Here is a 72,089-nt window from a genome sequence, read left to right on the forward strand (position 1 = left end):
TCATAGACAAGTTCATATGCTTTTTATTAAATATCACAGCTCCTTAGATATACTGATTTATTTAATTCAATAGAATAGAAGACATTAAAAACACTATTTCCAGGTTTCTGTTTCTTAGAATAAAATGCACTGAACTGTGTCTAGGTTTCTTTCACAGCTATGCAACTGACTTCCTGTATGAGTTTCAGCAACCACCTTCTTCGCCATTTTTCCTCCTATTTCCAGTTTGCCTTGATTAAACTGTATACATGCTGTGGAAGTAGAAACAGCAAAAAAAAAAAAAAAAAAAAAAAATCCTTCTTTCTTAGCTGATAACTATATGTATAGCATTAGAAGCAGCACAATAAGCTAATATAAACTCCTAGAATAGAGTCCTGTAAACAGCTGAGATCTGCAACACAGCAAATTGGTTTAGCACATTAATTCTGAAACTTAGGTGGTCACCAATGCATTTCACAATCAATCACCTTCCAGAGCATCATGAACTTATATAGTTATCTACTTTCAGGAGCCTATGATAGGTGAAGACATTACACTGGGAAAATGAAGAACTTATTTCTCACAAGTCAAAAAGCAAATTTGACCCAAATTTAAATAAATTAATTAAATTTAAAAAAAGGGGGGGGGGGGGGGGCACACAACAGGCAAACTACCTTTGAAGTAACAATTTCTGTGAAATCCCTGATCACATCATGTGGTTCCACTCTGGATAGTCATTAATACTGTATCCTGACAGCATTAACAAACCTTATCCAAATCAGGCATAGGTAGATGACAGGATTTGTCAAGCTAACCAAAGCACATGATGCAGAACTCACATTGACTCAAAGCCACAGACAGGAATCTAATGTACCAACACTAAACCCTTCCACATTAACATGAACAATGCTTGTCCTTAGGGCCTCTAGTAATACATCACAAATGGAAGCAAGATAAATTTCCGCACCCCAACTGCGCCCAAATCCTTTAACAAATTCCAAAGTATACTAGACTACCTATAAAACCTAAAAAGGTCAAGATATGTAAATAAATAAAATACACCTGGTCTCCTATATTGAATTAATTCCCTTCTACTTACAATTATTCTATTCTTCATAATTAGGTTCAAGAACACCATTACACCAACATTAGTTTCAAACAAAAATAATAAAACATAGATCTTTATGAAAATGTTGAATCTTTGGAATACAGCAGTCACAATGAGCTCAATATTAAGGGAAGCTGTATACTTTAAGAACACAGCCCGAAAGCATAGAACAGCAAACCACCAAGTTTCACATCATTTGCTGCCGCTCCCACACACAATATGGATGCCACAGGACTTCTGACTATCCTATGAATGCTTTACAGTCTGATTTCCATCAATTGAAGCCACACTTGTAAGTTATACTGCAGTCACTTGCACAGAGATCATTTTACTACCATGGGGAAGCAGAAAGGAGAGTTTTTAGTATTACTAGTAGTCCTAGAACAAACAAAATCGTACCTAAAAATTAACATGCAACTAGATGTTCTAGCATGCTCTCCTGGGTAGGGGGGAGAGAGAGAGGAAGTATCCTCAGACCTACAGTGCTATTTCTACACTGAAACAGTTGCATCTTAGTTAACGCACATAAGCTGATGTAGCATAAAAAAAAAAAACACAATGCTTCACATAACACAATAAGCAATTTAAAAAAAAATTTTGTTGTCAAGTAACTAAAAGGCAGGCAGAGACTAAGGAACACTGATGGTTTAGGTCAAGGTGATACTGAAATATTTTTTCTATATTTTACTCAACACTGGAAGAATCCTGCTCTTATCAGACTAATATGAGTCCTCTACTGTCTATTTTTAGTAACTTTTTACTATCTTAGGTCAAAAAGGTTGAAAGAAATCAGAGCACACAAATACTTTTGCTTTTATTTGAGAGGTTGGGTTTTTTTGGGGGTTTGGATTTTTTGTTTGTTTTGTTTTTTGCATTGGGAGAGCATTAAAAATTTTAACAGTTTTCCCTAAGGCTGGAATTTCTGAACCTATTACAAACATAGCATAAAGCTTATACGCAGCTTTTTTGAGTTCTAACTGCAGTTCACCTCATTAGGTGTAGAAGATACTATCTCATTTTTCCTACATGGATCAAAGCATGCCCCAACAGAACTAAAAATATTATATTCTTCCTTCAACAGGGAAGTCCAGGCATTGATGCCCAGTGTCTTAAATTGAAGCTCTCCCTCCAATTATACATGAAGAGGAAAGTGAGAATTGATACATTAAAAATAACTGATACTGTAATACAGGGCAGTTAAGCAGGTCTTCTCTCTAGAATTTTTTTTTTTTTTTTGCCATATTACTTTGCACAGCTACAGCCCAAAACCATTTCTTTTGCCTTACTCAGTGTTGGGACCATCTTATTAGGCACCTCTCCCATACCCTTTCACAAACTTAAGAATCAAAGTCTCTAAGAATTTAAGTTCCTTTCCTATCCCCTGCACCTTTCAAGCCAGCTAGTCACAGACATTTAGTAAGTCTTGATCCACACCCCTAAAACAGGTAATTCTGAGCTACATATATTCTTGCACAGCTTTCAGCACACACTGCTACTGCCTCAGCTAACCCCAGGAACTGCAATACCCCGAATTCACAAATGCTTCTTGCTACTGAAAAAAATGTACATTCATCTCATCTTAAAAATAAGGGCTGTCAAAAATTACAATCTTTTTGGATGTTCAGTGAGAATAACCTGCATCATAAAGGAACAAGCAAAACTTATTCCAAGACACTGTCTTGGACAGACACTTGACAGAAGCCAAGTTGCTCTTGACCTAGCTAAATAGGAATGAAGAGTCCATACTTTAGTGTCCAAGAACCTTTCTTTCAAGAGCCCTGATGAAAAAATATTTCCTTGTAGAGACTGTCCTGATCTAATATTTACAGTATACTCATGGTAAGTGCTGTATTTACAGACAAAATGACTACCTAGAGAGTTACCAAGGGCAAAGACATGAGGGTTAGAATAAATTGCCAGATTCTTTTACTCTGCCGAAACCTGACAATGCTTTTTGAGCCCCTCATCTGCATGCTAGCATCGTCATCCCCTTTGACCAAGGCTTCAGGAGACCAAGCACTATGCTACCAAGTTATTCAGATCGCCTCATAAAATTTATACTGAATATGATGTAAATGGTTACCTTAACCAGGCTCTAAGAGAGTCATCAATTTTACCTGAAACATATTCTCATCTCTGTTACTGCTTTGCTTAGAAGAAGCTGCACCTTTTGAACTTTCACCAGTCTTTTGTTTCTTTATAGGCTTTTCTGGAGCTGCTTGCTTTTTCCGCTTTGCCTTGGAGCAAGAATAAAAAAAAAAGTGCATAAACCACAACTCATTTTATAAGTTACAAAAAAGTTTATGTTAGAGGTCACAAACAACTACTACTATGCAATATACATTATCACCTTCCTTCTGTGAAGGCAAGAATCCAATATTGTACATTTAGACTGGAATTTTAAAAAAAATAATAATAAATCTTCAAATGAACCTAATTCTGTTCCCAGTGAAGTTTACCATAATGCTTTGGCTTTAAAGAGAATTGAATTAGATCAAAATACATTTCAAAAAGCCTACTCTCTTTGCAGAGTAATATTGTCCATTCAGTAGTTTTAATTAAAATTTTGAAGTCTGATGGAAGTTTCACCTTCCTTTCCACTGAGTGCAATGAAAAATGCAGGACAGCTAACAACTCTGCTAAAAAAGAAAAAATAATAGATGAGATAATGAAGAAAGGATCTAGAAATCAAATCCAACAGAGGAGGGTTTTGGTTTTTTTTTAATCAGACTCCAATCTCTGTCCATAGCATGATAAATTAAATGTGTTTTTAAAACATTCAGATGATATCGCCTGTAAATCAGATTACTTTGCTAGCAGATGCTACAAAGTTACTATTTCTACTAATGGTTATATAGTAATCATGCGTGCCCCAAGGAAAGAGTAATACAAAGATACCAAAAATTAGTCTCACCTGCTAGAAGCATATTGTAGATAATCTCTTTTAAAGACAAACAGTTCCAACAAATATGGGAGGTTGTCATAGAAAAAAAAAAAACAACCTTACTGCCCACTGAAGCAGACTGTTAGACTATGTCTTTTCAGGAATACATTTCCCTAACAACAAAAAAAAAAATTACCTGACCATTTTCTCTTATATTAAGATTTGACAAAACACCTAATTTGTTAAGTGCAAACAAGTCACATTTGAACCAATTCAGTAAAGCAGACCGAGTCTCTTTGCATACTGCACTAAAAGATCTGATGTCTGCATTACCACCCAGCATTTCTTAAAAAGATAAATTCACTGTTGTATTCAGTTTTTGTTTGTAATGACTGGTACATCTATACAAACTTATAAATTAAATAACTATTAAAAATAAACGAGAACACTAAATTTATACGTTTAAAACAGTTAACGTTAAAATTATCAACTCAAAGACATTCAGTTTGGCTCAGCTTTTAAGTGAGAAACTAGCAGATGGTATTACAGTAAGTGTAAGAATCTGAAACAGAGAAAAAGAACATGCAAACAAGATAAGCAAGTGGCACATGGATGACAAGGCAAGTGGAGGTTTTTGTTTTGGACTTGCAAGTAATCCAGATACCAAAGTGAAAAAATCAAAAAGCATCCACCCAAACCCTAGTCTTGGGGGGGTGGCTTGTTTTGGGGTTGGGAGGGGTGTTTTGGGGTTGTTGGGGTTTTTTTTTAAGTGTCTGATAAATCATATGGAATGACATGCATTTTGTGACATAATGCTCACCTAATTCCTTAACCCCAGCCTGAAATATAAGAGTTAATACAGTAGTTATAAACTGCATATAATGTTCACCTTTTTGTCAACTTCACTATCTGAATCACTGGCAGATGAGCTTGAAGACACAAGTTCCTTCGACTTAGGCATTCTAGGAAGAGAAAGATAACATGAGAATGCTATACAATGAATATGTCCCATTATGACTAGAAAGCCACCTTCAAACCTGTTTGTAAAGGCTCATCTTATTCAACACCCTCCTGAAGACTCTCCTGCCTTTTCATATAAGCTTTAATACACATTGTAGATGTGATCTCAAACACCCTTCCCTCTTGTATCTTTTCCCCTTTTTGCTACAATTAACTTAAATGCAGTGGTTTAGATTCTGAACTGTTTACGAAGGGACAATTTTTCACCAGTTTCATATACTCCTGGGTATGGTAGAAACCATAATGTAAAAAATACAATACAATACAGTCCTCCAGTTGAATTTTCAATATTACATTCATAAATATAAACAATTAAGGCCCCAGCATTATCTATCTTCTTACATGGGCATTTTGCCTAGTTGAATTTGCAAGCAACAGCTGCATAATTGTCATACATGAAGCTAAAGTTCCCATCAGTAATACAAAAGTCTGAAAAAACATCTTAGTTACAGTGAACTACAGTATTGCAATTAATATTTCCACTGCAGCTTTACCACATCAGTCACTAGAGTCTATTCATTTGCCAGACAAGCGGACATTCAGCTTTCCTTGAATGCATGCTGCCAGCTGTACCGCTACATCTCTCTAGCATGCAAACATGTGGTTAGATATAGCAGTTGAACATCTTGCCTGCTACTAGAAACTCTTTGTAACAAATAAATAGCTCATTTGTTCTTTCAGAATAAAAATAAGCATCACAGGGAGAAACTGTATAAAATAAACTACAGCTAGGAAAGGCTAATAAAAGATTAAAGAAGCATATCTCAGGAAAGAAAAAGGAATAGCAGTGTTTTTAAACTGGCAATGAAGTAAACCATGTGCAAATGAAAAAATGGAGTCTGAATAATACTAATGGATCGAGGTAGGGCAAATTCTGTTGTAATAGTTTGGAGCACAACAATGGAAGCTGTAGCACTGAAAATGAAACAGGGTATGGGAAGCACACATAAGCCACGCTGCAGGATGGAGACAGAGAAGAGCTGGAACGGGACAACGCAAAAATAAGTACAGCGATGACATGAAATCGGGAAACCAAACAAGAAAAGTCTGATACGCGGGGGCACCAGCAGAGGATAACCCCAGAGACCGCATCAGGATAAGGGAGTAACAATATGAAGGAAGGTGGGGGCGGAAACTGGAGGAAAAAGCCATGAGAGGGGTGGGTGCCCCTCGGGAGAAGCTGGCAGGCAGAACGTGAGGAGACACCGAAGCACCGGGGAGAGCGAGGGTAGAACGAGACGGGCCAAGCGAGGACGAGGGAAAGGAAGATGAAAAACACAAGCGAGTACGAGCTAGGAACACCAGGTAGGCGGATCCCAGCCGCCATTTTCCTCCCCTCTTCCTTTTTTCTACGGCTCGTGTTGCCTCCCCAGGGGAAAGGAGCGAGGGCCCGATAGGGGGGCGTGGGCAAGGGCGGCCAGGTCCTCCCGGGGCAGGGTGGCAGCAAGAGGGGTACAGGTTATCGGCGGCGAAGGAGAGAAGAGGCAACACAAAAAAAAAAAAAAAAAAAAAAAGGGGGGGGGGGGGTCCGGGAGCTGTGAGCGGGCAGAGTCAGATCCCCGCGTGGGGGGAACAGATCCGGGCGGTTCTCCACCACCCCTTTCTCCCTCACTCAAATTCTCTTTGCCCCCCCCCAACATGGCAGCAGCTCCTCCTCCCACCCCAGGCCCGCTCCACAGCGGGCATTCGAGGAAAAGGGGAAGCCTCGCCACACAGTTGCCCAGCGCGCCTCTCCTACGCCGGCCGAGAAGTGCCGAGACCACGACAGCTAGGGGTGGGGAATGAAGAAAATGGCGACGGCCCCAACTAAGCACAAGGGGGAACCCCAACACTCACGTCCTACTCTGCGCGCGGCTCCTCTACACCACGACAAAAACAGAAGTGACGCATCGCGGAACCCCCGCCCTTGCCCTGCACCACGTGGGAGGGGGGGAGGAGGTGGGAACGAGTAACAAAAAGACGCGTTCCCCTTTAAACACCTCCCCCGCCCCGGCTGGGGCAGCAGCAAAAAAATGTCTCCCACGGGGCTATTTCCGCGCATCCGTTGCTTCACGCAAACTGAGGGAAGCCTGTGGGGCTGACAGCAGGGCCCTGCCCGTAGCCCAGACTAAAGTTGAGGCCCTGTTGGGGCTGCGACCCCGCTGAAGGGAAGCGCCACCGAGGCCGAGCCTTCACCAGCTGCCTGCCTTCCGTTGAGGAGCTGTGAGAGGGGGCCGGGAGGAGTGCCCTTAATACCTAAAAGGAACCCTTAAAAAAATAAATCTGTGAATCGTTGTTTTCTTTTGCACGCTGCAGCGGTTCCTCGATCTCGTTTAGAGCCGCCCCGCCAGCAGCCGTGCCCGAGGGAAGGCGAGGAAACGCTGTGAGGTGGTGTAGCTGCGTTGACTTTGCATACTGAAACCGCGGCATCTGAGGCGCTGTTCAGGAAAGTGCCGGTTCCCCTTTCTTTCACCGGGTGACTTGCGTTTTGTTTTCTTTCTGACAGGCTTTGCGGTTGGGGGGTGGGTGAGCCTTATGGCTCCCATCTTGGCAGTCACCTTGGGTCAAGTGCAGGTCTGAAGCGCTGGGGACAGAAGGTTAAAAAAATATCTCAGCTTCTGTTCTAAACACTTTTTAAAAGCCCTCCAAGCAAAAAACCCTTGAAAATATAATCTGACAATCTTGCCTATTTCTGTAGTACGTTTACACCAGAACACTGCATCATAAGTGCCCTGCTGATGCTGTTTCCTGTATCAGGATTTGAAGAAGGGCAGTAAGTTTAGTTCATCTAAACAAGTATACAACAGCTTCTGAGATAAACCAAAATGACACCTCTTTGGAGGGGAGGTGGGGAAAGGGTCCCCTGCCCCCATCTTTGTGAAAGACGACTTTTAGCAGCCTTTACAAACTGCAATAGGCTAAGCATGCTGTTGGAGCATGAGTGGTTTCATGTTCTGTCTTTCCGTGTTGCATATTTGAGCCTGTACTTTCAGTTTATGATGAGATTTATTAACATTAAAATATTATCGTAGTCAATACAACTTCACACAAAACTAACAGCAGCCTGTCATTGTTTGCTTATCACTGCACTAATAGGTCATGTAGTTGTGCTGTAAGCTTCAGATACCCATTATCAGTTTAGTTTAGTCCTTTTTTCATTGTTATTACCTCTAGACCTGTGCTTTTGCTACCATGACAATGCAAGCTTTTTGTAAAAGGTGTAAACAAACTATCAGAAATAGGAAGTGGACTCTAGTCCTGATCCTAGCTTCAAGATAAAGCTATTGTTGGTACAGATGGTAGTGGGGTGGTGGGTGATCAGCCTCTGTAGTTCCAAGAACAAACGCCTCTTAATAAAGTGTTTAAAATCAAAAGTCTCCAGCTTTATAAATTCCGAAGATCCCTGTTCATTAACATGGGCCAGGAAGATAAACATCATATTTGAAGTGGGGATAATCCTCAAAAGTCAGCATGAGCAGGCCTAAGCAGTTTCTGAAAAAATACTTATGGGAGGTGGGAGAAGAGGTTTTTAGAAGGGATCCATGAGGTCTGCACAGTCCTCACTATGAACTGAGGTAAACTGGCTCTCAATATGACCCTTTTTCACTTTAGTAGCAGGAAAACAGGAAGTTAATACCATAAATTAAAAGTGCACTCTTTTAACTAATTATTGGAAATTGGCTATTTCATAATGTTATTATATATCTTGCAAAACAAAAGAAAAATAGAAAAATATACAGTTCTTACTACATGCCTGGCCTTTGGAAAATAAAACTATGGTTGTTTACACAGAATCAAAGCACAGTAAATCATATGTATGTAAATATAGTAATTATCACCACTGTGCAAATATCAAGCTTGTCAAGCCACATAATTGTGGAAGATGAACAGATGATCTTTTAATACTTAATGCTTAACTCCAAAAATAAACCAAAACCAAACAAACCTATTCCACATAAGATAGTCTCCAGATATGGAATATTAATTTGAAAAAACATAGCTATTCTTTTCAAGGCTTTTACTAACTTTTCATATTGGAATAGTAATAGCAGTTCAGGTTTTTGTAATCCCCATCTGCTTTGCTTTCTTATAGGTCAATACCTGGTACATAAACAATGCTAAGGTTTTAGGAGCATCACATTAAAATCAACAATTTTTTATGCATTTTTAATCAAGTCCTTCAGCCTTGAAATAAATAAAAATGACTAAAAGAAAGATTTTTCTGCTGGATCTTAATGAGTTAACCTCTCCCACCTGCAGTGTTTCCTCCAAAGCAAGCACCAAGTTTATTTTTACAGCTGAATAATAAATAACAGGTCAGTGAGGGAAGGGAGTGTTTGCTAGGACTGGGGATTTCATGTTCTGTTTTTCTGTAATGAAGGGTTTCTTTTAAAAATTATTCTGGTAGTTGAGTTTAGTGGCTGTTTGAGCTTTTTGGTAAATTACCCTTACTATATTTTCTTCTGTTTAAAAAGAAGAAAGAAGATACTAAGAAAAGATGCTGGCTTTAGAAAAGTGGGGAAGGAGCCTTAATTTTTAAAGGTAAATTTCTTCTGTTACCTTCTGAGTGAGTCATCTATCCATCCAAGGGTTATAGTTCACTTTCTTTTTTAAATAAACTGGAAGGTTGCCTCTAAGAAATCCTACCTACATCTGCTACCAAAAAAACCCAAAAAGTCTGTGTTTGCTCAGTTTTAGTGGTTTACAGAGAAGGTACAAAAGACTTAGAGTTTTCCTCGTGTTTCAAATACAGTCTTGCAGTCCTGTGGTAGCAGCTGAGATGTGCCTCTTGGACATTAAAGTAAACTAGTAGGATTGATGACACTGCATGTTATTTGATGATTTCTTCTCACCATATTTTGGAGATCTCCTTTCATACAGATGAAATGAAGGTCAAAGATTTGTTTTTCTGAATGCTAGCTTGCCGCTTTTGGCTGTGATAATTTTTAGATGCATTGAACTTTGGACAAATAGAGTAGCTGTACTATTTAATCCCAAATTAAAGTTTTGCGTTCCAGTGTATGTTTTCATTCTGGAAATTCTTGGCTATTCTTCTGTAATCTTAATATGAATAGAGATGGAGAAGTTTTTTTATATTTAAAAAAAAAAATCTTTTGAACATTTCACTAAAGCTTTTCTGCCTTTCTTTCTCTGCCATGTGATTTGCACTTTTATCACTCTATTTATTTTCCTTCCAGTTATGGGTACAGAAATAGGTAAAGTTCAAAATGCCATAAAGGATCTAATCTAAATTTATTATGGCTTCATTTTGAAGCAAATCTGATACACATCTTACAGAAATGCAATCTTTTTTTATAACCCACTGAGGTTTTTTAAGTATAGACTATGAATCTGATCCTGTGAGCTAGTAGTAACATAAATAGATGTTATGTAATGGTTCACAAAGTCACCAGGAAGCATCAGGTTTTTATTAGGAAAGTGCTGAGGGAAAGACTTGTGTAATACCACTGGCGTTTTTTTCCCAAGAAAATGGGAAACCTTAATTTTTTTTTTTGTCACACTTAGTAAGTGTGACTTCTTATAAAGTATGTTGTAATCTTTTTAAAGTGATATATGCACTGAAGATTCGATATGCAAATTTCAACTGGAGAAGTAATCTGAAAGTTCTGCTGAAATTGCAGCTGAATTGGGTTGCAAAACAGGAGCTTATGTGCAGACATATGCAGGGCTGAAATCACAAGATATAGGGTGGAATATTTGAATTAGAATGACTAGAAATTACTTGGACGAAAGAAGTTATGAAACCTAAGACAAAAATCTGTATTGTGAAAAAGAAAGCTTTTTTTTTTTTTTTTCCCCCTCAGCTTTTGGAGCCAAAGATTGAAAAGAGGGTAAATATTCCAAATTCACCTTATCAATCCAGAAGGAATAGGCAATTGCAGGCCTACCTGCTTGCAAAATATAACTTTAGTGGTACAGTGTTAAAAGGTGTGTGAATGTCTGTGTGTGTATATAGATGCTTATATTTTTAATGAAATGTGTATTGAATATGTATATTTATCAGTATATTGGAAGGTTTATAACTGAAAAAACTTGACAGTGGAACAAAGAAAACTTCCATTTCCTTTTTGTCCAAGTATTATGATCCAGTGGTCCAATTATGAACAATTTTTCATAAAAAAAAAAAAGGAGAGGCGAGTATAGATATCTCTCATTTATGTATCCTGAGTCCACTGAGGTTCTCATGGCAGAGGTCATGCCCTGTAAGTTCTTCTATAGAAGATTTGTGTAGAGCCCTCTCCTGAAGTACTCTTGTATATAGCTTCAGGAATTAGGGCTTTTGTTTTTCTAAGCAATAGCAATTAAATGTCTTCACCCAATAGCTGCTTTCTTCACAGAAAAACACTTTGACTGAAAGTGTACCACAGAAGTTGGAAACTTATTCCTTTTCTCATGCAGGATCCTTTACCTATTGTGCTTGATTAGGATAAGAAAGAACAAGAGGTACAATACTATTTAGTTCCTATGCAAAGCTAATAATAATGACCAGTAAATTATGTTCAGTGAATTGGCAAGGATGTTTGGCATCTTCAGTTTGATATACTTCATATGCAGCTGTGTGGTGGGTTGACCTTGGCTGGCTGCCAGGTGCCCACCAAGCTGCTCTATGACTCCCCCTCCTCAACTGGACAGGGGAGAGAAAATATGACAAAAGGCTTGTGGGTTGAGATAAGGACAGGGAGATCACTAAGCAATTACCATCATGGGCAAAACAGACTCAGTTTGGGGAAACTAATTTAATTTATTGCCAATTAACAGCAGAGTAACATAATGAGAAATAAGAACAAATCTTAAAACACCTTCCCACCCACCCCTCCCTTCTTCCCAGGCTCAACTTCACTCCCAACTTCTCTACCTCCTCCTCCCCGAGCAGTGCAGGGGGATGGGGAATGGGGGTTGTGGTCAGTTCATCACATGTTGTCTCTGCCACTCCTGCCTTCTCATGTTCTTCCCCTGCTCCAGTGTGGGGTCCCACCCACGGGAGACAGTTCTTCACAAACTGCTCCAACGTGGGTCCTTCCCATGGGCTACAGTTCTTCACGAACTGCTCCAATGTGGGCTCTCCACAGGGTTACAGGTCCTTTGGGTGCATCCACCTGCTCCAGCGTGGGGTCCTCCATGGGTTGCAGGTTGTGTATCTGTACCACCATTAACCTCCATGGGCTGCAGGGGGACAACCTGCCTCTCCATGGTCTTCACCACAGGCTGCAGGGGAATCTCTGCTCCAGCACCTGGAGCACCTCCTTCCACTCCTTCACTGACCTTGGTGTCTGCAAGGTTGTTTCTCTCACATATTCTCACTCCTCTCTTCCGGCTGCTGTTGTGCAGCAGTGTTTTCCCCTTCTTAAATATGTTATCACAGAGGCGCTACCACCATTGCTGATTGGCTCAGTCTTGGCTAGTGGCAGGTCCATCTTGGAGCCAGCTGACACTGGCTCTGTCGGACATGGAGGAAGCTTCTTGCATCTTCTCACAGAAGCCACCCCTGCAGTGCCCCCCCCCCCCCCCCACCTTGCCACGTAAACCCAATACAAGCTGCAATAATGTAAACTTTAGATGATGAATGACTTTCCTCTTCTTGTTTGTTTTATGAACAAAAATATCTTTGTTGAAGTCTTACTGCCCAAGATGATTGCTGGTACTGCGGGATGGGGGAAATCTGTGCTTTTGTGAGGACTGTGGGAGATCCCAAGCAGGGATGTTTTGAATAGGTGTGGCTTATAGAAAACAAATACTTCTGAAATGATCACTTTTGAATTAATCCAGAAGCAAGTGTTTTATGAATCTTGATTAGTTTAGAAAAGCGCACATAATAGCGAGGACAAAGTACACAAATGAGATGCAATTATTTAAGGATTTAAATTTTGCTTTGTTCAGAGTTTTGAGAAGCATCTGCTGCTCAGAGGGAAAGTGGAACAGGGTCACGGGGAACAGATGCAAATTCAGTCACTTTGAATGGGAGGTTACTACACTGACAGTAATATACTGCCCAACAGTTTTTAGGAGCAATCTGATGGACTGTTGGTTCCTAGAAACTTCAGATAAATGGGCTCTGTATGGGTGAGGCTTTACCTCACATGTACAATAAGCACATGGGAACTATTGCAAAATTAATTTGTGGATGTGCGTCAGCTGTGGTGCCTTGGGAAGAGGTCAGACAATGTGCACATGGCTTTAGCTGGACAACATCTATGTTGCTCTTCACATGTGTGATTGTGGTGGTGAACCCCGGGGCCCAGGTGAATCTAAAACTTGTTGCAAGGTTAGACAAGTCCTAGGTCTTGCTGTGAACTCTGCACATGTGCACTAGCTGCAGGTGCTGCCTTCTAGCTCCATGGCCTTGCAAGAGTGCTAACTAGCACCTGCTGTGTATGTCAGTCTTCAGCTGACAATATGCTTGTGTGGGAAAGCTGGTAAATACTGACACCTGCAGTAGGTGCGTGGGGACAAAAACCAGTATGTGGCAAGGGCGGTGGTGACCCATTTCACCTGGATTTCTGTTACTTGAGCTACCTGCTGTGGTGTGTTGTGCCTTTGCAGGCAAGAATGAGAAACCGACCCTATCTTTGCAATATGAGTCCACGGGTACAGGTGCGGTGTGACTGTGGTGCAGAACACGGGATAATGGAGGGAGGAAGGGGGCAGGCGGGCGCTACGTGCAGTGCTCTATGAGAGCAGCTCCACCACGCGCCTGGGCCTCAGGGAGGGGGACTACAGCTCCCAAGAATCTTTGCACATCCCGCGCATGCGCACAAGAGGATTCGCGTCTCAAACGCGGCGGCGGTTCCCGCGGCATCAAGCGCACTCTTCTGTGGATGGGGGGCGGGGGCGCATTCATGGGCTGGACTACAACTCCCAGTGGCTCCTCACACATCTCGCGCGTGCACACGGTCCCGGCTGCACTCCGCCGTTGTCGCCGTGGGTGTGTGGGGGAAGGGGGCAAGTGCGGCGGTGAAGCGGGGGGAGGAGGAGGTGGGAGTTGAGAGTTCAGCCGCCGTTGTTGCTGCCAGCTTGGACTCATGATTCCTATATGTCCGGTAGTTTCGTTCACCTATGGTAAGTAACAGCGCTCGGTGTTTATTTGTGTCTGTGCGCGCGGGGGGGCGGCGGTGAGGGGGAGGGGATGCGGCCCGCGCGCGGGGCGGGGGAACGGGCAGCGGGGTCCTGAGGCGCTGTGTCTGACCTGGCGCTCGCGCGCTCTTTCTGTTTCTTATCTGCCTGTCCCCTTCTCTTCCTCCCCCCCCCCCCCCCCCCCCCCCCCCCCGCCTCCTCCCCCCCCCCCCCCCCCCCCCCTCCTGCCGGGCCTCCTGTCATGGCCCCGACCACCACCGCCGCCGCTGCCGTCTCTTGGTTATCGTCGCCGCAGTGCCCAGCCGGCTGGGAGAAGATGCCAAAATGGCCACCGGCAACTACTTTGGTTTCACCCATAGTGGGGCTGCTGCCCAGTATAGGTAACTGCTGCGACCCTGCCCTGCCCTGCCTCTCCCTCTGTCCGGGCCCGGAGTCCCCTCTTCCCTCTTCGCCTCCGGTCTCGTGTCCCTGACCGTGATCTCCCCGCCCCCTCGGGGTTGAGTGACCGGGACTGCTCCCATCCCCGCCCCGTGTGGGGGCCTCTTCTGCACCCCGCTCCTCCGGGGGATGGTTGTGCTTGGGACCCTTCTGCTTGTCTGCCCCGCCCGCGGGTGTGTTTCCTTAACCTCCTGGTAAGGCCCTCCCTGTATCCCCAGGGGTGTGAGGATGGGGAGGTGGAGTCGGGCACCACGGAGGAGGAGGAGAATCAGCGGCAGCATCGGGTCCCAAGGCCCTTAAATTAAAATAGCGAGTTACTGTCTGCCGCCCTCGGGCCCTTCTTCTTCAGCTTTAAGGAAGTTGGGGCTTGCTCCTCAAGTCTTTGCATCCCCCTATGTTAGTGTGGGAGGATGGAATCCGTTTTAACATAGGTTAAAATTACACCAACCCGACCTATGGGAGACTGGATGGATAAGGGAAGAGCTGAAGCACCAGAAAATACAGGGGACTGTCTTATTCCACTGAAGCAATGTTATAATTAATGTCTTTCAGAAAGTAGAGAAGGTACTTTCAGGGCCAGGTACCTTTTAAAAATATTTCCTACTTGGATATCTAAGACCAGGAGCAAGTCTTATAGTGGAGCTCAGGGATCTGTAACTGTACATCTTATATAGATATACTGCCTTAAATCTTTGTATCTTTGTACTCTTTGTGCATCCAAATTGTGTATCAGATTGTTAAAAAGTAATTGGTAGCATCTATTATCTCACTTTTTCTGAAATCGAATTACTTAATTTGGCAAAAACCAGATACAATCAGGAACATCTTCACATTTTTGGCTTGTATTGGAATAGCACCTTGAAGTCCACATTTGAATTTACATTATTCGTTTCATAAATCTGTAATAAAGACCTTCCTTGACCCCTAAGTCTTGGTTAATGGGAAAAACAGAAGAATAAAACAAATATATGAGGAGTTATTAACAAACAAATGCAGATGTGTGCTACTGTTAACTAGCTAATAAAAATTGCATACCTGACATAGTTTCAGGAATATACAGTTTTATGGGGGTCTTGGAATGACTCCAAATCTATTCTTTCCTGGAAATGTCTCTTGACAAAATGACTGTCAAAAATTCTGATGCACTGGAAGAACTTTAGGCTGCAACTTTAAAGGAATCTCAGTCAGTGCTCCCTAATGATAATATATAGAATCCTGTTGATTTCAGCACTTACTTCAGCGAAGTGCAAAAAATCTGTGCAGTTCTTTTTAGGATACAAGCCTTTCTTGGAATATCTCAAAGTATGAAACTGTTAAATCTTCAGCTGGAGACATGCAGAAGAAAAAAACAAAAACAACTTTGCATCAGAAAGAAGAGAGTCTAAATAGTTTCTGATAAATAATTTCAAAGGAGAAAAATCTGCTATGCTAACTAAATGATATTTGAAAGGTGCCTGTAGTAAAGGTTTTCCATATTTAATTCTAGACTTGTAGACCAGTATAAACCCTGTTGGAATTCCAGTTTCTCAAAATGACAATGTTCTAATTTGCATTAATAGTAGTGAAGGGACAATGTATTAGAACTATTGGGTTCAAGGAAATAGCGTCTTAAAATCAACAATTGAAAAAATGATGAAGCTATTATTGGCATAGAAATCACTGTGTCTTCCTGTGATTCTAGTTTATGTGTGGCCATGGTGGATCATTTAAATATTCCCTCATCCTTCACATGAAGGATAAATTAAAATTTGTCCAAGGAATATAACCTTAACATCAAATAATGATATTTGAAGCAGTTATAAAGGCCAGATTGGTAGCTGCTCAGATGTTAGGTCTTGGATTTGGGAAATTCATGAGTACTGTGTGTAGGAGTTGATAACATATTTACTGTTGTAACAGTGTAAGCAGTATAGTTCCCTGAATTGACTAGAAGAAAGGGAATGGATGTCTGTTTTCATTAGTTCATAAATACTAGTTTTCATAAAGCACATTTGAAATCTTAACTCGTTTCATATTTAATCAAAGGCAGCAAAAGAGCTAAGTGCCCTTTAAACCTGTAAATAATGGATTAGAAGCATTCTTGTTCCTTTCAGTGTTGTCGCTGCATAAAATTTCCTGCTGCCCCGCTCGTTCAAAATTCTTTGTGTGTACTACCCAGTCATAACATCATGACTTAATGAGAGAAGCATTAGATTATGCAAATACCAATACAGGAAATTTCTCTGAATATTGCAATACCTTTGTACTTTCTGCTAGTGGTGGTATTAGGGCCTAAGGTTATAAACCTGCATGCAATGCAGAACTCATCTGTTACTTATTTAAATAACTGTATTAATCTATTTAGGAGCCTGAAATAAATGTGGAATTTGGTGATACTAGTCTTCTTTACTTTGCGTGTGTGTGCGCGTTCTGTGGCAACCTGAACCACTGTGTCTATTCAGTTTGAAATGAACAACCTAATATTCACTTGTCTTTCATCTTATTAATTCAATATTAGCATTCTTGATTCAGTGCTGGAGAAAAGGCATAGTTATGCTTTTGTTTTAAAGTTGGCTGACTGAAATGTGGGGATGCTGATGGAGAGATAGGGACATTGAGAAATGTTTGGACAGAGAAGCGTACAAATGTGGTGGTCTCAATTAACCTTGTGTTAGGATTTTGGTTTCTGTTAAGAAGATAAAGAATCTTTGGGTGTCTGAGTTTCATCTTAGTCATATTCATACTGTGTCCCTGCTCTAATGAGACCGGTCACAGATGGGAGATTCTTGGGTAGTTAGGAGTGATTTGTTAACTTTGAATTGCTATCAAGTAGTGTGAATATTACTAAGTGTGGTGAGCCTTCACAGATAAAGGCAATTGTAGCAGTTAGGCTCCAGAGCCAATCACAGTGCCTGTGAGTTTAGGTTAAGATGCATTCTAGGCAGCCATGTGGAAGTGAACTCTTGCTATTATAGCTAGTTTGGCATTCAAGTGCAGTGCATGATGTTACAGGATATTAGAGACTGATGCAGAACAGCAAAGGAAGGTGAAATGCTGTGGATGGATAAGTTGGCTATTGAGAATTGTTTGGGGGTGGAGTGTTTTTTCATATTTGTTAGTACTTCTAATTAACTTTACTTTTGTCTTCAGTGTCTGCCCCAGTTACCTCTTCTTCAACTAGATACTGGTTTCAAAACATGCTAGCCCAAGCTTAAAGTATCACTAAACATAATTCAGACTTGTACTGGTGGACAACAGGAAGATAGGGACAATACTGAGTAGGACTTAAGGCTTATTCTGAAGTGAAAATGTACCACTAGACTTAAACTTATGTTAAGAAAAACATTTATTCATCTTACAGTATTGTTATATGTACCCCATTCTAAAATGCATGGGGAATGAAAGTAATCATAGTTTTATCATAGGATGGTTGTACATATATCATAGTGTAAAAACTCCAAATGCTTTCTTTCTGTGAACTTTATGCCCATGCTGTCTTGAGTTGCATCACATCTTAAAGGATATGCATTTTTAGCAAAAGGGACTTTACTGAATATGACTGAGCTGCATGGTGCTGATTCTCCTTTGTTCAATTTATGTTAGTCTTAAGTGCTATCTTAAACATGCTGTTCTAGCTTATTTAATGTACACAAGAAGCCTCCAGTAAGTTACTGCTGTTTATAAAAAGATTTTGATAGACTTATTTTCAAATCAGTGAGGTCCAGCTCTCAAAGGAGATATGTCAACATTAGAAAGGCAATAAGGGGCTCTGGGTTTGTTAACATGGGCTGTATGCCAGTATTGCAGTTGACTAATGATGGGGAGACAGAGGAGGTGGTGGTAATTGGGGAGGAAAGGTGCCTCGCTAATCAGAGGAGCCTTTGTCATTTTTGGGAGGGAAGTCTGCCAACTAGTTGTCCGTGTCCCGTTCCCCCCCCCCCCCCCCCGGGTCCTGCACTTAGGTCACAACCACCCCATGCAATGCTACAGGCTTGGGGAGGAGTGGCTGGAGAGCTGCCTGGCAGAAAAGGACCTGGGGGTGTTGGTCGACAGCTGGCTGAATATGAGCCAGCAGTGTGCTCAGGTGGCCAAGAGAGCCAATGGCATCCTGGTTTATATCAGGAATAGTGTGGTCAGCAGGACCAAGGAGGTGATAGTGCCCCTGTACTCGGCACTGGTGAGGCTGTGCCTCGAGTACTGTGTTCAATTTTGGGCCCCTCACTACAAGAAGGACATTGAGGTGCTGGAGTGTGTCCAAAGAAGGGCAACAAAGTTGGTGAAGGGTCTAGAGCACAAGTCTTATGAGGAGCGGCTGAGGGAGCTGGGGTTGTTTAGTCTGGAGAAGAGGAGGCTGAGGGGAGACCTTATTGCTCTCTACAACTACCTGAAAGGAGGTTGTAGCGAGGTGGGGGTCGGTCTCTTCTCCCAAGTAACAAGTGATAGGATGAGAGGAAATGGCCTCAAGTTGTGCCAGGGGAGATTTAGGTTAGATATTAGGAAAAATTTCTTCACGAAGGGAGTGGTTAGGCATTGGAACAGACTGCCTAGGGAAGTGGTACAATCACGGTCCCTGGAAGTATTCAAGAAACGTGTGGATGTGGTTCTTAGGGACATGGTTTAGAGGTGGACCTGGCAGTTAGGTTAACGGTTGGACTCGATGATCTCAGAGGCCCTTTCCAACCTTTATGATTTAGGAACCAAGCAGTTGAGGAAGCTTTTCTGTTAATGGTATAGTTATGTTCTTTTTAGTTGTAACCTCAAAATGGATTGATGGTGGTAGGCTTAACTCTGGGGTGTTAAATTATGTGTAAAATTTTGTCTGCTACTTAAATGCAAAAATGGTAGGTTAAAGTGTATTTGCATTATTGGTACCTAGAAAAGCAAAATAGTAGCTTAAGGCAGGAAATATAGAAAGTTTTAAGAATTGAATACAGATTTCCATACTAGAGAACTTGCCAATTTTAGCTTTTTTTCTGTTTAACATCTTCATTAATGATCTGGATGATGGGGCAGAGCGTACCCTCAGCAAGTTTGCTGATGACACAAAACTGGGAGCAGTGGCTGATGTGCCAGAGGGTTGCACTGCCATTCAGAGAGAGAGAGAGAGAGATCTCAACGGGCTGGAGAAATGGGCTGACAGGAACCTTGTGAAGTTCAACAGGGGGAAGTGCAAAGTCCAGCACCTGGGGAGGAACAACCCCATGCACCAATATATGCTGGGGGCCACCCAGATGGAAAGCAGCTTGGCAGAAAAGGACCTGGGGGGTCCTGGTGGACACCAAGTTGAACTTGAGCCAACAGTGCGCCCTTGCAGCAAAGAAGGCAAATGGCATCCTGGGCTGCATTAGACAAAGTATTGCCAGCAGGTCAAGGGAGCTGATCCTTCCTCTCTAACCCAGCACTGGTGAGGCCACACCTGGAGTTCTGTGTCCAGTTCTGGGCTCCCTAGTGCAAGAGAGACATGGACATACTGGAGAGAGTCCAATGAAAGGCCACAAAGATGATGAAGGGACTGGAGCCTCTCTCCTATGAGGAAAGGCTGAGAGAGCTGGGACTGTTTAGCCTAGAGATGAGAAGGCTCAGGGGGGATCTTATTAATGTATATAAATACCTGAAGGAAGGGTGCAAAGAGGACAGAGACAGGCTCTTTTCAGTGGTGCCCAGTGACAGGACCAGAGGCAATGGGCACAAACTGAAATACAGGAGGTTCCCTCTGAACATCAGGAAACTTTTTTTACACTGTGAGTGTGACTGAGCACTGGCACAGGTTGCCCAGGGAACTTGTGGAGTCTCCCTCCTTGGAGATATTCAAAAGCTGTCTGGACATGGTCCTAGGCAACTGGCTCTAGGTGGCCCTGCTTGAGCGGGATTGGACCCCCGGAGGTCCCTTCCAACCTCAACCATTCTGTGATTCTGACAGGGAAAATGTTAGTAGTTAGTACTTTTTCAGGCAGATGTAACATCTCAAGCTCAGTTCTTTTTGTCTTGCATTATCATTGTGAACATTGCTGTTAACTAGACTTGAATAAAAACAATGTTTTGGTAATGAAGGAAGCTGTATAGGCATTGAGCCATCCGTTGTGTGCGACTGAGTAGAGAGAGGTAGATACAGAGCATATATTTGCATCGCTGTTACAGACACTTGCAGTTATGTTGTGATATACAGTGAGGAAAATATTGCAAAATTTGATTGGATTTCAGTCAGGTAGTGAGACTAAATGTGAAGATGAACAAAGCAGTAAGGGTGTATTGAAAACATGAGGCTGTTCATCTTTGAGATGAGTTATTGATAGTATATGGTTTAGCTATCCATTAGCAATTGGTATTTTTTGTTTGTAATGGAATGACGCAAGGATGTTTTTAGAAACAAGGAAGAGGAAGGGAAACTCAAAATTACTACAGAGAACTGTCTTTTTTACGCCATGTGTAGTTAAACCATAGAATATGTTACCAGGAACTGCTAAAATTTAACTGGATTCAAGAGAGTATTGCACATGTGCATGCCTTCAAGCCTAGTGAATTGCGTTACAATGTTCTGTTCACAAAGTTGTAATAATAGGAAATAATAATTTTCATTAGATTAAAAAGATAAATTCAGTCTTCAAAATTTTACGCCTATAGTGAGTGACAGGCTCTAGAAAAACAGAAGTCTTCTAAATTACAACTTACTGTAATGCAATATTTCATTTCACCATTTTATGCTGTTTATTGTCAAGTATGTTTAGGAGAAAAAAGCTAATTTGTTTTTTTTTTATTATTATTATTTTGGTTTTTATTTTAGTCTGCCCAGGTTCAATTAACACACCTGAAACTTCATCTGACCAGTTACTCAGTAGTGCCTCTTCCTAGGTTAGAAACTGAAGAAGCAGCAGATTGTACTGCTTCTTTCAGTTTTTAGAGAGTTAGGTCATACTTGTTTCAGTCTTCATATCCCTGAAAGAAAAACTGCAAAATTGTATTTTTCGCTATTCTGATACTAATAGAGTAGTCTATGAAATTTTGAGATATCTGGCAGTTAGGTCTCAACAAATATGTTTTCCTTAATGCTAAAATTTTCAAATATTCCTAAAAGTTAGAATTTGAGAATTAAGGCTTAATTGGGTGGTGGTGGTGTTTTGTTGTTTTTTGTTTTGTTTTGTGTTTTTTTTTTGTTTTTTTTTTAGTTCAAGATATTTGTATTTTAAAAATTATTTTTAAGAGTAGCTTAAGTGTTGTGCTAAGCTAGCCTGAAAATCACTTCTGCATTTGCATGCAAAAAAAACCTGCAAGGAATATGTTGTCATTTCTGAGGAAGCTGGTAGTTTGGGTAGAGAAAAAATAGGTCCTGATTGTAACTCTATATCAAAATAGCACTCTTCAGAAAACTAAAAAAAATAATAAAAAATTAAATGTCCTTTGCCTCTAGGAAGAGAGTTTTCGGTGTTCATCACCCTAAACAGAGCTGGAATAGCAGCAGTGTTAATGTGTGTGTTGGTTGTTAGTACAGAGATGCATTGGAGATCAGCATTTTGGTATTCCTTCAGCTTATGTGCACATGAATTACAATTCATTTTTGTTTTTAAATTAAATCAGTCAGTGTGATGAAAAGCAAGGCTTATAGGGAATCTTTTATGTGCTTTCCTCTATATGTACCTTTTATGTGCTATATATCTTATATGGAAATAGACTGCATTTTTCTGAAAGTGTATTCCTCTGACAATAATTGCTACAGATACCTTATTAAGTTTCTTAACGCATGACTTACTTCACAAATATACTAATGTGGAAAATAAAATATCTTACAATCTTAAGTCACCTGAAGTTATTACCTGGCAAAATAGATAGCATTATATCAAAAAGTGTTGCATTTTCTTGATATTGTTAATGTGCAATAAATAAAGCTTTCTACCTTCAATTTATTTTTATTTTTTTTTACAAAAAAAAAAAACCTCAACACTTTTTTTTATTAGAAAAGGCCAATAGCTGGAAATGAAAAAGGACAAGAGCAAAGTGTTCTCCAGAAAATAATTTAGTATTTGTTTCTTAAATTTATATGCTCTCAATTCTCTGTCATTCTTGGGCTGATAAATTACAGGAAATCCAGACCTTCTATCAGTGTCGCTATGTAAAAGTAACTAACAAGTGAGGATTCTGCTATTTTTAGATCTAATTACAATACAAGTTCTCATCTAAGCTTTTTTTGTGGAAGAATGTTGCTCATTTGCAAACCTATATTAAATAGCTATTTCAATTAGACAAATTTTTGTGGTTTTGGAACTGGAGAACAATGTTTTGCTAAGTGGACACCAATACTTCATTAATTGCTATTGATCAGCACTTTCTGCCTCCTAGCCAGCTTCTGACTTAAAATCATTTTAGGTGTGCTGCCATCTTTTTTCACTTTGGAAGCCCATATTTCTTTTTCTATATAAAAAACACTGCTACAGTTTCCTTGTTGAAGATGTTTGTGCAGTTCAGAAAAGATTTTTAATTGCTTCTTGAATATTATGGGTTTTGAAAAGGGGAATAAAAATTACTAACAGAAATATGAAATAATCTAGTTATTTTAATAACTAATATGGAGTAGTGATGGCTAGCACCCTCTTTTTGAGAGCTTGTTCTCAGGGTGTGGACTTTTTGTTGCTGGTGTTTTAGTACAACTTAGCCAAATGTAAGTGTTTAGGCTGGACTTTTCCAGGCTAAATATCTACCTAGAGTTATACTTTTTTTTAAAGCTATACTGTAGTTTAATTGATTTTTATAAGCTATACTATAGCTTAATTTGTGGTGTGGAATTGGGCAGGGAGATCTTAATAACTTTTTGATCCCTTAGTGTTTTGGAATGGGGACTTAGAATTTGCAAATGGGAAAAAGATTTTTACATGTTACACTGTTTCAGAATCACAGTTCTGAGTGTACACAGCAATATTAAACATTGATACCATGAAAGTAGCTGCAGTGTTAGTCTTATGTCCGTTTGCAAAGTATCAAAGTAAAAAATGCACCTGTCTTGGGAAAACTTCATTTCACTTGGTGAAAGGAGTTTCGTACACCAGACAGCAATGTGGACAAGACTAATTTTTGCTGTGGCCTTTGCTCTGGGATGAATTCTGCAAGATTGTGAGCCAGTGTGGCCATTCACTCCCCAGAAAATCAGATTGACATGGAATTGGAGATTAGTATGGAGAAAGATACATGGTCACAGCTCACTGCAGTCAGTCTTATCTAGGAGGCTTAATATCATAGTGGTATTTCATAATATGTGGTGCTTTTTCTGATACTAATGCATCAGAAAAATTAGTATTTTCCATTGTTAATGTCAGTAGAAATTAGTATAGTTGTTATTCAAAGATTTGAGTCAAAGGTGTTTTACAAAAAATACTTTTCTCATGCACTGTAGTACAATAATTATATGTAAAGAATTAATTCTTTCGATCTTGAGGTTCCTTAGGTAAGATGTGGAAGATGAGAGCAAGCTAGGTATATGCTGGGGTGTAAAACTTTTGCATAGAAGCAAGCTTATTTGGGAGGAGGAAGCAAAGGCCGTGGGGAAATAGGGATATGCATGTAGCAGTTTAGGGCAGGTAGAGACAAAAAACATTAGGTAAGGTGCTGGAAATAACCTTCTGTAGTAGACTGAAACATACATCTACAGAGCCTGGAGCAGAACAATTGAGTGCAACATGTAGACTGTAAACTGGCTGTGGCTGGGATAGCGAAAACACAGTGAAATAGAAATCCAAGCCAGAAGATGAGTATTGAAGAATTGTGTGTTGTTCCTAGAAAATAGAAATTAAAGTGAGCTTGGTGGGGAAGCACTGTTACTGTTATGATCAGCTAAAGAAATAGGTGTGGTATGAATAAAATATATTCTTTTTGAATTAAAATCTCTGGCAGAAGAGGTATTATTAGAGCAGTACAGCAGAGTAAGATTTGGAGCTGCAAAGTCCTTTGCCTGTAACTTCTTAAATCAAAGAATGGTGTTTATTTTGACAGTAAGTTAAAACACTGTAAGAATTGTAATATGAAGTTACCTTGAATTGAACGTTTACAAACTGGGTTTGTTTTAAGTAAGTGTTGGTCTAGAACTCATTTGCTTTTGAAACTGAATCTTTTATAAACTAAGGAAAATTCTTGACAGTGAGGGTGCTCAGCCACTGGAACAGGTTGTCTAGAGCAGTCTTGCAATCTCCATTCTTGGAGATGATTGGAACCTGACTGGACACAAAGCCCTGAGAAACCTAATGTAGCTTCAAAATTAGCTGGGCTTTGAGCACAGGGTTAGAACAGATGACCTCCAAATCTTTGTTTCAACCTAAATTATTCTGTGATTTTTAAGCTCTGCCTAGTTAGTAAAGCCAGTTGGACTGCGTATCTTTTCATATGAAGAGTGCTAGAATTCCTTGAACTCAAAGATGCTAATAAGGATATTGGAATTTATTTTGGGGAAGAGAAGAATTGACCTACAAAGAAAACTCGCTAAGTTACCAAGTAAATCAGTTAGCTTCTCTGTCCGCTTGTAATTTGGTTCAACTTTTTCCCCACTGTGGTGGGGGATTAAGCTAAACTGAATTACTTACTTTGTTGTGGTGAAGAACACGCACATGGTTTGTTACCATAGCTCAGCTGACATACTGTATTTCATTGTTGCTCTAATAACTTGATCAGGTGCCTAAGTCTTTTGGAGTCTTTTTTTATTGGGACCGAGTTGAAATACTTGATGTGGTGCAGCATGGAAAATTATTGCTTAATGTAGAGATTAGTAAAAGAATTGTAGAGAAAGAGCTGGTAGAGGTGGTTAGTAGAATTAGAAGAGTGATTATCAAATAGGAATAATTGCAGTGGAGTACCCTAGGGATTGGTCTTGAGTCTTACTTAGTATTTATATTAGTATGGTGTGTTGTGATATTTGATGCAAGGGAAATATTGTCAATACACAGGTAACTTTACAAGAAGCTGCTCTGAGGAAGCTAGACCGTTTGGAAAGAAAGCAGTCTGGAGCAGAGTGGGTAGCACAGCTGAAGCTTTATCTGAAATGATGCATACAGTTCTTGCCATCAAGAAAGAAGAGTAGATAATACTAGGATAGGTGCAAAGAACAACTGCAAGAAAGATCAGTGGAATAGGGAGTCTGGCAAAATAGTCTGGGAGGAGGTAAGTTCATCTCGGCAAATGTGATGAGGCACTAATCACCAAACAAGGATTAAAAACTCTTGTAAGTTAAATGAAGTTGGCACAAAAATCTTTTTATATAAATTAATTACATGAAAGTGCCTGGTCATCTTAATGTTAAAAGGTTCTCAGTAAGACCATGGGGAGAAAGAAACATCATAAATTTAGAAAAGATGTTGCCATGAATTTCTGTAACATAGTGTAACATAACTTTTAAAAAGGAAGAAGCAGTCAATTCTAGAATATTTTTCTTGTAGTCTTGCAAACTTGATCACTAGCTCTGCATGATGTTGCAGAAGCAAGGGGAACAGGTTTGCTAAAGTAAACATGGTCATAGAACTATATTAGCCTTAGAAATCAAATTATTGGGGCTGTTAACTCTATAACATGATAAGGAAGTTTGATACAAAAATGGCACAGAAGAAATGAAACTAACTGTAGCAGAATCTTGTTAATAGTCCTGCTCATAATGATCACAATCTCTTCACAGTATTAAATACTGAAAACTGTCGGGCAGCTTTAATCATATATATTCTGAGAACAAAAGCATTTTCTTTGATAAACTGACTGATACTGTTACCTCATAGTGTGTTGTGAACACTGTATTGTATTTTGTAATAGCAACTTAAGCATGGTTTCATGAAACTTGAAGAGCCAAATTAATACTTCCTGGACAGGTCCCTGTTCTTTCTCCCCCTCCCATTTTTTCCCTTGCTTCCACACATATAACTTTTATGTGGGTTCTGGCACTCAGCAGACTGTTTTGTGAGCTCCAATGTTTCTAACGTTTCTACCATGTTAGAAAATGATCCCAGAAAAAAAAAAAATTCTCATAGTTTTCTGCTAGATTAATGAGTTAAATCAGTGCTCTGAATAGCTTGACAAGTAGCAGAACTAGCGCTAGGGATGGAATAGGATGGCATAGCCAGGTTTGGTATATGGGAGGAGGGAAGAATAAGAGTGGGGATAGGATGGAGCAAGACTTTTCCTTGTTGGCAGTATTAGACTGTTGATGTGTTCAAGTGCAGTCTGAGTTAAATAGTCTGCTGCCTGTTTTCTCAATTTAATGTATTTTTAGTAGATACATATGATAATGTGAATTACCTCAGAACTTTTGAATATTTTACACTTCTGTACTGTTAGATATGTAGATAATGCAGCCTAATTTTATAGATTGTCATTCACTTTTACCATCATAAAATAGTCTTCCTAAATTTTCTGGTGGAGTCTGATTTCTCACCTTAAACTGACAAAACAGAAAAACTGCCTATATACATCAAGTAGGAGGAATTGTTTCAAGCAGTGGTGGGAGCTACACCAGAGTGGTTCAGGTCTTTTCCTTCCACTGTTATGCTAAGAAGCTGAAAATAAAATGAAACATAATTGTGAGTACAGCTCACAACTGAATTAAATTTGGATGGAATGCAAGTGTGTTTTTAAGCAATCAAGGGCCTAAGATGGGAAGAAGGTGGATTCCAGGCATGTAAGTCCAATAATAATAACATTTTCTCTGTGTGTTTCTGCTGTAAGAATGTTTTTTTATATATATTGAAGTTAATGAATTCTGCTGTAATTAAAATGACAAAATCAGTTTTTCTTAAAAAATAATAAAAAGTTACCGAACACAAGAGAGTTATGGAAACGTCTTTTGCAAAAATAATAGTATCTATAGTTAAAAGGTGCTTTGTTTCTGGTAGTTATGTCAGAGAGAATATTGCAGTCTTTAGGAAAAAAATACTGTAACTTCTTGTTCCTTTTGGTTTTGAGCATAACCATGCTGCAATTCCACTTTGCCACTGAGTATGTTTGCTTCAAGTGAGATTTCATTTTTCTGTTTTCTTCTAAAAAAATAGGGGATAATACCTCCTTGATAGGCATGAAATTGGTTTTGAATTATCTTTTAATAGTGCTATGGAGATGTGAAACCCTATAGAGATTCTTAAATATTATTGAAAAGCGGTGCAGGAAGTGTACTAAAAATTTCAGAATAATCACTCAATCCCCATTTCATATCATTGTTCCAGATAGTGATATTTTGCCTAGTTCACTTTGTTTAAAAATAATTATTCTAGGCTTTTAATCATAATGCACAGTTATAGATCAATATAGGACAATAATATTAGTTTCAGTTCAAATAATTAAGCCTTTGAAGCCATCATTTTTTATTTCCGCTGTTAATATTTACTCATTCTTAGTAAATAGCCACATATTAATGTCCTACCTGTAAATTTAAGAGAAGCAGATTAGTCTCAGCATGTGATTGCTAGAGCTCTGGTTGCAGTCGTCTTGCTCAATCTGACTGTCTGTTCTTTAGATGCTTCATGTTGTGAGGCAGTGGACTTCTGTATGAGTGAGTGGGGCCAGCTTTTATAATTCTAAACTTTTGTGGGAAAAGTCCCTTATCAGAGGCATGTATTTAAAGTGTCTCTGCCTTAAATTTAAGAGTTCTGAGCTAATTTTCATGGAAGTCTTTAAAATCTTATTGATTTAATGTGGTTTACTGAAAAACATCATGCAAGTGCAGGTCAGTAATGAGCTCTCACAGGAAAGTAGTATTTTTCTTAATTTGACAGGTATGTCAGTTTTATTGAAGAACTACTGAAACACTTAAACTTATCAGTCATGAAAAGATAACAGTGTAAGACTTCTGTATTATTTTGAATGAAAGACTTGGGTTCTTTTCAAGCAGTGGAAAACAACACCCCCCCCTTGCTAAGAAGAAAGTCATCACCTGCATGATATCTGTGTCCACAGAAACTTCAAAATGATACAGCCTTTTTAATGGTGATAGAAGAGAGATATTAAAAGCCATTAAAGTGTATGCATAGATAGATAGCTGTTCCAGGTCTGTCTGTAGAACAGACAAGTATAATCAAATCTGGGATTTTGAAATGTTTAGGTATTAGCTTAGTATGTTGAATCAATCTAATTATTTACTTACTGTCTTTTTCCAATATAGCCAGCAGCCAGCTTCGGGTGTAGCCTATTCCCATCCAACTACAGTTGCTAGCTACACTGTCCACCAGGCACCAGTCGCTGCACACACAGTTACTGCAGCCTATGCTCCAGCAGCAGCTACAGTTGCAGTAGCCAGGCCTGCTCCAGTAGCTGTTGCAGCTGCTGCAACAGCTGCTGCTTATGGAGGCTATCCTACAGCGCACACAGCTACAGATTATGGTTATACACAGAGGCAACAAGAAGCTCCACCACCACCACCTCCTGTCACTACGCAGAATTACCAGGTGTGTTAAAAAAAAAAAAAAAAAATTACTTGTGTGATTTTTAAATGATATGTTAAAAGGAGGAGGTCTGTTTGGATAAGAGAATGTGATGATATTTATATTTTTTTTCTTCCATGAATCAGTTTGAATGCAACTCAAATTACTTGGTAGCTAAAACTGATAGAATATGAAGTGACTGCAGTCTCATATGGCGCATATAGAGGGTTATCAGCAGTAGTACTGCAGGAGCTAAGATTTAGACATTCACACAATAAGCGATGAATTGACATTTATCTTCAAATGGCTGCTGCTGAAATACTTGTCTCAGCTAGCCTAAATATTCAAGTGTTATGTGGTAAACTGGGTAATGGAACTGATTTAGATGAAAAAACTGTTCCAATAAAAACTTTCAGTGGGAAATAGAAATAGTTCCCTTGTCAGATTCCTGGGTGCCACAGGAGCTCTAGTACCAAACGTAAGAGGATAGAAGATTACCCTAGGAGAGGAACTACCCTTTGGGTAGGTTTTGGGTACCCTTTGTGAGACCTCTGCCTAACCTCGTGTGGCTACAGGCTTCTACAAAAAGGAACTGTTGTCTATTTTCATCTTGCCCTGGCCTTTGCTGACACTTACTTGCGTCAAATCTAGCAGTTGTCAGCATTTGGGTGGGTCAGTTCAGGATAAGGATCCCACAGAAAACTAACCAACCAAAAAAGGAGTAGCAGTCTTGACAGGCTTCTGCAGAATTTCCTTGGTTCTGCACAGTTGTGATGCCAATGCAAGAGATGGAGGTGGGATCATGTAGGGCTGTGAGGAGAGATGTGATGGTACCTCAGACAACTTCCTATTCTTATGCTGGCTTAAATGTCGTATGAAACAATATCCTGTCAGTTACTTGTATTCCTCTTCAGTTCAGGAATAAAGAAACTTAGCAGTACAAATCAGAGTGCTGCATTAGTTTTGCAGTTGGAAGATTTCAGTCTGTAGAGGTTATCTTGGGACTTACCTAACATAAGTGTTTACTCCAGTTTTTAAGAAAGAGTGAGAAGTTGCAGGTTTTCTTGTCTGTCTAGATTCACACAATGCAAGCATATATGCACATCAGTAACCCTAGCCCATTGATTTCAATCAGACAGCTTAGATGCAGAAAGATGAGGGGGTTTACATGGCCAGGTAGTTTCCCGTTGGAAATGTGAGCTTTATTTGTATTTTTATCAGCTTTTCTACTACATTAGCATTTGTTAGTCAGTCTTCAGTGGCTATTTCCAGGCTGGTGTGTTTATGCACAAGAATTGTTAAACTCTTATGGCATGGCTCATAGTTAAAATGTACATTTACTTTGAGACAGAAGACATTGAAACAGTATGTTCCTTGTAACAATTCTTTAACTTTTTAGTCCTAAACTTATCAAGGCATTATCTGGATTCTAATTAGTATTTTTGTTTAAAATTACTATACTGTTGCTGTATGTTATGAATTTCTTTGTATGGCTTTTATAATTTGTTACATATGGTAATGAATCGAAATTTAGGAGTCTTTCCAGTAGCATGTTTACTCATAATTACAAGGTCATTAAACTAGTCAGTTATTAGATGCATTCAGACAGAAGAGAGTCCCCTAAACTAAAGAAAAATAATTCTACTTTACACAGGTTGGATGGAAAAGAGATTTTATTGTTATATTTCTTTGAAATAAAAAGAAATTTTATACATTAGTACATTTCAGATAATGTAGTTCGTGTCTTGCTTACCCCTCAGTTTGATCAACTCTTGATGCTTTACCATAAATATGGTGAGGATGGGAGAATATATGTACATGCATATAATGTCTTCCAAGCCCTCCCCTTCTAAGCCTACTAACCATCTCCTGAGTTCTGGAGGTGTTGAATGGGCTACTTGCCTTGCCCTTATAAACTAGATATGATTCCCTGATGGGGGGAACTTTTTGATACACCAAAAAGTAAAGGATGCTTTAAAAGTATCACTTTCATACTCTAAAAAAAATATAACCAAGAAAAGTATTGTTGATGATGGGATTTTTAAAGCCAATAGAGAGTCATGTTTGTAAACTTGTGAACTTATTGTGGTTTGTGGAGATCTGTGGTGCTTTTTTCCTTCTTATTTTACAGGAATGTAATCTGATACAGTCATGAAAAACTAGTGAGAATAGTTGCTTTTTGGTAACAAAAATAATTTGGAAGCGAAAGTGATTTAATAGCATGAAGTTAATTCCTATATTAAGTCTGAAAAAGACTGTCAGGGTTGTCTTCAGGCCTAAAGTATCTGTAAACATAAATTTAATTTCTTTAATGCATATATTAGTATATACTGTATCTGTAAATATTTTTTTAAATCTACTTTAGTAGAATAGAAGAAAATTCTTTGACTCTGCTAATGATTTTTATTACTCCAGATATATACTTAAGGAGAAATTTACTGGTTTTTCTTTTTTGAATTTTTAGGATTCCTATTCTTATGTTCGATCTACTGCCCCAGCTGTAGCTTATGACAGCAAACAATACTATCAACAACCAACAGCGACTGCTGCAGCTGTGGCTGCTGCTGCCCAGCCTCAACCTTCAGTAGCTGAATCATACTACCAGACAGGTGGGTGGCATGATTCAAACTCCTGTCATTATACACAGTCTGTGTACTACTTTAATACCTTAAAAATATGTCTTTGAATATTTCACATTATCCAGATTTTTTTTCTTTTTAGTTTTGACATGTAATCCCTGTCAACGTGTAGAAAAACTTGCTGTACCTAGAACTTGAACACTATTGTGACATTGCCATAAGTAACTGTCTTTGAGGTTTGGATTGTTATTAAATACACCCAAAATGTACTTCTAGGCAAACTTTTTTGCTGAAGTACGTTCAAAAAGTCAGTGGTGGGTTCAGATGATAACTTGGTTAGAAAGACTTTTTTTTTTTAATTCTTTAGTTACTTAATGTATGTAGTTCTTTATTGGTATCATGAATGCTACAAAGCATAAATCATATTTACTTTTTTTACTTTAATTAGGAATAATAGGAAAGTTTAGATGTAATTTGGTTTAGTGTACTCTAGTAAAACCATTGAACGAGAAGGTTGTTTAAAAACATGGCAGCACAGTTAAAAATGCATAAATAAATCTGAGGCTTACTAGTGTGAGCTGTGACATGATTAAACAGTTGTATGATATATGGTAGGTGATGCATAACCATTACTGTAAAAAAACCAACCAACCAAAAAGGCAAAAAACAACCAAACTAAAACAAAAAACACTTGTTATGTGTTTATTTCCCAGCATATCATTAAGTATCACTTAATATGGTTTGCATTTCATTCAACTAAAACATATTAATGTTTGTACACTTCTATCCTAATTAGCTCCAAAAGCAGGATATAGCCAAGGGGCAACTCAGTATACCCAAGCCCAGCAAACACGACAAGTGACAGCTATAAAACCTGCAACCCCAAGTCCAGCAACAACTACATTTTCTATATATCCGGTATCCTCTACTGTGCAGCCAGTAGCAGCTGCAGCTACTGTTGTTCCATCCTATACTCAAAGTGCAACATACAGTACAACAGCGGTTACTTACTCTGGTAAGAATTTTGCATATTATGTTGCTGGGATCTTTGCAGTTGTTACAGGAGAGGATTTAAATACTCAGAATTTTAGCAGTTTGTGTTCAATTGCATCATAGTCTACTGAGAAGTATCAACCAGTTAAATCATAATAATGGCAAAATATTTTGATGTATCTTTAAAAGAGGTTTGATGTTTTTATTTGCCTATTTTGTTACATGTGAGAATATACAAAGCATTGGCATTGCTATGTGCATGGTGTTTTGTGACTTACTGTAAGGTTTTGAGAGAAAAGATGGGGGATAGAAAAAATAAGGAAACACATCCACACAAATATAACCCAGGGAAATTGGGAGCATGCTGACATCAATCAGCAGTTACAGAGACAGGGAGGAGCAGTCCAATATAAATCATGTAAGTTTGAGTTGTCTTGACCCAAAATGGGAAGAGAATGGGTGCTAAAAAAAAGACTTTTGTCCAAACATTAGACATCCAAAAAGTAGTTCGAGATGAAAAGATGTTAACTTTATGGCCAGATGGTAATCAATCGGCATATTATAGCTACCTTGAACTTTTTTGTTTTGTTTTGTTTTCTGTTTAAAAAGGGATTTTAAGACTTCCTTGAAACAGAGCCTGATCAGAGGATTAAAGTAGTTGAACCAGTAGATGTAGAAAGTTTATGGGAAAACTGGCTCAAAGGTATGAAAGCCCAGTTTCCTTGATTTATTCAACTTTGATACTAGAAATCAAGGAGTGTGTAGACAGGGTGTGCTGCAGAGGTTTTAGTGGGCAAGCACCTTCTCTGCACTAAAACAATTTAAATCAGTGAAATAGAATGTAATAGCACTAGCCATTCTGTCTTTTATCTTCATGGTGTGTCCCCCCCCCCCCCCCCCCCTACATAATATCTGTCCTCCTTTTCATTTTGGAATTTGAACAGTAAATCTGGTTCTGGAAGACTGCTTGCTTCAAGTGGCCTTTGATAAATCTTTTATTAAAATTCTTGTTACATCATACTCGGTCTTACCAGATGTACCAGGAAATTTCACGTATTCTTTAGGGATGCTTTGATATATCTAACACAACTGCGTATCTGCAAAGATTTGTCTAAAATCAAATATATTCCTGATATAAGTGGTATGCTATGTATTTGTGTACTGTGAAACATCAAGAAAAATTCAGACTGCCTAACAAGATCTCAATAAATTGTTTATATCCTGCCCTGCCATCCCCAACTCTATTATGCAGCATGCTTGGAATTAGTGTATTATGTAATTGATACATGATGTACAGTGATGTAACATTTATTTTATTTTGATCTTTGAGGTACCTCTTATTCTGGCTATGAAGCTGCAGTGTATTCAGCTGCATCGTCCTATTACCAGCAGCAGCAGCAGCAACAGAAACAGGCAGTGGCAGCAGCTGCTGCAGCAGCTGCAACAGCTGCTTGGACAGGGACCACCTTTACTAAAAAGGCACCATTCCAAAATAAGCAACTGAAACCAAAGCAACCTCCCAAACCGCCCCAGATCCATTACTGTGATGTTTGTAAGATCAGCTGTGCTGGACCACAGGTACCTGTATTATGTAATATTCTGCTATATGCTTTATTCATAATTTTTTCAACTAAAAAAAAAAAGACTCCTTTAAGAATATTTGTTAATTTTAAAGACCTGATTCTATACTTTTACTAAAGGAATAATTAAATGAAAATGTGTGCTATTATAGAAAGAAGTCCTATGAGAAGACAAAAAGATGCATCCCCTTAGCTTGTACAGAGAAGCTTCAACTGTGCTTTGGACTCCAGAAATATTCTAAACTTTGAATTTGATTTGCTCTTTTAGCATAGCAAGCTTCTTAGAAAATACTTTTTTCAAAACTTTGTGAATGGTAAGCCTGAAAACTTATTCTTCATTGTATTCCAGCATCCCAGTTTAGTTTCACAGTGGGTACAAGTGCATAAAAAGTAGATATCAGTTCATGCAGAGTGTTTGCGTGTGCGTTTGGCAAAACAGTTCTTACTCTTTAGGTAAATTTGTCATTATTTCCCACCCTGTCTGCTCTATAGATTGCCAGTGTTGGTATAGGAACAAAATATCAACTTCTGCATTTCATTTTCAGCACAGCTTTATTTATGTGCTACCTTCTTTTGAATTTATTTTTTTAGTTCTCTGGATACATTTAATAACTGTGGTCTTGTAGTTTGAGGAAAATTAAAAATCAAGAATAATTCAATGCAATGCAGGAAACTGCAACTGAGACGCAGTTTTCTGATCTTATCAAGCTTTCAATGGTAATATCTGTTGACCAGTACTTCATTGAGGAAGTGAGAAGGTAGAGGAGAAAAGATCATATTGTATTACCTAAAAGTGGAATCCTGGTAGCGAAGAAAATTTCTTGGTCTTAGAAGTGGTCTGCTTATGCCTCAGAGCATGTCATATGGAAGAAATGTTCAGTATAGGAAGTATTTCTCATACAAAGCATGTGGTTTATGCTATGTTCTGTATTACATGTATTCACATGAATGATGAATGAGCAGTACAAAGACAGCTTATTGTGTGTGTATTGTTTATTTAAACAGACTTATAAAGAACACTTAGAAGGCCAGAAACACAAAAAGAAAGAAGCAGCATTAAAAGCTTCCCAGAACACCAATAACAGCAGCACTTCTGCTCGTGGAACTCAGAATCAGTTGCGCTGTGAGCTTTGTGATGTGTCTTGTACAGGAGCAGATGCTTATGCTGCCCATATCCGTGGAGCCAAGCATCAGAAAGTAAGAACTTTCTCTTGTCCTTATTATACAAGTCAGTCGTATATTTCTTCCCATCATTTTTTCTCATCTTAGAGAGGAGAAAATACACAGAAACTTATACTTCTTTCTGTAAAGAAGCAATAACTTTTAAGTTATATTGGTTTTGGGGGGTGGGGTGGGGGGTGTGGTGTGTGCTTTAGTGATATTGATGTTTCTGTTAAAGCTTCCATAACCTATAACAAATTCATTTTTTATAGTTATCCCAGGGAGATCATATTATGAATTTCTCTTTATTCTTATAGGTAGTAAAGTTACACACAAAACTTGGCAAACCCATTCCTTCAACTGAACCAAATGTGGTTACCCAAGCTACTTCCTCAACATCCACATCTGCTTCCAAACCAACTGCCTCTGCTTCAAATATAGCAACTAGCAGTAGTACTGTGAACTCCTCTGTTGCATCCTCTGCAGTGAAAATTCTTACTCCCACAGCAAACGCACCACTTAACACGGCATCCAACAACAAAACATCTTCAACCGCTGCTAATATAGCTGTAAAGAAAATATCTACACCGAAAATAAACTTTGTTGGCAAGTACAGAAGTCAGTCTTTATTTTGAAACCTAACCTATTCTATATTTTTTTAAAGATCTTAGTGCAACAAATACAAATGTATTTAGTTAACTTTATGCATGAGTAACCGTATGTTCTCAGAGAATTACTGATAGGTGAAAATAAGAATGTATATAAAAGTTTTGCTTCACAATTTATGGTGTTTTTTGCCCTGTTGTCTCCACCTGACCTTTCTTGGAGGCTTCTCCCACCTTCATAAGAAGCCTCCCACCTTTGGTTTCTTATGTAGTAGCTGTTGGAGTATTGCAGTTTATAATCCAGTTGGTTCTAATTTCCGTTTACAGCCTGGGCTGTTAAGCCAACCTGCAGTAGATTGGCAGTTGATAACTGGGCAACTGAAACATCCTTGTAACAGTGGAAATCTCTAATGGTGGAAACTTTTGAAATAAGCATGACAGACATTTAGAGATAGGAAGCAGTTGTTCAACAATAAGCTATCCTGCTCTTGAAGGAAAGACCTATGCAGTTGCAACACTGAGAGTATACTACCTTTGTTAGTACAAACATTATAAGGTTTTGAAGTACTTTTTTGGATCCATTTACACAAAAAAAAAAAGTGATGACAAAAAAAAAGAGATTATTAAAATATATTTGCTGAGTTGTTCCCATTCAGTTCTAGTCCTATCTCTTTTGAAAAAGCATGAAAATGATGATGAAAATTGCAACTATATAAAGCAAAAGTTTTTCTTGCTAAAATAAAAAACTGTTTAAATAACTTGTTGTTAAACTTTTTTAAAAAAAAACCTTTAATTGTATTTAAAATGTTTAAGTTTTAACTAACTTTAAAAGACTGATAATGCTTTGGCCAAAACACTGATACTTGCAAATAGTCTTCAGTCTGCACATCATGTGTAATCATATTCTCATTTTATGAAAGTTGACGATTTAACTTTTTTGATTTGTAGGTGGTAATAAGCTTCAGACAACAGGAAGTAAACTGGAAGAAATGAAATCAGCTGAAAGTGTTAAAACAACAACCGCTGCTACAGTACAAACACAGGAAGTAAAACTAGACACAGCAGCTGAACCAGCGACTCCTACGACTCTTGCTGCCTTGCAAAGTGATGTCCAGCCAGTGGGCCATGACTATGTGGAGGAGGTATGGATATGAAAATGTTGGATTATTTTTTAACTATTTTAGTGACAATTTATTCAACATGAAACAATCACAGAATGGTTGAGGTTGGAAGGGACCTCTGGGGGTCCAATCCCGCTCAAGCAGGGCCACCTAGAGCCAGTTGCCTAGGACCATGTCCAGACAGCTTTTGAATATCTCCAAGGAGGGAGACTCCACAAGTTCCCTGGGCAACCTGTGCCAGTGCTCAGTCACACTCACAGTGTAAAAAAAGTTTCCTGATGTTCAGAGGGAACCTCCTGTATTTCAGTTTGTGCCCATTGCCTCTGGTCCTGTCACTGGGCACCACTGAAAAGAGCCTGTCTCTGTCCTCTTTGCACCCTTCCTTCAGGTATTTATATACATTAATAAGATCCCCCCTGAGCCTTCTCATCTCTAGGCTAAACAGTCCCAGCTCTCTCAGCCTTTCCTCATAGGAGAGAGGCTCCAGTCCCTTCATCATCTTTGTGGCCTTTCATTGGACTCTCTCCAGTATGTCCATGTCTCTCTTGCACTAGGGAGCCCAGAACTGGACACAGAACTCCAGGTGTGGCCTCACCAGTGCTGGGTTAGAGAGGAAGGATCAGCTCCCTTGACCTGCTGGCAATACTTTGTCTAATGCAGCCCAGGATGCCATTTGCCTTCTTTGCTGCAAGGGCGCACTGTTGGCTCAAGTTCAACTTGGTGTCCACCAGGACCCCCCAGGTCCTTTTCTGCCAAGCTGCTTTCCATCTGGGTGGCCCCCAGCATATATTGGTGCATGGGGTTGTTCCTCCCCAGGTGCTGGACTTTGCACTTCCCCCTGTTGAACTTCACAAGGTTCCTGTCAGCCCATTTCTCCAGCCCGTTGAGATCTCTCTCTCTCTCTCTGAATGGCAGTGCAACCCTCTGGCACATCAGCCACTGCTCCCAGTTTTGTGTCATCAGCAAACTTGCTGAGGGTACGCTCTGCCCCATCATCCAGATCATTAATGAAGATGTTAAACAGGACTGGACCCAGTATTGACCCCTGGGGTACACTGCTAGTTACTAGCCTCCAACTAGGTTTCGTTTTACCAATCATCACCCTCTGGGCCTTGCCATTCAGCCTGCTTTCAATCCACCTCACTATATGCTTATACAGCCCATATATCAACAGCTTGTCTATGAGGATATGTGAGACTCTGTCAAAGGCCTTACTGAAGTCCAGGTAGACAATATCAACTGCTCTCCCCTCATCTACCAGGCCAGTCATTTCGTCGCAGAAGTTTATCAAGTTGATCAAGCACGACTTCCCCTTGGTGAAGCCATGCTGATTACTGATGATGATTTTCTTGTCCTTAATGTGCCTGGAAATGGTTTCCAGGATTAGCTGCTCCATCACCTTCCCAGGGATCGAGGTGAGGCTGACTGGCCTGTAATTCCCTGGGTCTTCCTTGAAGATAAGAGTGACAAGGCATTGAACCTGCAAAGGCTTGTGCATATGTTTATGTTTTTGTATTGTGCATGTTTCTTTTACGCTCAGTGGGGCATTCTTCATGTGAGTGGCATGAGATACGTGGATGAAGTCTGATGTAAATTTCATCATTTGCAGGTTTGTAATTATTCAAATCAATATGTTCAGACTCGAGTTTAAAGCTGTGTACTCTTTGGAATGGAAGAACTTTTGTTCTTTATTCATTACCAAACACAATGGTGTGTCTGTCAGAACTGAAAGTTTGATTTTACCTTCTTTCAGTTACTGTGTGAACTTTTTAGCATGTTTTGAGATGGGTAGATGTTATTCAGTGTCACTGAATTAGATTAATTTCTACATCAGCTTGGTTTTTAAAAAAAAAAAGCCAAATGTGTTATACCTTATTTTCCAGGTAAGAAATGATGAAGGAAAGGTGATCCGCTTTCACTGTAAACTTTGTGAATGCAGTTTTAATGATCCTAATGCCAAGGAGATGCACTTAAAAGGGAGGCGGCACAGACTTCAGTATAAGGTTAGTAGAAATGCTAATGCTTCTATCTGAAAATCCACCAGATGTCAGCTGACTGATTACACATTCTTACATTTAAAGACTAGTCAAAAGTAGGTATTCTGAGTAAACAGCATATAAAAAAGCTAGAGAAATATATTTCTTACGGAGTATAGTCTTTAAAGTAGTAATACAGACTGTGAAACTGCATTTTGATTTGTGTTGTTTTTTGGTTTTTTTTTGGTTTTTGTTTTTTTTTTTTAAAACATTTTGAACATTGCTTTCAGGCAACCTTTGCAACATTAAAATATTGTACAACATATGCAAACAACAGTAGGTGCTTTATGTCATTTACCATGAATTTCAGATAGTGTAAAATAGTAGTGCTCAATGTTTTTGGCAGGATAAACCACGTAAACCGTTTGTGGAGACATTTGAGAAACAAGTGTTGCAGACTTTTAGTCATGAATGGAGAGACACCTTTACTGACATATGGTGTGCGTTTTGATTATTATAAGATTCATAGAATCATAGAATACCAGGTTGGAAGGGACCTCAAGGATCATCTGGTCCAACCTTTCTAGGCAAGAGTACAGTCTAGACGAGATGGCCCAGCACCCTGTCCAGCTGAGTCTTAAACGTGTTCAGCGTAGCGGAGTCAACCACTTCCCTGGGGAGATTATTCCAATGATTGACTGTTCTCATTGTGAAAAACTTTCCTCTCGGTTATATAGGAAGAATCTGCTATGGTCACAGGAGATACAGCAGGCCTGCATAATCATGAAAGGGATGAAAGAAGAGGAAAAAATTGCCAGAAAAATATACTCAGTAACTCATGATTATGCCCCCTGTATGAGGGACCCTTCAGGACAGGGCATCAGGAAGCACACTGTAGTTAAGATGAAATTTTTTTTCAGGTTATAGAGTAGTCATCCTGCTACAGAATGAACAGCATATTACTTAATATTTTATGTAATGTTTTAATCTTAAATTGCTTTGTTCTCATATAGTTGAAGAGGGAATTCATGCTATTTGTAATATGTTGCTATTTCTTTCCTTTAAAATACTGGACACAGATTTTTCTTCTTCAGCTATTCATTCAGTGCAGTTCTAAAACTGCATTTTACTCCCCTCTATTTTATCGTAGACCAGTAGTGTGTGTTAAATGTGTCAGAAGAACTTCGTAACCTTGAGATGACAAGAGGCAAACCAACATTTCATTCATTATTTTTCTGAACTAGAAAAAAGTAAATCCAGACTTACAAGTAGAAGTAAAGCCCAGTATTCGAGCAAGAAAAATTCAAGAAGAGAAGATGAGGAAACAGATGCAGAAAGAAGAATACTGGAGAAGGCGAGAAGAGGAAGAACGCTGGAGGATGGAAATGAGGTAATGCATTCTGTTTTATCAATGAATGAGACAAAGTTGCAGTCAGATTATCTAAAACTAACTCTGCTTCTGTAGTTACTTATTTTGAATACTTGTTTTGGGAACTCTGTACTGTCTTGTTTTAAATTAAGTTGTCATTATCCCTCTGGGTTTTTTATTTGGTTTTGTTTGTTAGTGTTCAATCCCTCTGAGGAATGTAGACTTACTAGAATTATTTGCTATAAATTCAGGCCCACTTTCAAAATAACCATTCATTTTGGTTACCCTCTGGTATTTGCTCATGACTCCTAGAAATGAGTTAGTGAGGACATCCAAGAATTTATTTAAATGGTTGGAAGTATTAACTGCTATATAAAGAGAACACTTTGATTGATGCACTTCAGGCGATATGAAGAGGACATGTACTGGAGGAGAATGGAGGAAGAGCAGCATCACTGGGATGACCGTCGTAGAATACCAGATGGAGGATATCCTCATGGTCCTCTGGGCCCTCTAGGCCTGCTGGGAGTTAGACCAGGAATGCCCCCTCAGCCCCAAGGACCAGCTGTGAGTTTCTTAACTTGGAGGGGGGGGAAGAAATCATACTTACCAGGAGGCACAGTTAAGAACTATAAATTATTCAGTGCTACTTCAGTTGTCTTCAGTGTTTCTTAATAAAGGATTTGGAAAAGTGAAGAAAAAATTATATACTAATGAAACTGTGTAAACGGACCTGTTTTCCAAAATAAGTCCACTTATATGACAAAAGGATGCCTTGAAGACAAATATTGTTTCTTCTGAAATACAAGTCGCTCTGGATTTGTGTACTACTTTTTATTTTATTTAATTGCATTATACTTTATTTATCTAATTTTGGACAAATGTATGGATAAAAAGTGGTTGGATCATCAGTCCCAGAGGATAGTTAGTGGTGGGTCGTACTCTACCTGGAGGTCAGTAACAAGTGCAGTACCACATGGGTTTATTCTGGGATTTGTCTCATTAGCACCTTATCAATGATCTGAAAGGTGATGGAGTGAGTGCACACTCATCAGGTTTGCAGCTGACACAAAACTGAATCGGTTCAGGGTGGGGAGAACAGTTCACACCTTTGAGGGCAGGGCTGCCATCCAGAGGGACCTAGGCAGACTGGAGGAATGGACCAACAGGAACTTTATGGAATTCTGCAAGGACAGATGCCTAATGCTGCACTTGGGAAGGTATAACCCCTTGCACTGAGGGGCTGGGAAGTGACAGGCTGGGTAGCAGCCCTGCTGAAAGGGACCTAGGGTTCTTGGCAGATAGCAAGCTGAACATGAGCCAACCGTGTGCCCTGGCAGCAAGGAAGGCCAATAGCATCCTGGGTGATATTAACAGGAGCGTAATCAGTAGATAAAGGGAAGTGATCGGCTTTCATTAGACCCAAATTGCAATACTGCATTCAGTTTTGGGCTTTCCAGTACAAGATAGATACTGATAAACCATAGCAGATTCAGTGTGTGGGTGCCGGGATGGTCAGGGGTCTGGAGTGCGTGCCCTGTGAGGAGAGACTTGAGGGATCTGGGCTTGTTCAGCCTGGAGAAGAGAGAGCTTCAGTGGGATGTAATAGCCTTCTAATACCTGTGCGTTATAAAGACAATGGAGCCAGGCTCTTTACAGTTGTGAGGGGGCGAGATACAACCAGCTTAAGCTGAGACAAAAGAGATTCAGACTCAATACAGGAATTTACACACGCACGCGCGCACACACACACACACACACGTGTTGTGCAGCTTCCATCTTTGGCAGTTTTCAAGAACCGACTGAATAAAGCCCTGAGCAACATGATATGGTCTTATAGCTGACCATGGTTTGCACAGGAGGTTGGACTAGAGGACCTCCTGAGGTCCCTTCCTATTTGAATTCTTCTGTGATTCTATGAAAGCAATCATGGATACTTTATTTTGCAGCAGTATGCGAGTATTTCCCAGTTAACAGAAAGACAACAGATGTTGGGGAGGTACTTTTGATCCTGGGATTTCATAATTTGTTTATTTTTGATAGATTTCATGTTTTTTCAGATGTGATTGATTGTGACCAGTGTAAGTTGTTAAGGACACTTCAGTTCATGTTTTGTTACGTTTCAATGATTTGAGGTTTGAATATTCTGTTGTTTAGCCACATGTTTGGTTTTTGGTCACATATCATCTGTGAACTTGGAAATGTACACAAATTTCAGAAATGTACTTTTTCGTCTGTTTAGCCTCTGCGCCGCCCTGATTCCTCCGATGACCGCTATGTGATGACCAAACATGCAGCTATATATCCAACAGAGGAGGAACTTCAAGCAGTCCAAAAAATTGTTTCTATTACTGAGCGTGCTTTGAAACTTGTTTCTGACAATATGACTGACCATGAAAAAAGCAAGAGCAAAGAGGGAGATGACAAAAAAGATGGTAGTAAAGACAGGTATTTTTTTTTTTAATTATTATTTTTTAAGAATTTCATCACTTGTTTCTGAAGTCATTTTATGTTTTTCCTTGCGCTGTTACCAATGCTTCCAGGGATTCTGTTCTCTTTGGATTTTGATATGGCGTATGTCACTATGGCCTCAAGAGTATATGGAATACTCCTATTTTATTTCACTTTTCTATCTTCAGGATTAGTTTTATGGCTTTTATATTATTTTAAATGCAACTTTTAACTATAATTCACAGAGCTTTGAAAGGAGTTCTACGGGTAGGTGTTTTGGCTAAAGGTTTGCTACTCCGTGGAGACCGAAACGTCAATCTTGTTTTGTTATGTGCTGAGAAGCCTTCAAAGATGTTACTCAGTCGTATTGCTGAAAGTCTTCCCAAACAACTTGCAGTAAGTAGAATTTAGATTTTTGGATATGAATTTTTGTAAAGATACTGTAAAAATCTGTCCGCAAGTCAAATGTCTGCAGGGCTGACTATGCTGCATTTCTTAGCTCAGGTTCAGTTTCTTTTCGTTTTCTGAATGTTTCTGTCTGAATTCAAAACATGCAGCATAGTCCCTGCTTTCTGTATATTGTGTCCATACAAGTGTCTAGGTGTTTCTGTTAGTGGTGTAGCATCAATCGTCATTTAATAGGTTTCATTTAACTGGGAAATAGAAATGAGCAGAAGACAGACTGTTATCCAGTTACCAGCAGCGACAGAGGTAATTTGTGCAGCGTTACAGGAAGCTCGTGCTGCCTGAAGGTCAAAGTTCTCCATTAATGCTAGTCTGTTTGTACTTATGTCTTGTTTCCAATTTGTATATGTCAGTGCTTTGTAGTCCCACAAGTAGTTAACTAAGTCTTGTGGGGTTTTTTGGGTTTTTTTTTGTTTGTTTTTGTGTTTTTTTTTTTTTTTTTTTTTTAATTTGGCACTTAAAAAAAAACTAAAACCATCCCAGAAGCACATACAGTCTTAGACCATTCAGCAGAATTCATATAAACTATTTGCTGTATTTCTACAAGAAATGAAAGTACAGAATAAATTCTTTAGCTCCAGTGTTCTCTAGTGATCAAAGTCTGCCCACCATCATTATAGAATGCTTGTCACAGCATTAGTATTTCAGTGCAGTCTGGTAAAATGCTCGGCAGAATCAGTAGCATGGTAGAAGCATTAGCAGGATCAGATTAATTAGAAAATAATCTTGCGTTTGCTCTTGTTTGAAATAACAGAACAGAAAACTTAAAAACTGCACATCTTGGTCTGGCTTTGTGGACAAGTCACTTGTCCCTCTAGTTTGTGAAGAAGGTGATAGAGGCACCTACAGCTTTCTTTTGGGGGTATTTAGAATTATTAAATCTAGTTGCAAGAAGCAATTCTGAATAACCACCTTGTTACTCTTACATTTCCCCCCCCCCCCCCCCCAGTATTTAGAGGATGTTGTGACAGCCAAGTATAGAATGTGCCTAGCAGTACCCATCCTGTAACTGCGAGGTTGAAGAAGAACCACTGCATCTTTGTGCTTTTTAAAGGCTCCTATGTTCCTATGAGAAACATATCCAACTGGCATTTTAAGTAGCACCGAGGCTTTTCTTTATCTCAAACGCTGTCGAGATTCTTGTTATGTAATTTACTTAGTATATGAATTTCCTTTATGGGTAGTTTTTTTCTTTTGCATGCTTGGTGGCTGCTGTGTATTTTCATTAATGATTTGGAAACAGTATGCAAGTCCATATATATATATATATCTATATCTATATCTATCTAAATTGTGTGTACTGTTGTTTCTTTTGAATACAGAGGTATCTGCTTCATATAATTATATTACGTTTCTGTCTTTCTATTAAAAAGACTGTTGAAATCTATTTTCTTCCCCATATTTTTCTTGGCCACATGCTAATAGAAATTTCTGTTTCTCAATATTTAGGTAATAAGTCCTGAGAAATATGATATCAAGTGTGCAGTCCCAGAAGCAGCAATAATTTTAAATTCATGTGTGGAACCCAAAATGCAAGTTACTATCACATTGACATCTCCAGTCATTCGGGAGGAGTACATGAGGGATGGAGGTTGGGAAGTTGTTAAAGATGTTACTTCTTTCTCAACTGTTTTTATATGTTTGTTCTGCTTAAGATGGCATTAAGGTCCTAGAAGGCAACATGCTGGCACAACTAATATATTTGATTGAAACCTTGTTTTTCAACAACCAATCTCGATAGAGAATAGTTGGTTAAAATAAATGCTTATATGATGCATTTATTTAACTTTTAAAAATTCTAACTTTATGTCCAACCTCAGCTTTCTGGAAAAGGTACAAACTTGATATATATCCCCCCCCCCAAATTATGTGGAAAACTAAGTATTTTATAGCAAGTGGCTATAAACTGGCTTTCTAGAGCAGTCTTGCCCTAAGAGAAAGATTGTATGGTTTTAGAAAAATCACAGGTTTTTGGGTTTAAACTGGATCAGTATTACCATCACTTACACATTCCAAATAGCAGTGCCACTTAAAATGCACTTTTATAATAATTTTGATGGTAACGGTGCTTCTAACTTTAAAAGACGATGTGATTTTTTTCCAGCTCTCTGAGGTTGCTTTTTGGTCTGGAGTGCTTTTTGAGTATATTTAGGCTCCTGGTATTACAGTCAGTCTTCTATCCAACTGGCAAACCCAGACTAGTACAATAAGAAATGGCTTTGTCATTGAGCTGAAGCAGAAGGTGGAGCTTGTAAATCAAATTACGTTTCTGAAGTTCACAGTTTCTCTGGTGCCAGCAATGTTGCTTTAGGGTCTGTTCTGTAACACTTTCAAAGCTCCAAAAGCTTTTAAGCCAACAAGCATGATTAATGTCTGCAGTACATTGGTTCTTTTTGTTTACGGGTCAGATAAAATTAACTTTTGTTTCCTTTTAATCCTGTACTTTCATAGTTGAAAGAGATCATGGCAAACAGGGTTCTGGTGTTTGACAGTGAACCTACAGATAGGAAATCTGAGGCTATCTTAACACTTCTCATATGCAGGTTGAAAAAATTGTATGTGTGTATGTATACATGTGCTTGTGTATATACGTATTTATATAAGCCACAGAGGCTTTTTTTATTTCATCTCATCATTACATGCCCTCTAAAATACTTGAGGTTTTTATATTGCATTAGTAAACGTTCTGTAGCTATGACTAGTGCATTGTAAGCAAGCTGTGTTAACAAAGTCGTCCTACATAATCAGAAAGAAAAATTTCAAGATACATTCTCTAGTTTGGATGACTTATGAAATGTCTTTAAGAGTGCTTTGTACATGATTTTTAAGCTGTGCATATTATTCCTAGCCTATAAAGGCTTTGTACATGTACTGTCACACCCAATCAATTCTACTTGTTTTTTGATAATCTAAGTGTAACATGACTCTTGGTTTGTCTGTGCTGAATCAGACTTCACATATTATTTAAGTTCATAAAGAATACTTTAACTTAAAAATTAAAATTAAGATTATTAAATTACATTAACCATTAAATGAAGTAAACCTTAAACACCATGTTTATTTCTTAATGTACTGTGCAAAAGTGCAATATTGATTCCTGCCACAATACTCAATTTTCTGGCCTAAAATTCTATGATGTAGACTAAAAAGAAAATAAATTTCAAATTACTATGATCAATCCCTTAATTTATGCCACCTAAAGGAAACAAATCTGTATTTTTGTCTGACCCACACTTGAGTTAAAATGATCCTTGTGAGTTTATTCACTGCTGAATGCAGTACTGCCTATAGGCAAGCAAAATCAAGTTAGATTTCTCTTCAAGACACTGAGCAGCATAAAATGAATGTGCAGAAAAGTTCACTTTTGAAACTAGAGCAAATAGAAGACTGAATTGCAAATTATTGCAGCAAAGAAGGCTTTATTATGAAGACTGCTGCTTATTTGCTGCAGAGTAATAGTATGTGTTTGTGGTTTTTCTTACTGCAGCTTCTCATGCTCTGTGTCTTACAATGGTTTAAAGTTTTTGTTTGTTTGTTTTTGTTTTTTTTTTTTTTTTTTTTTCTTCTTTAAGCCTGCTTGAGGAGCTAGTTCAGGTGATAAGGAAGGCTTTACTGGAAGAACCAGTTTGAGTAAAGATGAGACTGAGACTTGCACGTGGAGTAGAATCATGTTTGATGTGTAATAATTCCATTACATGATAAAAGGCTAAAAAAAAAACCAGTGTGAAATAAAATTGTTAACCGCATAGCTACTGTTCCTTACAGTATTGTGCGTTTTGACAGTTTACTGAATCTGATATATTCAAAGTGCTCTAACCCCTGCTGTGGAATCTTTCCTTCAGCAAACAAAGTGTACATACTTATAAACACATATATTTGTGCGTGTGTGTCTTTTTTTTTTTTTTTTTTTTTTTTTTTTTTTTTTTTTTTTTTTTAATATCCTTAGCTAACAGCCCCGGTCCAAAGCCTTCTAGCAAAGGGACTTGATTCCTGTCAGGGGTTGCTGCCAAAGACATTGGAAGGATTTTTGACCAAGGTTTTCTAAAGCTCAGTGTCACACCTGCCATGCTTTACAAAGGAGGGGGTTTGGATGCATAGTCCTAGCATCTACTGTTATTTTGTGTAGTTTTTTTCTTTTTGTCTTTGTCTCTTTCCTAGAATTAAGCAGTGTTCACACTAGTCTTGAAATAGTTGACTGGGTAAAAGGTATTTCACATAACAAAACTTACCAAAATTGATATACCTGTTAACTTTTAATGAAGAGGTAGTGTGGACACAGCATGTCTAACTGAAGATTAACCCCTTATATTTAGTCTAGTAATAAGTTATATAGGGTAAGAATTCGTGCTTCTGTTTTGTAAATTAATTCAGTTTTTTGTCTTAGCTTAACAGAGTGGTAGATTAGGCATCTGAATTCAGTTAAATAGTCTTTAAGGGGTTAATCCTGAAATGTGAAACAGATGCAAAAATCCACAGATTAAGTATTACAAGAGTTTCCTTGATACATTTTTTTTCAGTCAATGTATTCTCAGTGCAATAGGTGCCTTGCAACTTCTGACTTAGTCTTTTTAAGTTTCAAGGGTATTCATACGATATCTATTAGTAGCATATTTTAGATCGACATTTCCAGCACTGAGTAAGATTCTCTTCTGTGCACTTCAACTGTAATTCTTTTTAGTAAAATTGTTTTCCAAATTGAAGTTTTTCAGAGCTAGAAGTAATTGGAGTTTCAAATTATGTAGTGAATTATTGTGATAAAAATTTGCACAGTGTCACCTATTTGCATATTGGTTTTAGAAGAATGTAAATAATTGACTGATTAGGCTACTAGACCCAACAGACCCATATTTTTATTTTTAATTTCTCAACCTTACTTTGCCTCTTTTTTTCCTGCTGTGGGTTTTCTCTAAATGTACTCCTTGTCTTTTATATCCAAGTTGTACTTGTTTCATCAGTTATCTTACCTGGCACCTCTCTTGTATAAGTTTGGGGGGTTTTGGGGGTTTCGTTTTATTTTAAATGAAATACCGCTTTAATTGTCTTCATTTGCTCTGTAAATGCCTTGTTAGTGCAGTTTTTCTTCTTTCCACTTTAACATATAGTCCATAAGTTTGAATATCTGTGTGAGAAGATACCTATGTTCTTCTCAGCTTTGTTCTTATTTTGAAATCCTCCCCCTTTTAGCCCTGTGCAGAGCAATGGGACTAGCCTATAAAAAAAAATGCCCAAATCTGAATGTAGTACTTCAGATTATATTTAATGATTATACTGTAAAGTTGTAGCACCATGTTCATTCATGGCTTTTTAGTTCTCTGTATAGTAAAGTATCCTACTATTTATTTTACATTTGTGTATAAATAGGTGGTTTCAGAGCTGTCTCTCTGCAGCATTCCTAGAAGCTTCTCCTTGCTGGCATGTTTCATGAGACTCAAAATATATATGTAATGCTACCAATATACTTTGTCACTAGTCATAATAGCCATTTTCATAATTAGTAAAACAAAGAACTTTTAAAGCTGATCATTGCATTATATCCCTACAATTTTTAAGTAAACCAAAGATACCATTTCATATTGTTCAGTGGTTCCAGTTTCATTGATTAAACCACTTCCAAAAGGGCCTTGTGGTCTTTTTCTTTTTGGTAACAAAGCAATCAGCTTGGTAATTTAATTAATCCTTTTCTGAACATTTAAATATACAAGAACTACTGTATTTTCTGTATCTTTCAGACATTCTGCTTTGTTTTTTAAACTATTCCTTGCTTTTCTTTTTCCTGCTGAATCTTAAGTAAAGCTGTCCCTTTTGAGATCCTTCCTTGCATCCTAAATGATGTTGGAGCACATATATCATGGGCTGAGGAATTTATTTATATGAGTAAGAGAGAGGGTACTAGAAAGTAATGGCACTCTGTAATGCTGAAGAGCATTTCACATTCCTTTAGTCAGGTTTTTTTTAAAGCAAAATAATTTCCATTTTAAGTTTAAGGTATGATAAAAATAACATCATTACTAAACACCTAGTGCTTTTAAGATAATTTTTTTTTTTTTTAATACTTAGTTTTTCTTTTAAAGAGTAGGTCCCAAATAACAGTACAGTTACAAGAAACTAAGTTTGAATATTTCTACTTAGTTAAAGTGGATTTTTGTGTTCCTTCTGTCTTGTGTTCTCTGTGCTGGTGCACTGTGTCCAACCATCCTTCCTTCAGCCTTTAATTTTAGAGGGGATGTATTTTTCCAGTGTTAGCTTAAATAAAGAAGTACTATGCATTGCATAATCTGCAATGCATTCAAAAATAACCTGAGAGCTAAAGTATAATATGCTCTTGATCTTCATACTGGGTTGATGCCCTAATCCTAATTGAATGGCTTTTATTGAACATTTACATTTGTTGTTCAAGTGTTTAAACTTCAAATGGCATGTGTGACATTGAAGCTACTTTAAGGAAGTGTCTTGCTCACCTGGTCAAACACCCATTCCTCACTGCATTTTGCCAATTCAATCCATTTTAGATGTAACCTCGGGTATGGTGAAAGACCCACCGGACGTCTTGGACAGGCAAAAATGCCTTGACGCTCTGGCTGCTCTACGCCACGCTAAGTGGTTCCAGGTTCGGAACATCATTTTACTTTCTTCTTGTAGCCTTATGAGAGATTAGTTCAGTTGCAATATAAATGTTTAACTGTGTGAAAACACTCAGCGTTGTTCATGCTAATAATACTTACTATTTTTCTGGTCCCTAAATTTAAATGTAGAAGATTGAGTATGGAGGAACTGCTTTATGCAGTTATTGCTCACTTGACATTTTTTTTTTTTTTTTCCTGGTCATTGAGGAGGCGATGTTGAAAGCTTGACTCGCTTGGGGTGATCATATGTTGTATATTTGTTATATATTCCATAAGGCTGCAGAGTAAATTTGCTTTAAATAATGGAATATGTGTTTAAAGCTTTGTGTTTAGATTTAAGACTTTTTTCCTATTTCTTTAGGTGTATTAAGTGTAGGGAGTGAAAGGTGAGAAGCAACTGTTTGGTTTAGTGACTTTGCATTCTGGCAAAGGCACAAAAAAGAAACCAAACAGATTCCCTTGACCTTTCAGTCTCTATACCTATTTCTTAGACCTTTACTTTATCCTTTTTATTTCTAATATAGAAAGATACTGTATTTATTGTTAAAAGTGAACATAGGTCAAAGTGTACAGGGGATCAAGAAATATTATTCTTGTATAACCTGTGCACTTTGACTTCTACCACCTTAAATTACTAACCCTGTATAAAATACTGCTGTAAATGGAAGCTCATGGAATAAAGTTGTAGAACGATTTGTTTCAATCTTGTATCTGAGCTTCCATTAAACAGTGGTGTTTTAGTCTTTCAACAAGTCCTATTTGCTGTAGGTGCTGGGATTAATTAATTTGATTTTTGTATTGCTCTCAAGGCTAGAGCTAATGGTCTGCAGTCCTGTGTGGTTATCATACGTATTCTTCGTGACCTCTGTCAACGGGTTCCAACTTGGTCTGATTTTCCAAGCTGGGTGAGTAATGTTCTTTTGAATGAGTCTTTTTAATGCACATGGTACTGCAAGTAAAGCATAGGAAAGCATTACTACAGTTTTAAAACGTAGACTTTTTCAAGGAGTAATGTAGGGTTTTGTTTGGTGTCCCCCCCCCCGGTCCCCCCCCCCCCCCCCCATCCCCCAGCAAATTATCCAGATTCCCTCTAAAAATTTAATTTTCTGAGGTTTTGTCATTTGGAGCTGGAATTTGTTATCAAAAGGAATTTTCTTGTTCTTTTGAATTCTTTGTGAGTAGCATTCTTATTCTAGATTTTAGCATTTTTTCCTTTTCTCTGTATAAAAGAATCTCTCTTCTTTTTTTTTTTTTTTTTTTTTTCTGACCACCTACTCTGAATTGCTTGGGCTTTACTGAAACTGATTGAAAATAATGTCAGCTGTGCCCAGATAGCTCTGTGATAACAGAAAGCCTACTTGAAAGAATAAATCACAGTAATTCCTGCGATCATTAATATATCCTTTCTTCAAGATGAAATATTACATTGCTAGTCTGTGGATGTGTCACCATTAGCATTTTAATCAGTGTCACTTAGAAACAGATCTCTAGGTTGTACCCAGTTACCTCTCAATTCTTGCAGCCGAGTGTTCTTGGAAAATTTCTTTTACATTGACTATCTTAAATGATGGTCTCCAGGAGTGCATCTTGTGCTCCAAATATTAACAGATGTTCAATCTGTGAACTGGACAAAGTTAGTCTGAAACGTGTATATGTGGAGGTAAACTCAACTCTGACTGTTCTGTTTCATAGACCAAATCCTGTTGCACTCTGCTGCTTCCTAACGTAGACTTTTCAGTTTTGGCAGGAAGAGTGCTAACATTTTCAAGACAGTTACAGTAGTTGGCATTATTTCAATGAGAAATGATTTACAACTGTACTAAGCATGCAGACAATTTTATTAAATTACTTCTGATAATATTTACTGCTTCTGGAAAAAATGTGTAGCAGTCATTTATGTTTTTTAAATATTTAAAATTAAAAAAAAGTTCCAGTTTCCATGCTACACCTCAATATCACTATGATACTGAGTTGCCAAAGAATAAACCTTGGCATACTTTTAGAAAAGCATCCTTAGAACTATTGCAACACACAGCAGGCACATAGATGAAGAACAAGGAATGTTGCTTCTTATTTCTCATAATATCATAGAATCATAGAATGCTTTTGGATGGAAGGGACCTTTAAAGGTCATCTAGTCCAACCCCCCTGCAATTGGCAGGGACATCTTCAACTAGATCAGGTTGCTCAGAGCCCCATCCAGCCTGTTCTCGAATGTTTCCAAGGATGGGGCATCTATCACCTCTCTGGGCAACCTGTTCCAGTGTTTCACCACCCTCATTATAAAAAAATTTCTTCCTTATTATCTAGTCTGAATCTGCTCTCCTTTTAGTTTAGAACCATTACCCCTTGTCCTATCGCAACAGGCCCTGCTAAAATGTCTGTCCCCATCTTTCTTATAAGCCCCCTTTAAGTACTGAAAGGCCGCAATAAGGTCTCCCCACAGCCTTGTCTTCTCCAGGCTGAACAACCCCAGCTCTCTCAGCCTTTCCTCATAGAAGAGGTGTTCCAGCCCTCTGATCGTTTTTGTGGTCCTCCTCTGGAATCGCTCCAACAGGTCCATGTCCTTCCTGTGCTGAGGGCTCCAGAGCTGGACGCAGTACTCCAGGTGGGGTCTCACCAGACCAGAGTAGAGGGGCAGAATCACCTCCCTTGACCTGCTGGCCAGGCTTCTTTTGATGCAGCCCAGGATACGGTTGGCTTTCTGGGCTGTGAGAGCACATTGCTGGGTCATGTCCAGCTTTTCATCCACCAGTACCCCCAAGTCCTTCTCCTCAGGGCTGCTCCCAATCCCTTCATCCCCCAGCCTGTATTGATACTGGGGGTTGCCCTGACCCAGGTGCAGGACCTTGCACTTGTCCTTGTTGAACCTCATGAGGTTCACATGGGCCCATTTCTCAAGCTTCTCCAGGTCCCTCTGGATGGCATCCCATCCCTGAGGCATGTCAACTGCACCACTCAGCTTGATGTCATCTGCAAACTTGCTGAGGGTGCACTCGATCCTGCTGTCTATGTCATTGATGAAGGTATTGAACAGCACTGGCCCCAGAACGGACCCCTGAGGGACACCACTTGTCACTGTTCTCCATCCGGACATCGAGCCATTGACCACTACCCTCTGGATGCGACCATCCAGCCAATTCCTTATCCACCGAACAGTCCGCCCATCAAATCCATCTCTCTCCAATTTAGAGAAAAGGATGTTGTGGGGGACCTTGTCAAAGGCCTTACAGAAGTCCAGATAGATGACATCCATAGCTCTTCCCTCGTCCACTGATGCAGTCACTCCATCATAGAAGGCCACTAGGTTGGTCAGGCAGGACTTGCCCTTGGTGAAGCCATGCTGGCTCTCTCGAATCACCTCCCTGTCCTCCATGTGCCTCAGCATAGCTTCTAGGAGGATCTGTTCCATGATCTTCCCAGGCACAGAGCCGAGGCTGACAGGTCGGTAGTTCCCAGGGTCCTCCTTTCTACCCTTTTTAAAAATGGGTGCAATGTTTTTCTTTTGCCAGTCCCCAGGGACTTCACCTGACTGCCATGACTTTTCAAATATCATGGAGAGTGGCTCGGCAACTACATCAGCCAATTCCCTCAGGACTCGGGGATGCATCTCATCGGGACCCATAGACTTATGTATGTTCAGGTTCCTCAGGTGGTCACGAACCTGATCTTCTCATACAGTGGGAGGGACTTTTCTCCCCCAGTCCCTGCCTTGAGGTCCATCCACTCGAGAAGTGTGGGAAGAGGTTGCCAGTGAAGACTGAGGCAAAAAAGTTGTTGAGTACCTCAGCCTTCTCCTCGTCCGTTGTTACCAGCTCACCACTTCTGCTCGTCAGAGGGGGTACGCTTTCTTTAACCTTCCTTTTCTGGTTAATGTACCTATAGAAGCCCTTCTTATTATTCTTTGCGTCCCTCGCCAGGTTCAGCTCCAGCCGAGCCTTGGCCTTCCTGATCCCATCCTTACACAACTGGGCAGTGTCCCTGTATTCTTCCCAAAATACCAGTCCCTGCTTCCACTGTCTGTGCAATCTCTTCTTGCCCTTTAGTTTGACCTGCAGGTCATGGCTCAGCCATGCTGGCCTCTTCCCTTCCTTGCCTGATTTCCTGCACCTGGGGATCGAGAGCTCTTGTGCCCTATGGAAAGCGTCCTTAAAGACCTGCCAGCTCTGTTCTGCTCCCTTGTCCCTGAGGGCCATTTCCCAGGGGGTCCTGTTGATTAACTCCTTGAAGAGCTGGAAGTTTGCTTTCCTAAAATTCAGGGTCCTGACTATACTCTTCACCTGACCCTTATCTCTCCGGACTGTGAACTCAACCAGTGCGTGATCACTGCAGCCCAGGCTGCCTCCAACCTTGATGTCACCATTTAGCTCACTTACATTGGTGACCACCAGGTTCAGTACTGCATCCCCCTCTGGTAGGGCTATCTATTACCTGGCTGAGGAAGTTGTCCTCCATTGCACTCCAGGAGTCTCCTAGATTGCCTACCACCTGCCGTGTTACTTTCCCAGCAGATGTCGGGGTGGTTGAAATCCCCCAGCAGGACAAGAGCCTGTGAGCGCGAAGCTTCCTGTAGTTGGAGAAAAAAGGCTTCGTCAATAGGCTCCCCTTGATCAGGCAGCCTGTAGTAGACTTCAGCCACGAGGTTCCCTATCTGTTCTAAGGCACAGTCAGAAGGGAAGAGAGGTATGAAGCAATGTGGCAGGCCTAGCTGTGTCTCAGTTATCTCCAAAAGTGCTTCCTGGCTTGCTCCTGGTACCTGATGCATTGCCAGTGACATGAATCAATATTGAAGTCTGTAGTCAGTTGTTCTTTTGGCCTGTTGGCAAAGTCTTACTGACAAAAACAATGACAGAATGAAAATGGTGATTTTAAATATATGTAATTTTTGACAGTCACAGATGAAATTTCGTAGATCAAAGAAATATATTTTTCTGGATACCGAACTTCTGACCTGTATGCTAGAAGCCTGTTACAAGCCAAAGAGATGCCAGAGCTTTTAAAAAAGAGCCTAAGTAGTTGTAATAATAGAAAATATTAGGAAATATAAACACAGACATTAGTATCAGCCTCTTTATATACTTAAAAATAAAAACTAAATTAGAAGGATTTTGTCAAGTTCCTACAAGTTAGACAAGTTAGAAGGAACTAATATTCAAGGTTGATTTCCCCCCCCCCCCCCCCCCAACTTGAAATCCTGCCTTTCATCCACATAAACACCAGGGCATCATAATTCACATTTACCTAGGATTAAGTCGTGGACTTCAGTGTGTTGTATGAGGATCCGAAAGAACTAGACTTGAATAAATGCAATAATATGATCTGTTTTTTTTTTCTTTCCTGCTGTATTTTGCTTCATACTTGAAAACAACTAAATTACTGTTGCTAAAACTCAAAAGCTTGATCCTGAGTGACACAGTGGGAGTACAGAAATATCACGCTCAAGAATTGAAATTTGTCAGTTAAATTGAGCTAAAATAGAAAGGAATGGGCACCCTTAGTGAAGGATTGTAATCAACACTGCCTATAGTTACTTGCATGCATTAGAATACGCATTTACTCTTGGAAAATAAAAATAAAAATAAAAGGCAACATTTGAACAACTGTAAACTCGGGAGAGGAACCAAAAAACAAACTCCCAAAAAAACCCACCAAAAACCAAGAGAGAGACATTGTTTGAAAATGAAACTTGCCAAAGAGGTGGTATTGAAACATCTATTTAATGCTGAAAAAGCTAAGGAAAGCTATTCTTTACTTTTGCAAATATCTTTTATAGGTTTTTCTGGAAAAAAAAAAGAGTGTAATAAAAGTAAACAATGGAAATATTCACAGAAAAAACCTATTTAAAATACAGCTAATCATTTAAACCATTTTAACTAACATAAAATAATGTGTAAATTTTAGAAAACCTGTTTATCATCAAGGTTTTTTTTACACTTGTTTAACATCTGAGTTAGTGTTAGCCTATATCCAGGAAAAAACTTCCTGTGAAGCACTAGTAACCACTTAAACGTTAAAAAGTCATTAAATTTTTAATGCTTTAAGTTTCTGTATTCTTGTAGAAAAAAATAATTTCTTTGTAGCATCCTGTTAATTTCATTAGATGAATCGAATTCATCATTTCATACTGTGTGCTGTTTATTCATGTGGCTGCCAGATTCCGGTGACCCACCATGTTTCATGCTCTCTCAAAAAATGGCTTGACAAATTGTCTACCTGCATATGTAGGCTACTACTGTATAAATTTCTACAAAACTTTTGGACAACTTGTGATGAGAAGCAGCATATCAGTATCAGTACTCAATGTTAATCTTGCAGCAGCTTTCTTTTTATTCATCTTTATAAAATATCTGATTTTTTCCATTTTAACTGAAAGCGTTCTGTGATGTGTAATGTTCTTCAAAATTCCAGTATCAAAAGTTCTGTATTGAACAACAGTAGTAGCTTTTTTCTGTTTTAATCAATCTTCTAAATTGGCTGGATTTTCTTATTGTTGGTCTAGGCTATGGAGTTGCTTGTTGAAAAAGCAATTAGCAGTGCTACTGGACCACAGAGTCCTGGGGATGCACTGAGAAGAGTTTTTGAGTGTATATCTTCAGGAATCATCCTTAAAGGCAAGTTGCATTTGATCAGTATCTTGTATGCTTATGCTTAACTAATGTAAAATCTGTAATCTTGGTTGAAATAAGGTAGAGATGTGTTACTAATTAGCCTAACCGTTGTAGGTGGTCCTGGCCTTCTGGACCCTTGTGAGAAAGATCCTTTTGATACACTTGCTGTAATGACAGATCAGCAACGAGAGGATATTACTTCAAGTGCGCAGGTAAGGAAAAGTGTGTGTGAAGTAACTAAATTTGATGGCTGTTTTTTTGGGTGGGGTATTTTATTGTTTTTTTGTTTTGTTTTGTTTTTTTTAATGGAGCTATATGGTGGACATGAATTTTCCTTTCTTAGAATATAGTCCAGTCTTTCAGATGATCAGTCTTAAGCTAGGCAATGAAAATGTCACGACAGAGGATGTATAATAGTGTTCATTTTTGCACTAAAATTAACATATTTTCCTGAAAAGTTTGAAGCACTCCCATCTATATCTGTAAAGATGCTCACTCTACAGCAGTATGTTATTAGATTTAAAATTACATTGGCATTTAATATTTTATAAGTAAATGTGTAAGTTTAATTTTTAATATTTATTGTATCCACTTACAGTATTGACCAGTCACGCTTGCGGCTTAAGAGGTTACTGCCCCTACCTCTTCATTTGATCCTTTTGCTAAAGATTACTAATGCATAATAGGACATGTGACAAGCCTTGGCTGCTTCAGTGCAAGTCCAGCAGCTAACACACATGTATATTATTTTTAAGCTAAGATGATGTACTTTGTACAGAAGCAGCAAATGTGACGTACATATTTTATTGTGTTGACTTTGTTGGGGGAAGGAAGAGGGGATAATAAGAGCTAAGGATAATATAATGCACCACTAATGTTCTTCATTAATTGTTTGACAAAGTACTCAAAATTGACATTTGTTTCTAACAGAAATATCTTCTTTCTACCCTTTTTCTAGTTTGCACTGAGACTCCTTGCATTCCGTCAAATACACAAAGTTTTAGGAATGGATCCGTTACCACAGATGAATCAACGCTTCAACATCCATAATAATCGTAAAAGGAGAAGGGACAGTGATGGGGTTGATGGATTTGAAGCAGAAGGAAAAAAAGACAAAAAAGATTATGATAACTTTTAAAAATGTTTGTCATCAGTGCTAAGATTGAAGGTGATAAAAAGTCCATTTGTTGCCTTGCTTTTAAACAGACATCATAATGTCTGTTTAAAACATCCAAAACCAACTTGGTAATTATATTTGGAAGAGAACAACCTAGCTCTTCTGTGAGATTCTGGATATTTTAATGGATGTACTGTATCAGAAAAATTATGGATGGAAAGACTGCAAATGGAAACTGTTGTCATTGGAAAAAATAGTTTGAGGTTATTTTCCTCATTGCATTTTCTTTAAATGTGTTGCTAACTTTAGTAACTTTTCTCTTTTTTTTTTGTCTTTTTTATTAACGAGTGTGTTGTCTTCTTATCTTGACTGTATTTAATGCAGTATTTGTGCTTTTGTTGCTATGTGTATTTTGACTTTTTATTTAGAAGGTTTTTTTGTTTGCCTTTGACACTAGTTGTATAAGTTACTTTGTGTTAGATAGTACAAACTGTTCCCCTCCCAATTAATATTTTACAGAACTTTATTCTGTAAAGTGAGACTGCAGGATTATGTTGTGGGTTTTTTTTTTTTTTCCTAAATGTGAAGGGGTTACAATACATAATTATCCTGCCATTTGAGTGCTCAGAATTAAATGTTTTTGCCAATCTTGTGGCATTTGTCTCCTTAGTGTGATATAACGGTTTAATTAAGACAAATTTGTGTTAATCTAATCAAGTTTGCTGTTAGTTGTGCATTAGCAGTATAAAAGCTAATATATACAGTATGGTTTTGCAACAGGTTTAAAGTAGCTGCATAATTGATCAAAGTTTTGCATGATGTTTTTGTTTTTAATAGAGGGCTTTTAAAACTATCATTTTAGGTTAAATGTGTAGGTCTTTGTATGATTGACTTTGTGACATAGCAAGGCCAAAAAATAACTTTCTGAATTTCTTTTCTCAATGTACAAGCAGAAGTGGGCATTTCCCATTTAGACAAAGTTAGTCATTCTTTTCAGTAAACTTTGTTGATATGATATTAATGCCTCTCAGCCCTTAAAATAAATGTCTATCATATCAGTGCCTGTGAGGTTATTCCTTTTAGCTATTCCTGTATAAACTTTGTGATTTTTTTTTTTTTCAATAATTCAAATTTTTAAAAGTGAAGTATTATTGAAAAAGTGATGGTTATCGGGGGGGGGGGGGGGGGGACGGACGGACACACCAGAAAATTATTTGATGTGGCCATAGTGTATGCTTATGTCTCTTTCAAAAGCTAAATATAGCAGTGGTGTAGTAAAGTTACATCATGCTGTTGATGTATGCTCTGGTACATAGGTGTGATTTGTTGTCACAGCACTACAGTGGAATACGCAAATAAAAACTAAAATGTATTTAATGACTAAAATTCATTATATGCTGGAAACTGAAGTTTCACTCATTCCGTTCAATGTGTATTATGCTTTGTTGCAAACCCATAAAATGCACAGATTAACGTAGACTAACATTCTGGTAACTACTTTATCGATGGCTGTAGGAGAGTATCACACATTACAAAGATCATTTGTTATTTCTGGTACAATTTATTAAAAAAACCCTTTTGTTCCATTTTGAGGTCGAATTTATCTTTGACCTTTTTAATAAATAGCTCTTGGAGTAGGGGGATGTTTTTGTTTGTAACACCTACTGCTAACAGCATGGGCCTGTGGAATAAAAATACAATATTTTAGAAAAATAGAGGGAGTCTTATAGAAAAATTTTAATACAGTGTTCTTCAAGCATCAGAGTGCAATTTTAAAAGGAGTGGTTATTAGTGGTTAGCAAATAAAAGGAAAGCTTTCTCATTGTAGGAAAGATTTCTTACCAATTTCAGTATCAGAAATACAATAATTAACGTGTGCTTTAAAATTACTTTAAAAAAAGATTACACTGGTTTCTGTTGTCCAGCCTTGATGTGTGGCTCCAAGCGTGTGCTTGTTCTTAGTCTTTTTTTAAGAGGATATCTTGCTGCCATGGTGTCTAGTTAGCCATTACTATTTATTTTGAAAGCTACAGGTGCTATTCATGTGGCTAGTTCAACTCCATACCAAAGTTTCTTTCCTCATAAAGCAAACTTGTCTATTCAGGCATGTGACCCTAAAATTTAGGATTAAAAAGGTCAAAGATGTATTTTGGATTGCCTGTATTTTTGTTCTACTGGCTTTTAACCAGTTTCTGGATCTTTTGAACTATTGTTCAAATTAAACACATTAAATATGAAGCTGTGACCATGATTTTTGCGCTGTGTGATGAAGAATGAATTTGCAATTTGTTTCTGTTTTTCCTGCTCATTTTAATGGGCTATTTTAACTATGTAACTTCTGATTCTTGTTAAGCTAAGAAGAATAGAAAAAGAAGGTTTTAAAAAGTACAGAGCTAGCTTTGATTTTTAAATATTACATTATGCACTTAGGAAGACAAAACTAAGACCAAGTAATCAATTTACAAACAAGTAATCATTTTAATATCCTGTGTTTTGATAATGCTAGTGGCTTACTAATAAGCAGTTTGCCTTTTTTATTCAGCAATGCTGTGTGTTAAATCTCAAAGTGCCAGACACTTATAGTCATAATACACAAAAGAGAAATGTACATGGCAAGAATTTTCCCCTCAGTGCTCACTTCAGAGGAACAATTTGGTAAAATGAGAGCTGTTTTGTTTTGAAGCTTTTTCAAGCTTTGACTTGTCTGCCTAGTTTTTAAGTATGTCCTATCTGTGAGCAGTGTGGTTTCACGTGGGTTCCTGTATAGAGGCATTGGTAGAAATGCAAGTCTGTTGGACACAGTTCATCAACTTCTTGCCCTATTATAAAATTCTGTATAAACTGTTAATCTTATAGAGCTATTGAATGTGATAGGTTCACTTGCTGCTTCTATTTTTAGACCTATTTCACTACTCAGAAGTGATTTAATAGTACTTAAAAATTATTGTAGCTAGCAACTTTCTGAGAGTTGGAATTAACTTTAAATATTCCTACAACAATTTGTATGCATATTTAACATTCTTGTTGCTTGTTGAATATCTACTAGTGACTAGTCTTTTAAGTGCTCACACAATGCCAAATTCATTTTTTTTATTAAACAATTAAGACTTGTTTGGACTACCCAAATAGATTTTTATCAGCATAGCACTAGTAATAGGGGAAAAAAAAAAAAGAAATCAGGAGGCATAATTTGCAGTCTCTTTTTTCCACTTACATTGTAGGTTTACAAAGTACAGTGATAGATTCAACCAAAACATCTGTTTTCCTTCTGTGGTGGTTTGGTTTTTGTTTGGTTTTTTGGGTTTGTTTGTGGTTTTTTTTTTTTTTCTTTTCCTCCTCTGAAAGCCAAAGAGCTTTCCTAGCCAAAAAGGCTAGCAAATTAAATTTCTTCTGAGAGATTCTTTTATAAATCTTCTCAAGAGTTCTCTTTTCCTGCAGTGTGGTATTTCTCAGCCTTTTTAAAATGAAACAGACACCTAGTCTTTTGGGGAAAAGAAAAAAAATCCAAGGAGTGTCATCTACAGCGTTATCACAATGGTTTACATCCAAATTTACGTTCACTATCACAATTGGTTTACATCCAAATAAAAATCAGGCTTAATTCTGTTAATATCTGTTAATTTGTATTCTCCCATTTTGTTCCATTTTCTCATTTGGATTTATGAAAATGTGCAAGTGTGTGTATATACATTTCTAGTACTGAGAAAATTTATAGTTATTGGACTGCTTTCTGATGTTTTAGAGTTTGCATTTTAAGAAATGCTGTTCTAATAATATGTGGCAAGTGTAAAGTTCCTAACAGGGTAAAGCTCATTGTTTTTCATGGATACATGCCGTGATTGCTGGGGATTTTTATCCTGCACAGTGCACACTTTCCCACTTAATGTAGCCTTAACATATCTGCATTAGCAAGGGTCCTCATTAAGGGCTGTCATCTTTTAATATGTGTGTTTCCTTAAACTGCTTTGCAAAGCCAGGGCCATTAATATTTATTCTAAAGCCAGTGATTTGTTTATTGCAGGGTAGTTTAAAGCCTATCAGCTTCTAGAGGCTCAGCCTAGCTTAAATACTTTCACATATATTCTACATCAATCCTATTTTAGGTTGATATCCTAAATCCAAAGAAACATAGAACAGTATCAAGAAACCTCTATGGATTTTTGAACTTTCCTATATTTAAAAATCTAAGATTTCAGAATGGAATAGCTGACCAAGAGAAAATAAATCATACTTTCTACAGTAAAAGGCTACTTTATCATTAAAAGGGAGACAAAAAGCCTCTTGTTTCTACATGAGAATCACAAACCTTGCTCCTTATGTAAGCTTTTTTTCTTTCCTTTTCTGCATGCTACATCATGTTTGTATTAATTGTATGCATATATGTATGCATATGAGTAGGAAGAGTTCTGTCCAGAATATGTAAAACACCCTTATCACAGATTTACTTCTGGCATACATTTAGATTTGTCAGTAATTTGCTGGTTATGCAGGTTAATGGTTTCTTACTAAGACAGTAAGCTGAGCTGCATTGCTAACTGTCCCGATCCAATGTCGGGGGAGGTTTCGATACGATCCCAAGGACAAGATTAAGACGCAAACGAGGTCAAATGCCGTACAACCTTTTGACTTTATTTCGGTGAACAAAGGGGTGAGGACCGGGTAGGGAGACGGGGGGGGGGGGGGGGGAAGAGAGAGAGAGAGGGGAAAAGAGCAAGAGAGCAGGCAGGAAAAAAGAGAGAGAGCGTGCTCAGGCAGGTGAGAAGAGGGCCACGTGGGGGAACTAGCTACCGCCGCTCCGAGTCCAGCGTTATCCCGTCGATCAAATGTCCAGCCTCTCTGTCCGCAGGAGCAGCTCCCGAGGAGTGCGCAAGGTAGGAGAAGAAGAGAGCGAGCCTTAAAAGGCGCACGCGGTCCTTTTATAGGGCCATGCACATGCGTAGAACGGGTCTGCGTACGCGCAGTTCGTGCTTCTGCTTTTCGCGCCCTGGTCTCTGCGCAGGCGTACGTGCAGTTCGTGCTCCTGCCTCTCGCGTCCTGGCCTCTGCGCAGGCGTCCTGTGGCGGTTTCGTTGGGGGCTGGACGTCGAAGCCAGAAGATGGCAGTATAACGGCAATGTCGAGACAATTCTGGTTCCATAACAGTCCTCGACACTAAAAATGCAAGTGAGAACAATATGGGAGAGATGAAGGTGCCTGAATACAGGGGTTTACTGCCATTTTATATGCCACTCCCCCCCTCCAAAATATAAAAGGGGGAAACAGTTTTCTCAGAGGCCCGGGCCCATATCTGCTAGCCCCTTTGTAACGGGTTTGCATCGCAAGGTTTTGATAGCCAGAGGGGCTACAGGGGTGGCTTCCGTGAGAAAATGCAAGAAGCTTCCCTGATAGAGTCTGATAGAGCCAGTGCCAGCCGGCTCCAAGACGGACCCGTTGCTGGCCAAGGCCAAACCAATCAGTGATGGTGGTAGCACCTCTGTGATAACATATTTAAGAAGGGGAGAAAAAATTGCTGTACAACAGCAGCCAGAGAGTAGGAGTGAGAATATGCAAGAGAGAAAACCCTGCAGCCACCAAGGTCAGTGAAGAAGGAGGGGGAGGAGGTGCTCCAGGCACCAGAGCAGAGATTCCCCTGCAGCCCATAGTGAAGACCATGGTGAGGCAGGCTCTCCCCCTGCAGCCCATGGAGGACCCCACGCTGGAGCAGGTGGATGCGCCCAAAGGAAGCTGTGACCCTGTGGAGAGCCCACAAGCCTTTTGTTACATTTTTCTCTCCCCTGTCCAGCTGAGGAGGGAGAGTGATAGAGCAGCTCGGTGGGCACCTGGGAGCCAGCCAAGATCAACCCACCACAATCCTTTATGGTGCCCAACATTGGGCAAAAAAAGAAAATAAGATGGAAAAAGAACTCATGGGTTGAGATAAAGGCAGTTTAATAAAGCAAAAGCAAAGGTTGTGCACGGAATCAAAGGAAAACAAAAATATTTATTCTCTACTTCCCATCAGCAGGCGATGTCCAGCCCCTTCCTGGGAAGTAGGGCTTCAGTACATGTAGCAGTTGCTCCAGAAGGCAAACGTCACAATAATGAATGCCCCCCCTCCTCCTTTCTCTTAGTTTTTATTGCTGAGCAGATGTGATATGATCTGGAATAGCCCTTTGGTCAGTTTGGGTCAGCTGTCCTGGCTCTGTCCCCTCCCAAGATCTTGCCTACCCCCAGTCTATTGGGTGAGGGGGGAATGTTGGAGCGAGCCTTGATGCTGTGGGAACACTGCCCAGCAATAGCCAAAACACTGGTGTGTTATCAATGCCTTTCTAGCTACCAATACAAAGCACAGCACTAGGAGGGCTGCTAGGGGGAAATTTAACTCCATCCCAGCCAGCCCCAATACACCCTTATGGATACCTCAGTATGCCTTAGGACATCTAAATGGCATTGTTTAGGTAATTACCATGTATTTACATGTGTAAGAGAAAAGTGCGGGTATTTTTAACTTTTAAGAATTGCAGCCAGTGTGGTCCAGAGTGTTGCCAATATAAATGTGAAACTACAGCTACAGGAAGGTGGGATAATCATGAAGGAAGCATTCTGGTATCAGCAAAGGAGCATTCTTGTCGCAGTAGCTCAGTGCCTATGATAATTAAATGCTATCCCAATTTCTCCCAGTAACTTCAATCATTTTTTTAGTGTCTGTTTTGTAAATGATTTGTACCTGTCCAAGGTTTTGAGAATAAGAAGTAGGAGGAATTTGCTTAATGTCTTTCTCTTCCAAACAGTTTTAGTAACTTTTTTTTAAAATATACAATGGCTGCCTTGGTCAGATTATGTCCTTACTGCTGAAATGGTATAAGAAATCTGCTCAGCCAGCACATGAGGACTAATTATTTCTAATCATTTACAAAACACATTTATCACTGCTATAAATATTTAACACATTCAAATGTGTACACGAGTTTCTACTTATTTCTCATATGGAGCAACCAGCTTTTTGTGGCCATAACTGTCAACAACAACACATTTTTATTCCCAAATGTATTCTTTCTGATAATGTATCCTGTTTCAAGTTCATTATAATTTTGGTGCTCTTTTGCAGAACCAAGGGTGCACACATTTTAGCAGGAAAATGTATGTTCTTCCCAGCCTTTTTTCCTCTGATGGTCAATCACCTCAATAGCTGCATTTTTCCAGTGAAAAGAAGTAGTCTTTGAGTGAATTATAACTTTAAGAGAGAAGAAGGGGGTGGGGGGTGAGAACCCAAGAAAAATGGTATCAGAAAGAACTGATTAAATGTGTCAAAATGAAGAAATAAAATGAGGACGGCTCTTTCTTAGAGAGCTACAAATCAAAGCTAAATTAAAAATGGAAGAAAAGTTATGTCAAGTAGTAAAACAGTCAACTACAAATTACAAAAATAAATAGTGTGGGGAAAATGAAGAGAAAGGCTCTATTTCATGCAGAGAGAAGACCCAGTGCAGTATGTGATTTGCCACACATGCAGCAACTGCAGTGCTCCACAAAAACATAGAAGAAAAAAGAAGTGCCAGGTGATTTAGGAGGTTGAAACTGAAATGGTTTAGGCCAGCAGAGCTGTGGTGCTAATAAATGTTACATGAAATGTCACTGCAAATGAGCTGGAATGAAAGGTGAAGTGAAAGATGAAGAGAAGGGACTGACCTTTAATGCATCTATCCTACTTAACAGACAAAACTGTACATCCAGTGTTCATGCCTTGCTCCATTACATTTGAATGAAGAGGAGAATGTTGGAGAGTCTGTGAGCACACATCTCCAAACACTTGGAAATCAAAATGCTGCACAGCCAAAAAAAAGTGCCATTTTATGCAGCAAATCAACAGGCTCAGCTGGGCTAATATTTGAAACCAATCTGTCTGCTCACAACAGCAGAGAGTGCTGTGTCGTTAGCAGCAGCTTCTATCTGGAAAGGCAGAGTTAATTTTCACATTGCTGTGACAAGCACGAAGCAAAAACGGTGATGTTTCAGCTACTCCAGTGTTCCTCTCTATTGCCAAAGGATGCACTTAAAAAACAAACAAAAACAAACCCCAAAACCAAATGAACAACACCAAAAAAAAAAAGGCCCTGATGCAGTAAAGTTGCCATGGCAGCAAAATCCAATATAAAATCTTTGCTGCTGCATAAGAAGAGAGCAGTGGTTAGAAACACAATTATGATTATTTCATTAATAAATTAGAAGTAAATACTTTTTGGGGTAAAGAAATAAAACATTTCAGAGAGTAGGTATAGGAGAAGGGAGAAGAGAGATTCAATTTGTCCAGAGTCACTGGGGGACTGCAAAGAAGAAATGAGCTATAGAAGTTCTACCAGGTAACGATTCCTGCTGAGGAAGGCAACCTGGGAAAGAGGTTATAAAGGAAGACTTGAGAAAATGTGTCAGAAGAGTATATCTGGCAAATCATTGGGAACAGGAGAAGACAGACATTTCAGATATAATGCTTGTGTGAGGAGATAGTGTGCATTTTTGCTTTCTTGCATCCATTTCTTATGAAACTTCTTGCAGCTGTGTTGTCTGCCTCTTCTGCTACCAGGGATGATTTCAGGGTAATAGATTCAGGATAAGCATTCCTCATATGGCAATGTTAAATCATAAACCAGGATTCTGGATGCTTTAACTAATGTCCCCAGCATGTTCTCCAGCATATCTAAAGGCATAAGATGTGCTAATTTACAAGCTGTGTGACCAATTCAGAGCTTGTATTACAGGAGTAGCCAGGGCTGAAGTGTTTCCCAAGGAGCAATGAAGCCGAGTGAGAGAAAACAAACCTGAAAGCCAAGGGCTTGGAACAAAGTCCACACAAGAAACTTCCACCAACCCTCTGCTGTTTTATGTATTCTCCCCAAGGAACAGTCCCTCTACAAATGTCACCCACACATCAGACAAGAACAGAAGATTTAAAATAACTTATTTCCCTGGAAAAATGTTCTGGAGTTCTGGAAGCACAGGTGGGTTCTGGAGTCCCCAAGATAAACGTTTCCAAATACCCATCTGACATTCAGGTGTGCCAAACTCCCATGCAGGCATCAGCATGAACATGTTTTAATTCTAGAAAATTTAGTCTAGAAACTTTCCAAAGGCCTGGAGCCAAAAACCACAACAATTATGGAGAAAAATGTTCTAGCAAATCAAAGACAGTTGCTAACAGGGAAGAATACATGGTTTTATGAGATTTCTTTTACAAGATCTTCTTTTACAAGATTTGCTGCTTCTAGAAAGTTTGCTGCTTCAAAGATTTGTCTTAGCCAAATAAAGGTTTACCTTGCTTAGACAAAGCTCATTTTGGAGTCAGGGACAAAAATGGGAAGCTAGAGCCAGCCTCTAGACTCACATTTGTGTTTTACCATTAGTTTCTACTAAAGAGCACGTAGCTTTCCTTAATGGGTGGGTTTGTGCCTGTTTCTTAAATTATCTGGGCTGGAATTTTTAGTTACAGCAACTGTATGGGAACTGGGGATGACAGCACGAGCATTTAGCTGGATGGCTTCTGTCAATACCCCAGATATGTGATTAGTGAGTCACACATGCATTTTTCATTAGGAAATCAAAGCCAAGAGTACATCAAGGGCCTGGTAGGCAAAGTAAAGCAAACATGTTTTACTTCAGTCATGTGCTAGATAAAATTTTCATTGCTAAAGGAAAGAACAGAAGAGACAGGATGTCGCTAGCAAAAGCTTCAAGTCTCTGTATGTACTTTACAAAGAGAAGAGACTACTGTCTAGGCCTAATACCAAGTATTTCTCCCTATGGATACACTGGAACCTGCCTGTCTTGTACCGTGTGACTCAGATGCTGCACAGTTCTCACTGGCTTCTCTCCTCCCAGAACAGGAGTCCTCATGGCCAGTAGGAAGAGTCCTACAAGGAACAGCTATTTAGCTAGATGGACCAGATTCCCAGCTGGTGATGGATAGCTGGAAATCTTCCCCAAGGACTTTCCATCCGCATTATGTTTGGAGAAGTTACTTGGGCAGAAAGAATCAGGGCCGCCCAGTAACTCCAGCAAGGACCTCTTGGCAGCTTTTTCCACCACCCAGCTCAGGGACTGGCATCCAAATTGGGAGCTGAATGTTGCTCTTTTCTTTCCTGGGGTTCATTCCAAGACAGAAGAGTCAATTCAAGCTCTTTGATGTTGGGAGGACCATATATCCATTTATTGTTTTCTGAGAACTCATGATCCTTAGCACCTCCCTTTGGACTGCAGGATGAGAAGAACTGAGGGTGAGAGGTGAGCCCTGATTTAACTGCCTCGCATCCAGCCATGGCGTAGGCTTACTCCTGATATGGATGGGCTTTAGCTCACCCTTTGGGTACTGTTAAGGAGAAGTCATCTCCAGCCTGAAGTAATTTGGATTCACAGCCTTTTGGAGAATAAAAGGAAGAGGTTCACCACACAACAAAGAAGTCTGTGTGTGCCGATGAACAAATAATTGTGTTTGCTTTCAAGAGAGCTAAAAAAAGGTGGGGAACTTCCCTATTTCTTGTGGTTTTGTTTCTGATACCCATACTTCCTTGGGTGACTAGAGTTATTAGTTACTCACTTCCTCCTCTTCCACTTGTACCTAAGAAAAGGAGGTGGTTTTGCTATTAGATGTGAGGTGCTTTATTCCCTCAATTTTCACAGCTCTCATAGCAATACTTTGTTTTCTATCCTCAAATTTAAAACATGTAATTCCCAGCTACGTCTCTATGACTAAAGTAAACACTCTGGTTCAGGGTGTGTTCTCAGCAGTTAACGCCTCTGTCCTACTCTTCATTATGTGCTTGTTAATTTAGTCTTGCACTCTTCTGCATTCATGTTTTGGCACTATATGCCCCAAATGGCAGACGAACCTTCCTGGTAAGTGGTGGGATGCCCCATAACCCCTCTCTAGAGCCTTTTAATATCTAGATTATCACCTGACCAAGACTTAAAATTTCAGTTTGCTCATTAGCTCTGGAAGGCCCTTGTAAAACAAAACCATTCAGTAATTAGGGGATGGACACAAAATTGCAATGGTCTGTATTGCTACGGCTGAAAGAACTGCTGTTTGCTATCTGAGTCATGATGACTGGCCATGTGGGACCTCCCAGACGGTTTTACTCAAGAAATAAAATGCATCTCTTCAACCACCTTCAGGGAGGAACTGGGCACACTGTGTCCAGGATGGTGCAGAAGTCAGAGTAGGAGGTTTCAGCTGAGGAAAGCTGGTATAGAATTCCCCTTTACTGGGGGAGATTCACACAACTCTCCCCAAAGAAATTAGGTTCTCACAACAATGAATAGAAAACTGCTTAAAAATTAAAACACACAATACAGTCAGTAAAGAAAGAACACTGCAACAAAGATAAAACATAAAGAATTCATAGAGGACAGCATTACACAATCTTTGACCATATACTTAGTAAATGAGAATGAAAACAAATGATTATATTCCAGAGCTCTAAATATTACCTTGGAGTTCACTATGAAAGTGCTAGACTGTGAAGGATGAAATCTGAACCAAGTTTGGAAACTAACTCCCAAAAGACACCTGAAAAATAGATGAAAATGTCAATGTGAATCCAGTACTAAAAGCATCATCTTAGAGTAGAGCCCTTCTTTTACCTTCTTGTTTTTATAGAATTGTCTTAATTTGCATAAAGCTAACATATATAACTTTTATCTTAACCTGTGTAAAGCAGAGAGTGCTGCTGGCTGTTAATAGGCAGACCGATTTGCTGACCTTTCCCCAAAGGACATCACAATACATTCCTCATTTCCAATTTTTTCTTTGATAGTTTCCAGTAATCTGACTTCCAACTTAGTCTTAAGTCTTCTACCTTTCTTGCATACTAATTTCAGTTACTTTAATGTGGTCTCATACTGTTTAATATACTAAGCCCTAAACTGAGTTATTTAATTGAACAATACAAATAGGGAGTATCAGACTCAGCATGCATGGCCAATCTCTGTATAATCGAAGTAAATCCGACACTTTTGGGACACCTCCTACCTCCCTAGCATGTATGGCCATCTGTGATGCTCTGGGAAGTGTCAGACTAATTATGCATCTACTACAGAAATATCCAGATTTCTACACCTAAGGTCAGTTGTTCTGGTTATGCCCAGGCAAGTGTTAAAAAAAGAAAAATCTTCAAATTCTACCCAGGTAGCTTTTCTGGATAGGAAAAGAGGATCAGGAAACCTTGACAAATGGTAACTTTATCTTTGTGGGATTCTCTTTCCAGCTGCTACTTCAAAATCTTTACCTGTGTCACCACTGGAAATGCATTTACTAAAAGCAGTCTCCAGACCCGGATCTAGCTATGATGAGAGGTCAAAAGGGGAGCACAGCCACAGAGTCCTGCTGAGTCCTGCTGGTGATTTACCACCCTGGAACAGAAGCTCTGCCTGCATCTGTGCCTTTGCAGGTCTATGGCAGGGCAAAGCCTCCCTTTATTTTCTTCAAAATGAGGAAATAGGGAGTAGAAATTCAGATGTAGTCATTCAAGTTTGCTCAATGCTCAGGAATGGTTTTTAACAATTACTTTGTTACACCTGCCCGACCTACACCAAAGTGCCTACAACACAGTGACCTGCACCCCTGCCCACCCGAGCACCCTTGGGACTCTCAAAGGCACTGAGGTTTACAAAGTCTAAGGGAAGCACATGGGAACAGAGAGGAAATCTGTGTTTCTGTGAACAGCTGATCCCAAGTCGGTCTCAGCAGTAGACAATATCAGATTGGGCTCTTCTCTGAACCTCCTTCCTTGGAGTCCTGAAGAGTTATGGGAAGGTATTTCTGCCATCACAAGCAATTGAATTAATAGATCTTTGACTTCAGATCTTATTTGGCAGGAGACAAACATTGAGATCCTTCCCAAGAGAGTGTGTGTCTCCCCAGCAGAAGTGTTGCCACAATACCAGTTTTAACAACCCAAAGGCTACTAACTCAGGCTGCAGATTGGCTCAGTTCATGAATGGACCCAGGCTCAGAAAAGCTGAAATGCGGTATAAAGCCATATTCAGTGATCTTTACCAACCGTGTTCCAGATAGGATAATGCTTAGGATACCCAGCCTAGGTGTCATGGTTTAACCCGACAGGCAGCTAAACACCATACAGCTGTTCACTCACTCCCCCCCCAGTGGGATGGGGGAGAGAATTGGGGAAAAAAAAAGTAAGAAAGATTCATGAGTTGAGATAAAGACAGTTTAATAGGACAGAAAAGGAAAGGAAAATAATAATGATAAAAAATATACAAAATAAGTGATGCATAATGCAATTACTCACCACCCACTGACTGATACCCAGCACATCCCCAAGCAGCAGCCCCCCAGCCAACTCCCCTCAGTTTATATACTGAGCATGACGTCATATGGTATGGAATAGCCCTTTGGCCAGTCTGGGTCAGCTGTCCTGGCTATGCTCCCTCCCAGCTTCTTGTGCACCTGGCAGAGCATGGGAAGCTGAAAAGTCCTTGACTAGTGTAAGCACTACTTAGCAAGAACCAAAACATCAGTGTGTTATCAACATTATTCTCATCCTAAATCCAAAACACAGCACTATACCAGCTACTAGGAAGAAAAATCAACTCTATCCCAGCCAAAACTAGGACACTAGGATAATGCCTTATCCAGGCTACTCATTTCCCAGAGCCAAGGCAACCCTGATGAGGAGGACTGCCACAAAAGAAAATATGAGATACAACTTGTTGTAGTTAAGAGGATTCCTGAAAGAAAACTGATAGGAAAGCTGCAAATGGCTCCTTTGTGGTTCCCCTCCACCATCTGTTCCCACTGAGCCTGGGCACAGCTGAGAATTTAGCCCAAAGAATTACTCAAATTAATGGCATGTAAGTTTTTTAAACAAAGCAATCTCCGTTTACTGGAAAAGCAGAGTTGGTCTGTGAGTTTCCCTCCTGCAGACAGCTTTAGAGGTAAATACTGTGATTATATTTTTAGAAAGAATGCAAAATATCAGGATAAAATGGGGGCAGTGAAATGCCATATGTTCTTCACCCACCACAGGCAAACTAGAATTTGACTTTTAAAAAAGGTTTACTCTTCTTCATTTGCATGACTGTCATTGACATATATCTAAAATTGAATAGAATTAAATGACAGGATTTTATAAGCTCATTTTTTTTTTTTTTTTTATTAAATGGACAGAAAGTCATTGGAAGCATGGAACAAGACTACCCATTTAGAAGTAACATGGGAAGACAGCGCGTGTTAATACACCATCCCAAGAAGTTTAATCTGTTGCAGAAATTATTTTTTTAGAAGTCTTCCTTAGTGATGAAAACAATCCCGAATGATACAACACTGAACTGTCTTATTTCCTCGCAGGGAGGGGGCAATTCAGAAAAACACTACAGAGTAAAAATGCTGGAGGGAGGGGATACATGAAAATAACAGAAAAGTTAATATATAAATACGTAAATAAGAGGTAGTAGATGACCACAGGGGGAGCATAAAGATGAGGCAGGGAAGGAGGACACTCAGAAAGGCCAACTTCAGCCTGGCCAAACTGATTTCCCAAGGTGCCCTGAGCACCAGGCAGTCTCTTAAGGCTGTTTCTGAACAAGGAGTTTATTTGATTAA

General features: G+C 39.1%; 2 protein-coding genes across 2 annotated transcripts in view; one reads left to right on the top strand and one right to left on the bottom strand.

The window, feature by feature from the left end:
• Positions 1-6,952, bottom strand: part of LOC309601797 (activated RNA polymerase II transcriptional coactivator p15-like) — a 12,100-nt gene extending 5,148 nt beyond the window's left edge. The window contains exons 1-3 of the mRNA XM_082334927.1: positions 6,828-6,952; positions 4,861-4,933; positions 3,205-3,324 (exon numbers count right to left, since the gene is read on the bottom strand). Of these exons, the coding sequence (XP_082191053.1) occupies positions 3,205-3,324; positions 4,861-4,932 (192 nt within the window). The 5' untranslated portion in view covers position 4,933; positions 6,828-6,952. The remainder of the gene's footprint in view (positions 1-3,204; positions 3,325-4,860; positions 4,934-6,827) is intronic.
• Positions 6,953-14,011: 7,059 nt separating this feature from the next.
• LOC309601643 (zinc finger RNA-binding protein-like) lies at positions 14,012-57,518 on the top strand (the record flags this gene model as incomplete). Its single annotated transcript, XM_082334799.1, has 20 exons — positions 14,012-14,048; positions 14,359-14,443; positions 28,591-28,873; positions 31,314-31,458; positions 32,225-32,443; positions 33,752-33,999; positions 35,007-35,198; positions 35,480-35,768; positions 36,716-36,909; positions 38,772-38,891; positions 40,109-40,254; positions 40,638-40,800; positions 42,476-42,681; positions 42,930-43,080; positions 44,599-44,740; positions 49,659-49,756; positions 50,582-50,677; positions 56,272-56,383; positions 56,495-56,592; positions 57,339-57,518. 20 exons carry the CDS (start codon positions 14,012-14,014, stop codon positions 57,516-57,518), a joined length of 3,204 nt encoding a protein of 1,067 aa, XP_082190925.1.
• Positions 57,519-72,089: the final 14,571 nt, after the last annotated feature.

Source organism: Platalea leucorodia (assembly GCF_965183815.1).
Source record: "Platalea leucorodia genome assembly, chromosome: W".
Classification (NCBI taxonomy): domain Eukaryota; kingdom Metazoa; phylum Chordata; class Aves; order Pelecaniformes; family Threskiornithidae; genus Platalea; species Platalea leucorodia.